The 70383-nt window shown below is 45.6% G+C and overlaps 6 protein-coding genes across 8 annotated transcripts; 3 read left to right on the forward strand and 3 right to left on the reverse strand.

The window, feature by feature from the left end:
* The first annotated feature begins 6318 nt into the window (after positions 1-6318).
* Positions 6319-10528, forward strand: LOC125535687 (UPF0235 protein At5g63440). 2 transcript variants are annotated; one of them, XM_048698752.1, is made up of 7 exons: positions 6319-6681; positions 8120-8234; positions 9101-9254; positions 9333-9429; positions 9594-9682; positions 9833-9901; positions 10084-10528. In XM_048698752.1, exons 1-7 carry the CDS (start codon positions 6567-6569, stop codon positions 10141-10143), a joined length of 699 nt encoding a protein of 232 aa, XP_048554709.1. In that variant the 5' UTR covers positions 6319-6566; the 3' UTR covers positions 10144-10528. The 2 variants fall into 2 exon arrangements, with proteins under 2 accessions (XP_048554709.1, XP_048554710.1); XM_048698753.1 differs by having other exon boundaries at positions 6549-6681; positions 8134-8234.
* A 312-nt stretch (positions 10529-10840) lies between these two features.
* Positions 10841-13702, forward strand: LOC125535690 (DNA-directed RNA polymerases II, IV and V subunit 8B-like). Its single transcript, XM_048698755.1, has 5 exons — positions 10841-10990; positions 11314-11391; positions 11830-11987; positions 12157-12260; positions 13315-13702. Exons 2-5 carry the CDS (start codon positions 11319-11321, stop codon positions 13424-13426), a joined length of 447 nt encoding a protein of 148 aa, XP_048554712.1. The 5' UTR covers positions 10841-10990; positions 11314-11318; the 3' UTR covers positions 13427-13702.
* A 244-nt stretch (positions 13703-13946) lies between these two features.
* On the reverse strand, positions 13947-18769 carry LOC125535688 (UDP-glucuronic acid decarboxylase 4-like). The gene is made up of 5 exons (XM_048698754.1): positions 17915-18769; positions 17672-17751; positions 17350-17433; positions 15773-15847; positions 13947-14586 (listed from the first exon to the last, which is right to left on the reverse strand). The coding sequence occupies exons 1-5, from the start codon at positions 18684-18686 to the stop codon at positions 14275-14277; spliced, it is 1323 nt and encodes a 440-aa protein (XP_048554711.1). The 5' UTR covers positions 18687-18769; the 3' UTR covers positions 13947-14274.
* Positions 18770-42256: 23487 nt separating this feature from the next.
* On the reverse strand, positions 42257-45570 carry LOC125535691. Of its 2 annotated transcripts, none has more exons than XM_048698756.1 (3): positions 42976-45570; positions 42822-42880; positions 42257-42735 (listed from the first exon to the last, which is right to left on the reverse strand). In XM_048698756.1, the coding sequence occupies exon 1, from the start codon at positions 45555-45557 to the stop codon at positions 43041-43043; it is 2517 nt and encodes an 838-aa protein (XP_048554713.1). In that variant the 5' UTR covers positions 45558-45570; the 3' UTR covers positions 42257-42735; positions 42822-42880; positions 42976-43040. The 2 variants fall into 2 exon arrangements, with proteins under 2 accessions (XP_048554713.1, XP_048554714.1); XM_048698757.1 differs by having other exon boundaries at positions 42822-42891.
* A 209-nt stretch (positions 45571-45779) lies between these two features.
* On the reverse strand, positions 45780-53321 carry LOC125535692 (putative disease resistance protein RGA4). The gene is made up of 5 exons (XM_048698758.1): positions 52910-53321; positions 52666-52782; positions 52269-52569; positions 50609-52124; positions 45780-45853 (listed from the first exon to the last, which is right to left on the reverse strand). Exons 1-5 carry the CDS (start codon positions 53202-53204, stop codon positions 45800-45802), a joined length of 2283 nt encoding a protein of 760 aa, XP_048554715.1. The 5' UTR covers positions 53205-53321; the 3' UTR covers positions 45780-45799.
* On the forward strand, positions 47200-49759 carry LOC125535694. The gene is made up of 3 exons (XM_048698759.1): positions 47200-47608; positions 48482-49146; positions 49661-49759. The coding sequence occupies exons 1-3, from the start codon at positions 47200-47202 to the stop codon at positions 49679-49681; spliced, it is 1095 nt and encodes a 364-aa protein (XP_048554716.1). The 3' UTR covers positions 49682-49759.
* Positions 53322-70383: the final 17062 nt, after the last annotated feature.

Below are 70383 nucleotides of genomic sequence, written 5' to 3' on the forward strand. Positions count from 1 at the left end.
CAAGCCGATCATCGACTCGCAACTAAGGGTGTGTGTGTGTGTTTGTCGAGAGTCCCAAGTTGTAAGCCGACCATCGACTCGCAACTAGGGGTGTGTGTGTGTGTGTTTGTTGAGAGTCCCAAGTTGCAAGCCGCCCATCGACTCATGACTAGGGGTGTGTGTTTTGTTGAGGGTCCCTAGTTGCATGTCGACCAGTGACTCGCAACTCGGGGGGTGTTTTTTTTGGGATCCCCTGATTGCAAGCCGACCATCGACTCGCAACTAGGGTGTGTGTGTTTTGTCATGGCCCCCGGTTGCAAGCCCACCATCGACTCGCAACTAAGCGTGTGTGTGTTTCTCGAGAGTCCCCAGTTGCAAGCCGACCATCGACTTGCAACTAAGGGTGTGTGCGTGTTTGTCGAGACTCCCATCGACTTGCAACTAGGGTGTGTGTGTTTTGACGTGGCCCCAGTTGCAAGTTAACCACCGACTCGCAACTAAGGGTGTGTGTGTTTATCGAGGGTCCCTAGTTGCAAGCTGACCACCAGCTCGCAACTAGGGGTGTGTGTTTTGTCAAGGGTCCCCAGTTGCATATCAACCATCGACTCGTAACTAGGCGGGGTGTGTGTTTGTTTAGGGCCCCCAGTTGCAAGCTGACGGTCGACTCGCAACTAGGGGGTGTGTGTTTTGTCGTCGCCCCCAGTTTCAAGCTGACCATCGACTCGCAACTAAGGGTGTGTGTGTTTTTCGAGGGTCCCCAGTTGCATGTCCACCATTGACTCGCAAGTACGAGTGTGTGTGTGTGTTTGTTGAGGGTCCCCACTTGCATGTCGACCATCGACTCGCAACTAGGGTGTGTGTGTGTTTTGTCATGGCCCCCAGTTGCAAGTCCACCATCGACTCGCAACTAAGGGTGTGTGTGTGTGTGTGTGTTTGTGTTTCTCGAGACTCCCCAGTTGTAAGCCGAGTATCGACTCGCAACTAGGTGTGTGTGTGTGTGTGTTTTGTCGTGGCCCCAATTGCAAGGCAATCATTGACTCACAAAGGGTGTGTGTGTGTTTGTTGAGGGCCCCCATTTACAATTATTCCATTTTTTGATAGTTTTTTTTCCTTTTTTGATGTAATAAAGATTTACAAGGTACTTCTTCATGAAACCCCTAAAGAAAAAAGGATTTCTAGTTTGTTTTAATATAACTGCAATTTTGATAGAGACCGAATCTGTTACATACTCAGAATTTGTTCAGTAAGACTGAATTTGTTAGATTCAGAGTATCATAGAATTTCTGAAAATTTAAGAGCGTGGTTATGTGGCAGGGGGTGATTTAGATGTAATTAGTAACATCGTTCTAGGCTTATGTGAAACCTTTGAGCAGGGGAGACCTGGACTTCATGCAGACTGAAATTAATAGTGTGTTGGTTATACAGACTGATATTTTGTTCATTCATACTGAATTTGTGTTCATCTAAGGCTGATTTTTTTGCTTGATTGAGGTTGTAATTCTCCCCCTAGTCAGTTTGAAATTCTCAGTGGTCAGTCACATACTTTTGTTTTTCCAGAAATGAATTTTGTTGTGATTCAGACATGGAACCCTAGCAGTCATACAACTCTGATTCTAGGGGATTCTATATACTTTTTCCTCTTGTTTTCATTTCTGATTCTAGAAATTCAATTTTTTCCCATTGGCTGGTTCCTCCTAATATGTCTAATTATGTACGTGCTTGTCACAATACGATTACAAAAAAATTTCCGTGCTCAGTTCATACTTGACTATTCTTCAAAATTCTTTGTTTATCTATTCTTGTTTCTTTTTACAGGGGGATGTAAGCAGAGATACCAACCATCAAAATTCAGAGGGCAATATCATCATTGAAGACCTGGACCAAACTTTTCATGGCAATGTCTGAAGTTGAGGCCTCTAATATTGATTTAACAGAAACGGATGCATCAGATGGCATGTTGCTTGATGGTATCAGAAAATGGTAAATCATTTTTCACCGCACCAAACTTTTTTGTGTTTTCGTGCTTCTTTTTTGCCTTCATAAGTTCAGTCTTGTTTGAATATAATCTGTTCTATAAGAGCCTAATTTTCTTTTTTGTTATTTTGGTTTTTTTGTATGCAGCTACAAAAGAGTGATGAGAGTAAACATGGGAGGAATGTTTTTAAGGAGCAAAGCAGGAAGGTAAATTGTTTTTTTTATTTCAATTAACATCTTTTACCTACCACGCCATCGGTTTTTTATTATAAGTAGTGTGTTATCATGCCAAGTACTTTTTTGTTTGATAGAGCTGAGTTACTAATTTTAATTTGTCTTTTTTGCTTGATTATCAGATGGGAGCAACCCAAGAATGTTTGAATAAAGGAAGAGCAAGTGCGTATATCAGATTTAGCATAGGGTGTTCTTCCAAGATAGTCGACAGTGTTTGCAAAAGCAATTACAGAATGGAGCTTGTGAAGAACTCTGGATTCGGATACATGCTTGTGAAGAACTCTGGATTCAAGCAATTTTGCCAAGGCCTACATCTGGTCCCAAGCTTTTTTTTACAACAAACAAACAAATTAAGCCCACAAACACAAGGCCTAGGCCCAGGAAACTTGCCGAGAGTGTGGGGGTGGTGGAGGGGGAGAGGGACGGCCCAGCCCTGGAAGCGTCCAACAAAAAAGGACGAGCAACGACAATCAATCGAACGACTGGGTGACAAACAATCGAACGACAGAACAAGAACAGGGGCGATCGGGAGGCTACAAACAGGATGATGTCATGTTAGATGTGACATAATTATGTCACATCTAGATGTGTTCTAAACAGACCCTTTCTGTTTCTATGGTGACTGGTGCGTAGTGTTGTTTGTTTTGTGTGGAGTCTTATTCCATGTTTTCCTTTATATTTTCTTGTACGTGTAGATATTATTCCATAGTTCCGTTCACCTACCAAAACCGAAATATATTAGTCTATCAGGTTTGGTTTCTTCGATTTAGCTGATTTTTCGGTTGTTTTTGAGAAACCCAAATCACAATTAACCGAATGCCCACTAATAGTCGGTCCATAGGCGATGTTGTGCTGGTTGCAGGGTGCACGTCTGTGTGTTACCCAGCGGCCTACGCTCGTGCATCAGTGCATGCATGGGATGGCGTAGTAGTGGTGCTCGTTCGCCAACTAGCCCACACTCTAGTGTTCTTTTTTTCTTTCTCGCCATTTTGTTGTTGTTTTGCTCTCTAAAAACCTGTCTACCTTTTCAAATTTTGAAAATGGTGGAATAAAATTTGGTCATGGGATTATAAAATAGTTCATGAATTTGAAAAAAGATTTGTGGATTCTCAAAATTCAGAAGTAGTTCATAAATTTGAAAATTGTTTGTGAATTAGGAAAATGTTCAAGAAATTGAAAAAATGTTCATGTATTTGAAAAGTTCATGGATTTAAAAATATTCATCGACTTGGAAAATGTTCATAAATCTAAAAAACATTTGTGAATTTGAAAGAAAATGTTCACAGATTAAAAGGTTAATGAGTTTGAAAATATGACTCAAATTTGGAAAGCTTGTATGAATTAAAAAAAGGAATATGGAAAAAATTCACAAATATTCATGACTATTTCTTTTTATGAAACATTAGATTAAAAAGTAGATAAAAAACACAAAAGGGAAGAAAAACAAAGCTTCCCAGAAACATGAACATTTCAAAGAGTTATGGGCCGGTGAAAGGATCAAAATGGACCTAGAGAGGGGGTGATTAGGTACAAATGCAGATTTTAATTCCTCTATTACTTTGCAATTTTAGGCAATTATACGGAATGTGAAAGTGAGCATAACAATTGTAAAGTATAAGATCTTTATGATGTGAGAGTATAAGAACAAAGCTATTTATCATGTGTATGAGTGGTATATTTGCATTGGATATGAATGGATAAGCACATGATGTGAGAGTGGAATATGTTCAAAACTATGAGCATGTGCTTATCTTTTTGTGATCCCCATTGATCCTCTCTTAATAGTGCAGAGTCCCTATGCCCAAGAACAAAACCGAAGAAGGCTACACCTATATGTTTATCTTCGTCTCTCCATTCTTGAGCCATATTCATTTAAATGGGTTCATTATCCACACACAATTATTTCACATGGTGATATTGACCGAACCTCGATGGCGAGATCCGATCCGTTGTTGCGGCCCGATCTTTCACGACACTCCACCTCCAATAGCAGCAACCTCTCGCCCGCGCACGCGATGTACACGAAATAGAGGGTTTGAACCTTGCGGCTCTGCACGAGAAAACCAATCTCGACGGCGGTACTCACGCGCAAAACAATTTCCTAGCAGAAATCGCAACACAGAGGTTTTCTAAAGCTTCCTCCAAAACTTAGGGATTTTTAGACAGCTTCCCCCAAAACTCGATACAGGTATTTACCCTAAAACCACATCATGTTTATTCATAAAATATAACCTGATTTTTACAGCAACACACTATGGCTTTATATAGCAGCCAGAACATCTATCCTGACTTGGAAAGCAAGCTCCCGGACTAAAACTCACGGAAAACAAAGAAAGGAAACCTGGATCGGACGCCATATTTAAATAATACTAAAAGATTATATGCTTTATATTCTAGCAATATAATCCTTACAAAAGATTGACCTGGACTCTTTTGAACTTGTGCGTAGACATCTAACTGCTCTGTTGGTGGACCCCATCCAATATCACATAAGTTTAAACAGTCACGTATCTTCATGATTGGTTTGTTAAAGGGTAGACCACCCTTCTTCTTGCGTGGACGAAATAAGAAAATAATTCGAACCCTTGTTCTGGAGAATCGTGCAAAGAAATCAACAAATATATTTGTTGTTTTATCTCTGACCAACGTACGTAACCTGCATGCATATCTATCAATCCTTGGCTGGTCTCTTTCCTCCAAAAGATAAAAACAAACTCCCTTTGTACTATACGTGCAAGTACTAGTCTGTTTTAGCATGAAGACAATGATGCATCTGGTCAGCTCCAGGCTTGCTCCTCTAGTTTGCTCGTGTGTACTTTCCTGATTGACCAATGTAATCGTTGTTTGTCTCAACTTGTTCTGATCATTGCACGATGTTGCATGCCTGGACGTAACGGCGACTAGCTCATCGACGTCTTTGTATTTCTGCCGTAGACAGGTTGAAACATGTACATCGCCCACTGTGATTTCTAATGGTGCAGCAACAACTTGATCCCGACCATTAGCTTGTGCGTCGTTATTGTAATCGGTACACTTACAACCGGTTGTATCACATGGACTAAAACATGGGATACACTTAGCAAATGTGATTAGTCCCAACATCGAAACATACTTAAAAGGCAAGATTGCACTTTCAGGCGTCCCAATTAGTAAGAGGCCTAAGAAACTCTCAGTGTACCATCTCTCAAATGAGACTAGTGACGGTGCTAGCCACCTCCAATACAAACACTTTCGACTCCGCGATGACCGATAACGCTGGAGGAACCACCGACCTGATGTGGACAGAGAGGAAGAAACAAGACCTTCGACAAGACTTTCACAGTCATCAAGGTTTTGCTTGGACACAAACGATGGCTCCTTGAAGACATCGTAGGAACACATTGAGGCGGTGACCTGAAACTTTTATTCGTGATGACTACATCGGCACCAGCCGAGCAACGTCACCTAACAAACTAATTCTGTACGTAGAGTCCATCATTAGACCATTTATATACCAGTTGAACAACAACTACTCTCTAGATCAACAACAATTAATATGGATCTGAGGGTGTAACCGTTTTTTAACTGAAAACAACAACTCCCTCTATATCGAAATATGAGACTTTTTTTGTGTAGTTGACTATAAAATCATCCTATATTACTGTTGATAATTAGGCCTTATTAAAAATAACACGGCACTAAGAAATAATGAGGTAGGATCCATTATGAGACCATCTATATACCAATCAAGTCTTGGCACGCAACAACCCTGACATCAGCGAATCGGCATGTGGTTGGATGGTTAGTAGGACGGTGATATCTCAGGCAATTAGGGTTCAAGTTCTAAACTTGACATTGGTGCTCGCATTATTTCTGAATTTATTTTAGACTTTCGGCGATGTTCGTTCAGTGCGAGTAGACGTTCCATTGACTGCGAGGCGCCTGACTTCATAAAATCTCAAGATGCTATGCTGGTTCAGTTTTTCGGAAGTGCTCGCAGGGTAAGGCGTGCATGTGCACATTTACAGGGATGAGTGTATGCTCGTGTACGTGAGTGACTTTGATTATACAGTGTTAAAAAAAGAAAAGCAATCCTGATCTCAAATCTTCAGAATCCAAGCCTAGGCCGCCTTTTCCGTAAGCCAACCAAACAGCCCCAACTTTCCCCAGTCCGACCGAGCCAACAACGCGGCCCGCCGGCCCCCTCCTCTCCGTCTCGGCCTCCGCCCCGCCGCCTCTACGTCATCTCCCCCCTCGTCTCCTCGCCTACGACGCAGATCCCCTACTCGATTGCCGCCGCCTGAGCAGCCGTGCCCGAGAGCCCGCCCACCCACCGCCCCACGCCCTGACGCCGCTCCGGTTCGCCGCCGACCGCAGCAGCGGAGAAAGCGAGAGGGAAGATGCCTAAGCGGACGACCCACACGTACTCGAGCGAGGACGCGCTGCCGGAGGGCCCCGAGTCCGACCTCTTCGTCTACTACTGCAAGCACTGCGCCTCCCACGTCCTCATCACTGGTCAGTCGGCTCCTTCTCCCTCACGCCCCCCTTTCTTGGTTCCTCTTCGTTGCAGCGTGGGCTTGTATCTGGAGGCTTTCGGTTAGTTTTAACAGATCTGAGAAGTCCCTCCGGATGTTCTAGGCTAATGTTGTTCTTTCTAGCTGAAGCACCGAGTGGGGATTCTTGTCAACGAAGTGGCAGTCTTTTTTTCTTTCTTATTAGATAACCCTGCAGGAGCCCTGCCTGTGTGTTAAGAAGAGTATAATCGAGGTTAATTAGGGCCTCTTTGATTCGCAGGATCTTCAAAACACAGGAATAGGAAAACAATATAGGATTTGAGTGGCATGCTCTCTTCAATCCTACATGATTTGGAAACTATACGAATTTGGATAAAATAGTGTTTGATGCCACATCAAGAACAAAGGAATTGTAAAAGGAGGTTTCAGTGGATGGAAATTTTCCTCCAAAACAGAGGGCAAAGCAATCCTTTGGAAGTTTTCATAAGGATTCCAATCTCACGAACCAAACCTATGTAGGAAAAATTCCTAAGGATCTAAATCCTGCAAAATTTCCTATGAAATTCCTCTGGATGAAAGAAGCCCTTAGGTAAACTGCACGAAAACTAGATGCAAAGGGCACTAACCCCCAGCAACGAATGCCAACGAAAAAATGTCCCCGCCGCGTGCCCTCCCCGCAAAAACACCGAGTGAGACAGATCCAGTGTGACCTGCTCTGGGGGATTGGGGAAGACCACAGCAGACTTCAAATCAAAGAAGCATGAAAGATGCAATGTCAAGCACCGCACAACCACCCCACTATCACCACTGCCGCCAAAACCGCTGTGGGAGGAGCGGGATCAGGTCTCCCCGACTTTACCGGTGGTGAAATTGCATCTCAAGGATCCGCATCGTTCATAATCAAGAACATGAGTAGCTAAAGGGATTCAGCTTGCTAGGAGGTTTTCTTCGTTTGTGTGTCAGCATTGTGAACTTTGAATTTCACCCTTGTTCTTCTGAGCTTAATTAATACTAGTAATATGAGTTTTCTCTTAGCTGAGCTTGCCATAGATGGTTCCTTGGAATAGTAGAAAGCTGTACTGAGCTATGTTTGTAATTTGTCACAGATCAAACCACAATAACTTGTTTGCATTGTCCAAAAAATCCGCCTATTAACTGGCCAATTAATCCCTCCTCGGAGGGTCACCGAGTAGCTGATTAACTGATTAATCGGACTTTTCGCCTTTTTGTCCTCACTTTGAATCTTGTCATTTTTTCTTGTTTATAATTGTGTTGTTTCATATGATTAGCAGTTAAATCTAGCTAGTGATAGCAATTTTAAATTGCTAAGTTGAAATTCCTTTCTGACATTGACTACTTTCAAGATTGTTGTATTCGATGTGCCCTGTTAATACTTAAGTATCTGCTATAAAATCAGTTCTGATGTGTTTGTTATAAAGATACCCTATTGCAGAAAATGCCAAAGAGGAAGACCGACCGAGCACATGTTCTAGATAAGGCAAAGCATCTTGCGAGATTAAATGTGAAAGATGCAGGAAAAATCTTGTTGAAACGGTATACTAATCATATCTTGTAACTTTGTTATTGTTAGGTACTTGAGTCGAATCCCATGTTTTCTAATATCATTGCACAATTGATAGACAATATTACACCTTGGTAACGCGATGTTATGTATGCTCACTACCCTGGTGAAATTTGCCACTTTATCTATTATCACGTCGTATGTACCCATGATATGAGTGCTGCGATCTTAAGTGTGCACAATTGTTTTTGAGAAGAAAATCCAGTGGTAGCTGCATCAACTCAGGGTAAACTTACACAACTTTTTATTGCATAACAGTAGCCAACTTGCAAATGAATAATTTTAATGAGGACACATTTAAAGATTGAATCTTCTATAAAAAAATTGCCCAGAGAAAAAAGATAAGAGGAGACATGAACACAACAGATCATAGTATTTTATCTCTCAAACACCAATTAACAACACCTGCAGTAGGACCATAGGATGTACTCCCTCTGTAAACTACTATACAACTTTTTAGATCACTACTCTAGTGGTCTAAAAAGTCTTATATTAGTTTACGAGGGAGTACTACCTTTTTGCTAATTAACTAACTCATCTCTTTTAATGGCACGCCCTGCAACACAGCACATGCATGTACATATCAACTCTTGCGGGTCAGTAACTATGACCTGCAATCAGTATAGAGCTAGTGCTACTGTTAGAATCAATTTTCCCTGTATCAGATTTATAGATATATTCTGTACTTTGAAATATGTGAATCCTTCTACACCATCCACAGTTTTCATGTGAATACTCATTTGTAGTAACCACCCAAGGGTCATTTGTCTTAAGTGATTCCATTGTTGCAGTGGACTACATTTTTGCTGATTATATAATGTAAGTATCTCTGACGCAGTGGAGAAGGAAAGCTCGAAAAGCAGTTTCGCATGACCTGTGTGGGATGCGACCTTTTTGTTTGCTACCGATCGGAGGAAGATTTGGAGCTTGCTCCTTATATATATGTTGTTGATGGAGCACTGAGTTCGGTGGCGGCTGAGACAAATCCACATGTAAGCGTGATGGAACTTCCTTTGATCTTTCCAATCTGTTTTATTATTTTGTAAGCTAACAGACCATGGAAACTGTAGGATGCGCCTGTACCCCCTTGCATAACACAGTTGCAAGGTGGACTTGTCCAAGTTGCCATTGAAGTAGAAGACCGAGCACAACGTTCAGCAATAACAAGTACGTTGTGTTAATCTTGTAGTAAATTTGTTGTTTAAACGAATGCAACTAAGCACCGCTGCTCTCCTCTATAACATAATAAACCGGACAGTACTAAGAGGAATCAGTATCATTTCAGTTACCAAGAGAAAAGAAGACGTGACAATTGTATTTATTCTTATCAGGAGTGAACGCTGACGATGTTCGAGTAGCAGTAGCTGCCCCTGCTGCTCGGGGGGAGGCCAACAACGAGTTGCTAGAATTTATGGGAAAGGTCACTTTCTTCAATCTTAATTCTTGGCAGTATTTGAGACATTTCAATGTTGTAGTGTTTGTTTACCTTGGTACCTGTATGGGTATAGATTTTATAAGGTGATCAAACTTCTCACCTGAACATATTTGGTCTGACAATTTATGTAATCAGGTGCTTGGCTTAAGATTGAGTCAGATGACCCTTCAAAGGGGATGGAATAATAAATCAAAGCTTCTGATTGTAAGTTCCCATTTCTCATGTCTCATTTTAGGAACATATTAATGTGCCAACTTTCTGTTAGCAGTCAGTTGACTCAACATTTCACATATTAATAAGGAGTAGTTCATTATATATTTTCCAGCAATCTTCTGGTTCCATCTATTGATTGTTCTCTTGTACAAAAACACCTTGCCTTTATTTAGGTTGAGGATTTGTCTGCGCGGCAAGTTTATGAGAAACTCCTAGAAGCTGTCCAGCCGTAGAATACCGACTTCAATTGCAGCAGCCTGTACTCTTATCCGGAAGGAAAATGACCCAAGGCCACCTGTATTAGATCTGCTGAAGAGAAGGCTCGGGCCATAGAACCAGGTGTCAGAAGATCAGAAGGTGCTAAGAAAGTCGAAAGGCTGCTCAATAGAACTATAGCTCTGACCTCAGAGTAAGCAGCCAATGTGTGCTGAATTTGCTCATTGTTTCTGTTGTGATCTTGTAACCATTACTGAGATGGAGATATACATTGAAGCAAAAGCAAAATTGTGTGAGTTGTGATGCATGTTGTTACCCATGTTTCGCATGAAACATCCAACATACACATTTGATTTTGCTTTTGATTTCTCAGGTTTAATGTTTGACATGAACGATTTCGTATTTTGTGTTGTGCGTTTATTGTTCAAGATTTCACAGGAATATCACCTGTTAAGTACTACATTGGGACCTACAATAATAGTACATATAATGCCTGGAATGTTGAGATTAATCGTGATTTGGTTTGACAGAGTTCTGTGACCTGAGCACACATTTGGAAAAGGAAAGGGAAGAACGAAAAACAACTTTTTTTTTGATTCGTTCAACAATAATATTATTTTCACACCAAAGACGACATTTTTTTAAGAAAGACAGGGCGACGTGCAGCGGCCCGGGCCCAGGCCCTAGCCCACGAACGGCCCGTCCATGGCAGAAACCCTACCCACCAGTCTCGCTCCACTACACCCCAAAGGCCGAAGCTCTGCCCAAACCCTCTGTTTTTCCTCTCCTGCCACTCCCCACATCGCCTCCGCTCCCCGCAGCGCAACCCAGGCGATCCGCGCCGGCTCCTCCCCGGCGCTTCAGGTCGACCCCCCCCCTCCCTCTCTCCCTCCTTCTACCGGCCCGGCTCGCCTGGCCTCGCCTCTCCTCGCCGCCGTCGGGCCCGACCGATCCGTGGGCGGGCGTGGGTGCTTATTCTCGGCTTCTTGGGGGGCTAGGCTGCGCCGCTTCTTGATTTAGGATTCGGGGGCCGCTTTTTCTTTGTCTGTTTGGAGAGCGCGGGTTAGGATTCACTTGTGTGGATTATCTGAGAACCACAATCGGCAGGATGCTAGGGTTGCTGTGCTCTCTCTTAGTCTTATCAAGTTTATTATTGCATAACTGAAGTTCGTGCTCTCCTTGGGCAGGAAAAATGGCCGAGCATCTCTTCGAGGACATCTTCCACGTGACCAGGATCGACCCCGATGGCAAGAAGTTCGACAGAGGTAATTCGCCCTGGCTGTTATGCATGGTGAATTTACAGTTACTGTTCTACTGCGCGGTGCTTTGCTCCGCCGAATCATGCTGCTCATTATGCCTGTCCGTCTCTTGGAGTTGCTGCTAGCAGTTACTACCTAGCAACATAATTTATCATGGTTCAAAAAAAGCGCTTGGCGTTAATTGTGCGCTTCGCCACCGCCTTGCGCTTTTCTGACCAAAAGCACATGCTTGTGCGCAATTATGTGCAGATTAAGTGCAAGTAAGCGCTAGGCCTTTTGAGATTTAAACCTTGGAATTTATTTATGCCTACCCAGTTCGCAGTGCTCTACAATGTTTGGAATCCTGGACTGTTAACACTTAACATCATAGCGACACTTTGTGCAACCTCGTAGCTGCAGATGATTACTGAACCGAAACATTTACCTTTCCACATCGGTGTGCAGTTAATCGCATCGAGGCTAGAAGTGAGCAGTTGGAGATGTACATGCAATTAGATATCGCAACCGATGTCTACCCAATGCATATGGGTGACAAGTTCACCATGGTTTTAGCTCCTACACTGAATCTGGACGGGACCCCAGACACTGGCTACTATACACAGGTAACATGACCTGGTTCTTAGAAGTTTGATCATGAAATAATTTGGCAGCTGAATGATGTGATAGTTGCCTAAAATGTTGTTATTGTCTTACATGGACTTGTCTTCGTGGAGGACGCATGTTTAGGGGCTGATACCCAGGAAGCTCATGTTATTTCTTTCCTTCTTTCAGGCTGGTAGGAAAACACTTGCTGACAAGTATGACTATGTCATGCATGGAAAGCTTTACAAGATTTCAGAGGACAATTCCAGCAAGGATAAAGGACCTACTAAAGTGTATGACTTCTCTGAACTCTAGATTAGTGATTTTGTGTGGGTTTTTAATCTTGCAGGATTTGATTTATGCGATATGTTTGAGTAATATATGATTTAATGTGGGATTGATTTCTTACCTTCATATAGCTGATGAAGAATTTGCCCTATAACCATGTTGCTGAAGCTCATGAGTTTGAGAGTGCATAATGATTCTCTTATTTGCCCTTCAGCTCCTTAATCCTAGCTTCTTAATATGTTCAAAAAAAATCCTAGCTTCTTAATGCATGTCCATACAATCCTGTGTGGGTGGGGGAGGGGTGTTGAGATTGCTTGATGCGCGTATTACTGAGTAACCTGGTGAATATACTCCAATATAAGGGGTGGTGTTTGAGATTGCTTCCTTTGAGTGTTAGTGAGTAACCTGATGTATACATGGTCAAAGATAATGGGTGGGTGGGGTGCGGCAGTTCAAATTGCTTGATGTAATTGTAACCTAGTGTATATACATGGTCCAAGATAAGGGGTTGGTTTTGGGATTGCTTAATTTGATTGTTACTGAGTAGCCTGATGCTATATACACGGTCCAAGATGAAGCTCGGCTGCTTTCCCTTGAAATGTTAGTACAAATGAAATAATGCCATGGGCATTGGGCTGTTCTCATGTGGAAATCTTTGGTGCAACTCATAGTCTCATACAAAGAGCAAAGTTCCATCTGTTGAAGGGCTGATTGAAGGATTTGGTTTTACATATTTGATATTCCTCGCTTATAGTTTGTACTTACTAGAAATATTGTTAAATATCTGCAAAAGGAGCTCATTTTTCTTATGAAATGGATATAGGTGTGTTGACGGTCTTTTCTCGTTTTTGAGCCATATATAAGCATGCTTGGCTAGTTGTATTATGTGAATCACACATTCACACCATGCAGTAGAAGTGCAACTCAGAATGCCTATTTTTATATCTCAAACCGAACCTACACCTTTTACACCTGTATATCTCAAACTCAACCAAGTGATTTGACCAATTCACTCGTGCAACTATTCTAATGATTTTACCCACCTTTTCCTCTCTCCAGGGAGATCTATGCATCTTTTGGCGGCCTCCTGATGTTGCTCAAAGGCGATCCTTCAAGTGCTGCTAACCTCGAGCTGGATCAAAGGCTGTTCCTCCTCATCCGAAAGGTGTAAGCGTGTAATCTACCGGATAACCAGTGCTTGTAGTTCACTCAGGGCTATACCAAGCCTGTGATTGTTTGGATGCTAATCGTCCTGCACCCTTATGTACTCTTTTGGCGGTAATATGACTCTAGATTGGTACCATTCTCTGTAGCACCAGTCGCTTATTCCTGTTCCCCTGGAGCGCATTATGCGTGTTACTAACTTATGTTGTCGATGTTCCGGGTAAATTACGATGCTGCGTGAATGTTATCTTTGGTAATAATTATTATCACCGTGTGAATGTGATGCTGGTGGTCCGGTTCTATTGCATCTTTGTTTGTCTGAACTTCGCGCACCCATATCTTGAACCAAACCTCCAGCAGGTGAACACGCATGGTGGATAGCTGCTGCACATGTTTGGATTGGTTTCAAAATTCACGTGCCATTTCCTTCCTGGCCTTCACGTACACGAGCAGAAGCATTTACTGGCAAATGCTATTATCTTTGCTCGTCTGCACTTTGCACAACCAAATCTTAAACAGGGTGGTGATGCAATTAACCATGAACCAGTAAGTAGTATAGAGATCAACTTGGAAAATTCCCAACATGATGTAAAATTAGAAGAATGCGAGCAAACGAATTTCGGGCACGGCTTGCTCTTGGCGGAACCAGCTAACTACTTCACCCATGATACATGACGCTAAGAAACTACACAGTGGATATGATGGTGTATATTCCCCGGTTTCATTCATTCATTTCCGGTATCCCTGCTGTTACTTTCACATGTTTCTTCCTCCCCCCTCAACAAATCCATCCTACATAACAAGATGATGAAATGGCACCGCCCCGCGGCGCGGCGGTGCGTCGACGGGCGATCACTACTCGGCGCCGTCGGGTTGCTGCTGCTTCTGGTCGCCGAAGATGCGGGCGCGGAAGTCCTGGACCATGAGCGGGAGGCCGTTCCGGAGCGCCACCTTGGGCTCCCACCCGAGCAGCTCCTTGGCCTTGGTGATGTCGGGCTTGCGCTTGTGCGGGTCGTCGGCGGTGTTTGCCCGGAACTCGATGCGCGCGTTGGGGTCGATGGTGTCCTGCACCACCTTGGCCAGCTCCAGCATGGTGAACTCCCCCGGGTTCCCCAGGTTGAAGGGCCCCACGTGGTCCCCCTCCATCAGCTTCATCAGACCCTCCACCTGCACCATCACACATGCATTTTAGACACTACAACAAAACACTTCCTTGGTAAAACCACGAGATTCACCCATGGATGCCATGACACCGAGCTCTGAGGTACCAATCTGGCAAGGACGACGGCATGGACGTGACATGACACGGCACTCTTGGTCGATGGAACAGTGGGGACTCGTCGTGGTTCAACGACAAAGGGGCTCGATCATGCTGTTCCCGGGAGCCAAAAAGGGTGATGGAGATGTTGCCGTGTCCATGGGCAGCAACAGTGCACCAACCAGTTTGGAAACACCTGCACCTGCGTGCGTGCGTGGTCCAGATCGATGCGTACGGTGCGCCATCTGCCTCGGCCGTCCGTTAACGACCCTTCGTTCGTGCAGTTTCATCTAAATTACACATTGCTTCCCGTCGAAGTCGAAGCAGCAACGTACGGTACGGGAGAGAGAGACCACACTAGCGGTAGCACAGGGCACAGCGATGCAAGAGGTCCACGGCCTCGGCCGGGACAATTACCGGCGAGGCCCAGCTGATGATCGATCGAGCCAACTCGGTCCGTGTCAGTAGGGTACGTGGTCCAAGGCCAAAACAAAAAAGTGCTAGCAACTCGGCGACTCTGTACTTGAGTAGGCAAGGCAGGCACCAGCGCCAAATGGAAAATGGTTGGGACTTGGACCACCCCGACCTAACCGACGTAGCAGCGCCACAGCCGCGTGCCGTTGGGAGCACGGACGGACGACTGTAACAGCACCCACGTACGCATTCGCGTCTCTGGACCGGAGACGCCAACACGTGTAGCTAGGTGTAGCATTGGCATGGCGGCATCAAAGCATCTACACCGTCCGCTCCAAACCGGACTCAAACGCCTGCCTGGGAACGAAAATCTGATCCAGATGGACGCCTCAAACGGGCCTCAAACGCCTAGTAAAATGAAGATGAAAAATGTTGCATTGCAAAGCAAACTGTGCTACCATGACCGAGCACATGCGAATCAACTGCAACTGAATTAGCTTAGCCTCAGCTGCACGGTCGATGAACCAACCGATCGATTAATGAAAACCGTGCTGCTGTTGAGGCTTGTAATGGAAGGGAAAAGCATGCGGCGGAGCCACCAGCAAGGGAACGTGCGTGCGTGTGCACATGTGAATCTTGACTTGTGGCCGGCGGTGTGTGTTGGTGAGAGGGAGAGCTTACCAGATCGGAGACGTACTGGAAGCTCCTCGTCTGCTTGCCGTCGCCGTACACCGTCAGGGGCTCCTTCCTCAGCGCCTGCACCAATCAATCATAAATCAACCCAGTGTCACCATATATTAGCAGTTGTTTACATCACACACGTACACCCCGTGCATATACATACAGTACACCGATGCTACCTACATCAATCAAAAATCAATCGACACAATGTCACCATTAGCAGTTGTTAACATCAAGGACAAAATCGTGCCATGCCTATGCGCTTTCACTGGCTAAGCATCGCTGGTTTCTTCATCTAGCCGTGTGGGTGTGGGTGCGCGACTGATCTTCGTGCTAATGTTATCATCTCTTCCACCACACACACACACATGTAACTTTGGCGTGTAAAGAATCGTGTCAAGTTCATAATAAAGCAGGTTTTAACTAGGGGGGTGCTTCGTGTCAGCTGCTTGGGATTAAGAAAATGAGAGTTGGAATTAAGAAAATGAGAGTTGGAACGTGGCGTCCACTTGTCAAAGTTTCTCCATCTAGCTTAGTTTAATTCTGCGCTGCTTTTGCCACGCACGATAGCACGTGGTTTGGACCCTGGGACGAATCAACAAACCAAACACTTGGTCCGCTCATTGCGTGTGTGTCCCCCCATCAGCAAAGCCTAGCTAGCCAGAGGATAAACGAAACAAGAAATGATGAATCATGTAGGTAGAAATTTCCTAAACAAAAATCTACGAGTCTAGGCAAAGGGGGAGGGTTTATGTCTTCCCCGATAACCGGCACTCCTGACCAAAAGTTTGTATGCGCTACATTATGAAACAGAGGAGTATCACTGAAGACTACTTTTTGGAGTATGCGTGGTGGTGTGTTGCTCGGTACAGTGCCATCCCGCGTGTCCATCTGGCCTCGCGTGCCCGTAGTGACTTATTATTTCCATAGGCTCCATAAGCGGATGGAAATAAGCTCTTAACATGCTACACCCGCAAACCCCTGACACATGGAACACGACCTCACAAAGATACCACCAAGGCCCCAACGGAAAGCGGGAGGCTTTTATGCCTTCGACGATAAACGTTATCATCGATGGCGACTATTTTTGGAGCATCCGTGGTGGTGTGTTGCTAGGTGCAATGCCGCCTCGATCGCGTGACGCAACTGGCCTCGCGCGACTGCAATGACTCTATTATTTCTTAACTAATAATGCACTGCCTTTTGAAAAAAGAGTATTTTTGAGGTAGTATGTCACAAATGAACAACTAGAAGAAACTAAAGCTATATGATGAACAACTAGAAAACACAAGTAGAGTAATATAGAATGGTACTACTGACTCGGTAGACTTGCATGCATGTGGGGCTGCGGGTTCACCGGCGCGCTAGATGGGAATGGAAGTTTACAAATTACAAGATCGAGGTAGCATACCACTAATCAATTCCTATCGTAGATCTAGATCGAAAAAAATGATAGTATTAGACTAGTGCTAGTGGGAGAAGCCTAGCTACGACTAAGCCAAGTAAAGCGGGAAAAAAGGGAAGTTACGTGGAAGCGTGCATGCTTGTGCATGGGTAATTAGGTTACTCTTTCTCACCTGAGCGACGAAGTTGCTGACGACCCGGCCATCGTCGATGCACATGCGCGGCCCGTAGGTGTTGAAGATCCGAGCGATCCTCACCTGCCAGCACACACGCAGATTAGTTGTAAATCAGTTAACCACGCGAAATTACCCTAATTATCTTCGTTTAATATCTACATTTGCATGATGATCCGATGCTAGTAATAGCTGCCATGATTATCATTTTTTGCCTACTAATAAAGGAAAGAAAAGGTGCAGAGGATGCTTTCGTTTCCAGCAAAGTCGAGGTTGCTGAGTGAGTGAGTGGCGAATGATTAAAGCAGGGCCGGGCACGAACCTCGAGGTTGGCGCCGCGGTGGTAGTCCATGGTCAGCGTCTCCGCCGTCCTCTTGCCCTCGTCGTAGCAACTCCGCACGCCTGCACAAATACTTCTGTTCAGAAAGAGGAGAGGACGACGGCAGCATTTCTGTCTTTTCCCCATGCATCCCGTGTGCTCCCACAGATAGACGAGGACGGCGGCGATGGCGGCGGCGGCTCTAGATAGGATAGGATAGGAGAGAAGATAGATGTGGTGACGTACCGATGGGGTTGACGTTGCCCCAGTAGGTCTCGACCTGGGGGTGCTGGAGGGGGTCGCCGTAGACCTCGCTGGTGCTGGTGAGGAGGAAGCGCGCGCCGACGCGCTTGGCGAGGCCGAGCATGTTGAGCGTGCCCACCACGTTGGTCTTGATGGTCTTGACGGGGTTGAACTTGTAGTGCACGGGGGAGGCCGGGCAGGCGAGGTGGTAGATCTGGTCCACCTCCAGCAGGATCGGCTCGACGACGTCGTGCCGGATCATCTCGAAGTTGGGGTTCCCGGCGTGGTGCGCCACGTTCTCCTTGCGCCCCGTGAAGAAGTTGTCGACCACGATCACGCTGTCCCCGCGCGCCAGCAGCCGGTCCACCAGGTGGCTGCCCACGAACCCGGCCCCGCCGGTCACCACCACCCGCAGGCCCTTGCGCTTCAGCCCCAGCGGCACGCGGCCGTGGCGTCCGCCGGTGCCGGACTCCTCGAACGCCATCCGTCCCCCGCCGCCCGACTGGTACTGCCGCGACGCCAGCCCCACCGCCGCCAGGTGCGCCACGCTGGTGGACGGGGTGGTGGTGGTGGTGGAGGGGGAGAGGAGGAGGAAGAGGAGGGTGGCGAGGGCCATGCCGACCAGGGAGAAGACGAGACGCTGCTCGCCCAGCACGTACCGGAGCGGCTGCGGCAGCTGCTGCCTGGTCCGCGGCTTGCTCTCGGCCGCGCCGTGCGCGCCGTCGGCAGCCGCCGCCGCCTGCTGGCCGCGGTAGGTGAGCTCGGAGGACGCCATTGGCCTCGGCCGATGGGATCGCGTGATCTCTCGGCTCCTGAGCTGTGTGCGCGCGGGGAGGGGGGGTGTGCGGGAGAAGAGGGCGAGGAGTGGCGCGTATTTGAGGAGGAGGTTGAGGTTATGTGGGCTGGCCGCGGGCGGCGCGTGGGCCGTGCGATCGGATCGCGGGCTCGGCCGGAGCCGCCCACGTGGCCCCGCGATCGGCGCCGTCTCGCGGGAGTCAGGCGAGTGTACAGACCACCCCTCGATGTGGCCGGATTTACCCGGCCCTGCCACCGTCCCCGTTCGTGTTTGACTGAGAGCATGTGTGCATTCACCGACCGAGTCCTGCTAATTTTCTTTATCTCACGATGCAAGGATCGGCAGCAAGTGTGCACATTCTCAACGGCTTAGTCACGTGCTGGCTGCAGGCTTCGAGGCAATGAGACTCGAGTGGTGAGAAAACGAAGGAGAAAGTGCTGGTTGCCGGGTAAACGCACACACGGAAAGGACCATTTCGTTCGAAAACCGGCTGAGTACGACTGAACCTGGGTATATATGCTTGATAACGCGTCAATATACGCTACGGTGCACGTGTCATGGTCCGTTGCAGGGCATAGCGTCGTGTGCGCTGCGTGGGAACGTGCTCTCTCGTACTACGTGTGGGCCTTTGTCGGCTGGCTATGGCTAGTAGGCAGTCTCGTTTGGATCGGCATGGCACCAAAAGTCTGAGCTTCCACCGGCTAGGCCAGGCTAACGAACTCGTGCTGCGCTCGCGCGGGATGCACATTTGACCGGCCGTCCGTCGGTGCGTGCGCGGCCAGCGCGGCTGACGGGCGACGAAGTTGGTCCGTCGGATCCATCCGCACCGCACCGCACGCGCACGTCCCGACGTGGCCTTCCGGTGGGCCGATCGTGGATCCATCCTGGCGTTGGTGCGCGTTCGGCCTGGCCTGGCCTCTTCACCGCCCAAAATTGTACGTAGTTTTCTTTTTCTCTTCTCTGATGTTGTCTCTGCTTCACGCTACACTTCGTAAAGTCTCGATTTTTTTTTATGTTATGACAAATGAAGCGCAGCTGGATCTTGTTTCAGCGGGTGGCCGGAGTTTTGTGTCTGAAGATGCACGCAGCCGCAAGTAAAGTCACGATGAGTCTGGTGAACAGTTGGGGCGGCGAGAGTGACGCCCCAACAGGCCAACAGTTTTTTTTCTGTTCTCAAAAAGGCCCCAACAGCAACAGAGTCGGTCGGTCAGCTGGTGATCTCGCTGGCTGGCTGGCTGGCTGAAAGTTCCATGCACGCGTGACAAGAAACGGCAGCCACCTTTTTCCTCCACCTCTAGCGCCCTTGCCGTAATCGTGCCATCTTGTTTGACAAAGGCTGTCGTTCCCAGCTGCAAGGAGCGTACGAAGCTGCCTTCCCAAGCCGGAAATCAGGCCGGCCACCCACGAGTCCTAGCCAGCACGACGCTGCCGGGAAGGGGTGAGCAGGCGGCAAGATGGAATGGAAATATCGAAGGCGCAGCGACGTGAAAACGGGCGCTGATTACTCTGGACAGAAGTACAACAGTGTTTTTCTCTCTTAATCAGAGGTCGGTCTCTTCTTCGCTCCTGTCAAGGAAAATTCGGCACCCGAAATTAGGTCGACGCGACGGCGACTCCATCGTCTGTCGACGAGTGCTGCGTGCGCCCGACTTGCAGGGGGAGGCGAAGACAAAATAGGCCCTGTGGCCAGAAAATTGTTTCGGTGAACGGAACAGAGAGCGGCTCGTCACCTCGAAACGGGCGTCATTACTGAAAAACAGAGCTGGTTAGGGATGATTAGGCGGCTGGTTTATGAAGTAAGGGCCTGTTTGGTTCTAAATAAGTTATCAATTTATAAGTCGAAAAGTGAAAAAAATGACTTATTTTGCTAAACAGACCTAACTTATAAGTCACCCCAACTTATAAGTCATAAGTTGTTTCACCCCAACTTAAAACTTATAAGTCACTCCCTTTTGCGTAGGTCCCACCATCTTTACATAAAAAACAAGGTGGAAATATGTGCTCAGATGACTTATAAGTCAGGTGACAACCAAACAGACGTGACTTATAAATCAGTGGTTTTAAGTCACCTGACTTCAGTCAGGTGACTTATTGAAACCAAATAGGCCCTAAGTGTACCTGATAGCGACTGAACTCAAGCCGCACCGTAGAGTATCAGAGCTCTTTTTACTAATCAAAGTACTCTTGAGTCTTTGACTCTTTCTACCAACCTTGAAAACAGAGCCCAGCACACATGATTGTCAGAGTATTTTTTTTCACATCATGATAGATGTTATATGTTCATGATAGATGGGAATATGTATATTTTCAAAAAAAAATTGCCGTCTACTAATTTACTATTCATCTCCGCCCTTTTCCCGTGCCTCTTTGATTCCAAAGATTTAAAAAACAAAGGATTGCAATGTCATGGCTATATGAATGCTACAAGTGGTTAATTTTTTTAGCCAAGGTGTTGATTTGTTTTATTGTTTCTCAAGGAAAACAAAGGATGCGAATATGCTGGGAACGTTCCGTCCCAATGGACCTGGGAGCGAATGAACGTCCGCGTATAGATGATTAAACACGCAGACATGAACGTTCGTCCAAGACCCCCGCTCCACGCGCTGAGTGAGAACCCCTACCCCCGAACCCACCTCCCTCTCCCTTCCCCCACCTTCTGGAGCAAAGGAACCCCTCATCTCTCCTCGCGATAACCACCTGATTTTATCCTTTCCTCTTCCTCTGCATCAGTGAGATGGCAAAAATCAGCCGCCCGAAGCTTGATCTCTCGGGAATCTTCGACTGGCCCATGAGAATTGATGTAAGCACATACAACAGAAGAACAACCCTCCTCGATTCCCCTCTGAATCGCAAGAGAGAGAAAACTGCGTGCAATTTAGATGCAATTTCAGGGATTTGTCATGGCAAAGATCTGTATGGTATTGAGAATATTATGTAGGTAGCGACGATTTGCCATGCGAAATTTCGCAATTTTGCCATGATTTTGAGGAAGAATATGGACTTTGCGTGGGGTGATGTGAAGGGAAGCAGAGCAATGGTATGTGGAAAATTTCCATGGGGAATATCACAGAAAAAGATGAACTTTACAGGGGGAGAAGATAAAACTAGTGATTTTAAATCCCTCCCACAGATCCCCACAACCACACCATGTGAATGTCAAGCATTGAGTACTAGGAACCACACAAAAAATGAAAGAAAAGAAAAGGCATAACTTGATATGATACGATTATGTTAAGCAATGCATTCATATAAAGTTGGCATGCATATATGTATGTATTTACCATGTAGAGGAATGCATGGCATGATGTGCTACTGAAAATGATTTTGAAAATCTGATTGTTTGTGTTTGGGATAATATTTGCCATGGCAACAACTTGTGATTTGCCATGTAGTGGAATGTGAATATGCCATGTAGATTAATGTGTGAGTATTTGCCATGTTTGTGTTTGGACTGACATTTGCCATGGCATCAACATGCGAGTTTCCAAAAAGTAGTGCAGTGTGAATATGATACGTAATTACATCTGAGAATTTCCTTGTGCATATGTATGTAGGTGCCATGCAGAAGAATGTGTGGCATGATGTGCTGTTGAAAATGATTTTGAAAATCAGATTGTCTTGGGTTTTTTGAAACTCACATTTGCCATCTAGGAAATAGTCATTTTTCTATACTAGCATATGGTAAATTATGGCAAACATATCTATCAGTTGATATAGAAAATTCCATGACAAAATATTAAAGAATTGCTAACTTGGAAAGATATAGTTAAGCCTAATTTGCCATTTAGCTCTTGTTTATAGCTGCCCACCATTGGTTCATTACACAAAACTAATGCCATGAATTTGAAGAATTACCATGAACAAATGGACATAAACTCATGGATATAAACTCATGGACAAGATATAGTTAAGCCTAATTTGCCATTTAGCTCTTGTTTATAGCTGCCCACCATTGGTTCATTACACAAAACTAATAAAAATGCCATGAATTTGAAGAATTACCATGAACAAATGGATATAAACTCATGAAAGTTTGCCATTTAGCTCTTGTTTATAGCTGACTTGGCACTGCCAGGAAAGGGTGAACAAGCGGAAAGATGAAAAATCGAAGGCCTAGCGACGAGGTCTAAGGGAATCTTCAACGCGGACCCTCAAACTGCCCGCATACATCCGGACCGCGTGGTTCGGACGTGTTGTGCTATCCAGTGCGTGCCTGTATCGGTCCGCTTAGCGGTCCACATGCACTTTTTCCCCGCAAACCGAAGACAAACTAGGGAGGCTTTGCGGGCGTTCGGACTGCAGGCACGATCACATTTGACTGCCCTGGCCCACCAAAAAACCTACTTCCTCGGCTGCGTGTGTTCTCGCCCGACGCTAGCTGCCCGCATTCATGCCACTATAGAGCGGCCGCTCCGCATTGACGCTGGCCCAGAGCAGAAGCGATCTCTTACTAGCGCCGGCATTGAAGCCGCTTGCCGACCGAGAGAGCGCCGCATGCCTAGATGAACATGCCTCTTCGCCTCATTCAACCAGATTCAGACTGCCCCGCCTATCTTCATTGAATTCATGCGTGTGCTGAGAAACCTACTCTGGCCACATGTTCATCCGCGAGCCTTCCGGCATTAAACACAATGCTGGTTGGCTCCTTGTGTCTGCCCGCTATTTAAACGAGGCCAGACACCGGACAAGAACTGCATCACGCCTTCACTCCACATCTCCTCCTTGCATCATATTCTACACACTCTCCATGGCATCCGGCGAGCAGGAAGAAGGGTTCTCCGGCATAAAAGCCGGCTGGGTGGCTCGCTGAGTCTACCTGATATGAGCTAGGCAAGCGGAGGAGCAAGCCGCCGCTTCAAGCTGGCCCCTGTTGCAGCAACTCACTGCTCCAACCCAGCTCATATAGGAGTGGCTAGTTGCTCCACACCGGCACGCGGGGGAGCACGGTGGCACGGGCACAGTGGCTACCATGGACGCCGCCGTGTCGTCACACTCCTCCCGTGCCTATGGCCGCTCCTTCTGCCACAAACATTGACATAAACGTGCCCTGCCGGTGGAGGCAGCCAACACGTCCGCGTCACCACCGACACCGAGGAAAAGCAGACCATGGGAGGCCATCGCTGCTTGGGTCCCATGGTGGCCTCCGCCACCGCGTCGTCGGTATACACAACTGATGTCTTGCCTGGTTCAGCGCAGTCCATCGTCGACCCTGCCTCAGCTTCACGGAAGCGGAGGAGCCACTCGTCCCCTCCGGCTGAAGCATGGCCACTCCGATGAGCGGCGCAACCGGACATAGGGAAGGTATGGCGAAGGCCACAAAGTCGAAATTATACCTCCAAAGTCGGACGAGCTCCACTTTTTTCGACAATGAGAATATATTAATATCACGAAAATACCAATTACACCCAGTCTCTGCAACAACGCAACATCATAAAGACATTATGGATGCATAGAGCCAAAAGACAAAAATACGAAAAAGAACAAAGAAAGATCCCGCTATAGTGATCAATTCCTTGTACCTATAGCACGAACCACCACCTAGACAACACCCGAAGTCCAAATTCTTCAAAAGCGACGCCTCCAAGAAGAAAACAATGCACAAGCAGCCCGATCATAGACCATAGGTTTTCACCCTGTAGAAGATCTGTGCTCTCAAAACAATGCCTTCAACGACGTCACTGCCAGGCACAACCAATTAAGGCCATGCCTTGGATTTTAACCCTGAAAGCTAAGACTCTGTACTTCGTTTGTGCTGCCGCTCTCACTGCCGATGCCATTGCTACGAGTCACGAATCACTGTAACGCCCCAAGACCGTTGCGCCAGGTGTCTTCCAGTTATTCGTTATTATTGCCTTGTCATGGGTTTGCGTGTCATGCATTTCATCTCATGTCATCATGTGCATCGCATTTGCATACGTGTTTGTCTCATGCATCCGAGCATTTTCCCCGTTGTCCATTTTGCAATCCGGCGCTCCTATGTCCTCCGGCACCCCCTTTTGTCTCTTTTCATGTGCGAGTGTTAAACGTCCTCGGATTGGACCGAGATTTGCCAAGCGGCCTTGGTTTACCACCGTTAGACCGCCTGTCAAGTTTCGTGTCATTTGGAGTCCGTTTGATACTCTAACGGTTAACCGAGGAACCGTAAAGGCCTCGTGTGTGTTGCAGCCCAACACCCCTCCAAAGTGGCCCAAAACCCATCCATCCTCTCGGTCGTTCGATCACGATCGCGTGGCCGAAAACCGCACTCCATTTGGACTCTCCTAGCTCCCTCTACCTATATAAACACCTTCCCCTCCAAATTTTCGCGGATGAACCCTACTCCCTCCGTTCCTAAATACTTGTCTTTCTAGGCATTTCAACAAGTGACTACATACAGAGCAAAATGAGTGAATCTACACTCTAAAATATGTCTACATACATCCGTATGTAGTAGTCATTTGAAATGTCTAGAAAGACAAATATTTAGGAACGGAGGGAGTAGATCCCACCTTCCCCGCGCCACCGGACGCGTCCGCGCCACGCCGGACGTGTCCACCGCAGTCTCCACCTCACCCCGGCCAATCGCAGGCCGCCACCTCAGTGTCGCCACCGCCTGGACCTATCCCCCGCCACCATGTGTCGCCGCCTCCCTCTCCTCCACCGCACGACCCGTGAAGCCCGGGCGCGGCCTGCCCGAGCCCATCCGACCGCGCCGCCGGCCCGCGGCTGCCCGCGCCCTCGCCGCCACGTCTCCTCGCCGCCGGCTCCCCCGCCGCCGCGCGCCTTGCTCGCCGGCGTGCCGCCCCGCCGCCTCGGTCGCCGGACCACCGCGCGCCGCCACCCGGCTGCCCGCACCGCCGCCCATCGCCACCTCGCCTCCCGCCGCCCGCGCCGCACTGCGCTGCTGCTAGTCGCCATGGCCGCCGCCCACCTTGCTTCGCCCCGCGCCACCACCCTGCTGCTTCGCCGCCGGCCGCCGCCTCCTTCGCCGCCCCTCAACGCCAACCGCCGCCCGCGTCCTCTCCTTGCCGGATCCGCCCGGACCCGCGTCGCCGAGGTCAGATCCGGCGAGATCCGGTGGAGAAAGCCCCGGATCCGGCTTCCCCGACCTCCTTCGACCATCTCTGGCGAGATTCCAGCGAGATCCGCCGCCGTTTGACTTTTCCCCCGCGAGGTCGTTTTTCTCTCTAAATCCCGGATCTGTGATATTTTCAGGCCATGTTCATCGCATCATAACTTCATTATCGTAGCTCCGTTTCGCGCGCATGATATATCAAATTGTTCGTCTGGATGCCCTCTTCATTTCATTCCATTGCACTATGCTTGTTTGAGTCCATCTTGATGCCCTAATTGCTGTTGCAAGAGTGCTATAGAATGTTAGGTGCTGATTCTTATCAGTTTATGAGCATTTGTTATTTTTGCCATGATTATTGTGTGCTGCATATGAACTTGAGCCCTACATGTGTTTTGGGCTATGCCATGCCATCTTTACAGGGGTGTATGCCATGTATTTTTGTGATCAGTGTGGTGACTATCACAAGCATGCAAAGTAGCTCTCGTAATATTGTTGATTTCAGAGACTTTGAATTTCACCAAGTCATTTCCCTGCTGTTATTTCTATGCCATGTATTCTTGTTGCCACAGAGTGATCTATGCTTCTTTTGAGTATGTTCAGTAAGGATGATTTTGAGATATTGTTATGCTCTATCCATCGATGTCCTTGTTTGCATTTATGGAGTGCCCTAGCATGACTCAATATTGCTCTACTTTTGCTATAAAATGTTTCTGGCAGATTGTTTACGTGTTAATCAATTTTGTCAAGGTTGTTGTAGTTGATCCGTGCATGCTATGAACTTGTTCTTGCTTTTCTTGGCTTCATGATCATGTCTTATTGTTGGGTGTATGCTTAGTTTGTCATCCAATGTCTTGAGTTGAGTGCATCGATCTCGCAAACATGCCTTCATAATTCTGTTTATGCCATGTCCAGTTTTTTGCTAAGTCTGAATCTGTTAACGAAACTTGCTATGTTTACATGGGTGCCATCATATCTTCTGATCCTTTTTGGATTATAGTCATTAAGGGACTTTTGTTATATGCTTTTAGTAGATTCATGCAATGCCTTGCTTTGCTATGATCTGATCCTGTAGCATGTTTTTATCTTGCTCTAAACATTGCTTCCTGATGTTAATTCCTGGCATGTTGTTATTTCACTAAGTCTGAGATGCTGTTATGTTTTGCCCTTTTGCCATGCTTGTTTGAACCTGCTCTTGTGTGATTTAGCCATAGCTCAGTGTTCATCTTTTGTCAAGCATCTTGAGTAGATCACTGCCATGTGATTTGTTGTTATGTTGGACTGCAGTAGCTTAGTTTCTTGTTGCATTCTAGATGGCATCGTGCTATTAATCAAAAAATCGTGCCATTATTGTTTTGCTTGCCATTTGCAAACCGTGCATCCGATTCCGGTGATCTTTATATCGATTTCGACCGAAATCAACTCATCTTTCCAGAGGCACACTTGGTTTGCCAAGTTGAGGCCTGGTTCAATCTTTTCCTTCCGGAGCTTGCATATGCATTGCATATTACTGTTGGAAATATGCCCTAGAGGCAATAATAAATTGGTTATTATTATATTTCCTTGTTCATGATAATCGTTTATTATCCATGCTGGAATTGTATTGATAGGAAACTCAGATACATGTGTGGATACATAGACAACTACATGTCCCTAGTAAGCCTCTAGTTGACTAGCTCGTTGATCAATAGATGGTTACGGTTTCCTAACCATGGACATTGGATGTGTTGATAATGGGATCACATCATTAGGAGAATGATGTGATGGACAAGACCCAATCCTAAGCCTAGCGCAAGATCGTGTAGTTCGTATGCTAAAGCTTTTCTAATGTCAAGTATCATTTCCTTAGACCATGAGATTGTGCAACTCTCGGATACCGTAGGAGTGCTTTGGGTGTGCCAAACGTCACAACGTAACTGGGTGGCTATAAAGGTACACTAAAGGTATCTCCGAAAGTGTCTGTTGGGTTGGCACGAACCGAGACTGGGATTTGTCACTCCGTGTAACGGAGAGGTATCTCTGGGCCCACTCAGTAGGACATCATCATAATGTGAACAATGTGACCAAGGAGTTGATCACGGGATGATGTGTTACGGAACGAGTAAAGAGACTTGCCAGTAACGAGATTGAACAAGGTATCGGGATACCGACGATCGAATCTCGGGCAAGTATCATACCGCTAAGACAAAGGGAATTGTATACGGGATTGATTGAATCCTTGACATCGTGGTTCATCCGATGAGATCATCGTGGAACATGTGGGAGCCAACATGGGTATCCAGATCCCGCTGTTGGTTATTGACCGGAGAGTTGTCTCGGTCATGTCTGCATGGTTCCCGAACCCGTAGGGTCTACACACTTAAGGTTCGATGACGCTAGGATTATAGGGAATAGATATACGTGGTTGCCGAATGTTGTTCGGAGTCCCGGATGAGATCCCGGACGTCACGAGGAGTTCCGGAATGGTCCGGAGGTAAAGATTTATATATGGGAAGTCCTGTTTTGGTCTTCGGAAAAGTTTCGGGTTTTATCGGTAATGTACCAAGACCACCGGGAGGGTCCCGGTGGTCCACCAAGTGGGGCCACCAGCCCCGAAGGGCTGCATGGGCCAAGTGTGGGAGGGGACCAGCCCCAGGTGGGCTGGTGCGCCCCCCCACCAGGGCCCAAGGCGAAGAGAGAAGGAAAAAGGGGGAAACCCTAGGCTCAGATGGGCCTAAGGCCCACCTAGTGGTGCGCCCCCCTCTCCCCCCCTTGGCCGCCCCCCCTAGATGGGATCTAGGGCTGGCCGCCACCCCTAGGGGTGGAAACCTAGGTGGGGGCGCAGCCCCTCCCCTCCCCTATATATACTTGAGGTTTTGGGCTGCCATACACACGAGATCCTCTCCCTCTTGGCGCAGTCCTACCTCTCTTCCTCCTCGTCTCTCGTAGTGCTTGGCGAAGCCCTGCTGGAGTCCCGCGCTCCTCCACCACCACCATGCTGTCGTGCTGCTGCTGGATGGAGTCTTCCCCAACCTCTCCTTCTCCCCTTGCTGGATCAAGGCGTAGGAGACGTCACCGGGCTGTACGTGTGTTGAACACGGAGGTGCCGTCCGTTCGGCACTAGGATCATCGGTGATTTGGATCACGACGAGTACGACTCCATCAACCCCGTTCACTTGAACGCTTCCGCTTAGCGATCTACAAGGGTATGTAGATGCACTCTCCTTCCCCTCGTTGCTAGATTACTCCATAGATTGATCTTGGTGATGCGTAGAAAATTTTGAATTTCTGCTACGTTCCCCAACAGTGGCATCATGAGCTAGGTCTATGCGTAGTTTCTATGCACGAGTAGAACACAAAGCAGTTGTGGGTGTTGATTTTGTCAATTTACTTGCCATTACTAGTCTTATCTTGATTCGGCGGCATCGTGGGATGAAGCGGCCCGGACCGACCTTACACGTACTCTTACGCGAGACTGGTTCCACCGACTGACATGCACTAGTTGCATAAGGTGGCTAGCGGGTGTCCGTCTCTCCCACTTTAGTCGGATCGGATTCGATGAAAAGGGTCCTTATGAAGGGTAAATAGAAATTGGTATATCACGTTGTGGTTTTCGCGTAGGTAAGAAACGTTCTTGCTAGAAACCTATAGCAGCCACATAAAAACTTGCAATAACAATTAGAGGACGTCTAACTTGTTTTTGCAGCATATGCCTTGTGATGTGATATGGCCAAAAGGATGTGATGAATGATATATGTGATGTATGAGATTGATCATGTTCTTGTAATAGGAATCACGACTTGCATGTCGATGAGTATGACAACCGGCAGGAGCCATAGGAGTTGTCTGAATTTATTTATGACCTGTGTGTCAACATAAACGTCATGTAATTACTTTACTTTATTGCTAAAGCGTTAGCCATAGTAGTAGAAGTAATAGATGATGAGACAACTTCAAGAAGACACGATGATGGAGATCATGATGATGGAGATTATGGTGTCATGCCGGTGACAACGATGATCATGGAGCCCCGAAGATGGAGATCAAAAGGAGCAAAATGATATTGGCCATATCGTGTCACTATTTGATGGCATGTGATGTTTATCATGTTTTACATCTTATTTGCTTAGAACGACGGTAGCTTAAATAAGATGATCCCTCACTAAAATTTCAAGAAAGGTGTTCCCCCTAACTGTGCACCGTTGCGAAGGTTCATTGTTTCGAAGCACCACGTGATGATCGGGTGTGATAGATTTTAACGTTCGAATACAACGGGTGTTGACGAGCCTAGCATGTACAGACATGGCCTCGGGACACATGCGAAACACTTAGGTTGACTTGACGAGCCTAGCATGTATAGACATGGCCTCGGAACACGGAAGACCGAAAGGTCGAGCATGAGTCGTATAGAAGATACGATCAACATGAAGATGTTCACCGATGTTGACTAGTCCGTCTCACGTGATGATCGGACACGGCCTAGTTGACTCGGATCATGTTTCACTTAGATGACTAGAGGGATGTCTATCTGAGTGGGAGTTCATTAAATGAACTCAATTATCATGAACATGGTCTAAATTGTCTTTGCAAATATGTTGTAGATAAATAGCTCACGTTGTAGCTCCCTGTTTCAATATGTTCCTAGAGAAAGATTAAGTTGAAAGATATTGTAAGCAATGATGCGGACTAGGTCCGTAGTCCGAGGAGTGTCCTCTCTGCTACACAGAAGGCTTACGTCATTGATGCACCGCTCGATGTGCAAACCCCTACAACATCGTCTGTGGATGTTGTGAACACCTGACAGACACATCCTGATGACTACTTGATAGTTTAGTGCACCATACTTTACGGCATAGAATCGGGATTCCAATGACATTTTGAACGCCATAGAACATATGAGATGTTCCAAGAGCTGAAATTGGGATTTCAGGCTCATCCCCGTGTTGAGAGGTGTGAGACCTCTGACAAGTTCTTTTGCCAACAAGATGGAGGAGAATAGCTCAGCTAGTGAGCATGTGCTCAGAATGTCTGGGTGCTACAATCACTTAAATCAAGTGGGAGTTAAACTTCCAGATAAGATAGTGATTGATAGAGTTCCCTAGCCACTATCACTAAGCTACTAGATCTTCGTGATGAACTATGACATGCAAGGGATGGAGTTGATCCCAGAGCTGTTCGCGGTGCTTAAGACTGCAAAAGGTAGAAATCAAAGAAGGAGCATCAAGTGTTGATGGTTTAACAAGACCACTGGTTTCAAGAAGGGCAAGGGCTAGAAGGGAAACTTCATGGATGGCAAACCAGTTGCCGCTCCAGTGAAGGAACCCGAGGTTGAACCCAAACCCGAGACTGAGTGCTTCTATTGTAAGGGGAACGATCACTGGTAGCGGAATTAGCCCAAATGCATGGTAGATAAGAAGGCTGGCAACTTCAACAAAGTATATACGTGTACCTCGCTAGTACTCCTGGTAGCACCTGGGTATTGGATACCGGTTCAGTTGCTATTATTGGTGACTTGAAGCAAAAGCTACGGACTAAACGGAGACTGGCTGAGGGCGAGGTGACGATGTGTGTTGGAAGTGTTTCCAAAGTTGATGAGATCACCATCGCACGCTCCATCTGCCTTTGGGATTAGATAAATGTTATCAGGTGTCTACGTTGAGCATGAATATGATTAGATCATGTTCATTGCAATACGGTCATTCATTTAAGTTAGAGAATAATAGTTATTCTGTTTACATGAATGATACCTTTCATGGTCATGCACCCTATGTGAATGGTTCATTGAATCTCGGTCGTGGTAATACACATGTTCACGCCAAAAGATGTAGAGTTAATAATGATAGTACCACTTTCTTGTGGCACTGCCGCCTAGGTCATATTGGCGTAAGATGCATGAAGAAACTCCATGTCGATGGATGTTTGGAGTCACTTGATTTTGAATCGCTTGACACATGCGAGCCATGCCTCATGGGCAGGATGACTAAGACCCCGCTTTCATGTACAATGAAATGGGCAAGTGACTTGTTGGAAATCATACATGCTGATGCGTGTGATCCAATGAGAATTGAAGCGTGCGGTGGATATCGCTATTTTCTCATCTTCACTGACAATTTGAGTAGATATAGGTATATTTACTTAATGAAGCACAAGTCTGAAACGTTTGAAAAGTTCAAGCGATTTCAGAGTGAAGTTAAGAATCATCATAACAAGAAGATCAAATTCCTACGATCCGATCAATGAGAATTTCTGAGTTATGAGTTTGGCAAATCACTTAAGACATTGTGGAATTGTTTCACAGTTGAAGCCACCTGGAACACCACAGTTGTAATGGTGTGTCCGGACATCGTAATCGAACCCTATGAGATATGGTGCGATCTATGATGTCTCTTACCAATCTACCGTTTTCATTTTGAGGTTATGCGTTAGAGATAGCTGCATTCACTTTAGATAGGACACCATCTAAGTCCGTTGAGACGGCGTCGTATGAACATTGGTTTGGCAAGAAACCAAAGTTGTCGTTTCTTAATGTTTGGGGCTGCGATGCTTAAGGCTTCAGCCGGAGAAGCTCGAACCCAAAGCGGACAAACACATCTTCATAGGATACCCAAAGGTGACAGTTGGGTACACCTTCTATCTCAGATCCGAGGGCAAATTGTTTGTCGCTAAGAACGGGTCCTTTCTCGAGAAGGAGTTTCTCTCGAAAGAATTGAGTGGGAGGAAGATAGAACTTGATGAGGTTGTCGAACCTTTATTTCAACCAGAGAATGATGCAACACAGAAAGATGTTTTCTGTGGCACCTATGTCTGTTGAATAGGAAGTTAATGATAGTGATCATGAAGCTTCGGATCAAATTGCTATCGAACCTCGTAGGTCGACAAGGATATGTGCTACTCCTGAGTGGTGCGCTAATCCTGTCTTAGATATCATGTTGTTAGACAACAATGAACCTACGAGCTATGGAGAAGCGATGGTGGGCCCGTATTCCGACAAATGGTTAGAAGCCATGAAATCCGAGATAGGATCCATATATCAGAACAAAGTATGGACTTTGGTGGACTTGCCCAATGATCGGCAAGCCATTGAGATAAATGGATCTTTAAGAAGAAGACGGGCGTGGGCGGTAATGTTGCCATCTATGAAGCTCGACTTGTGGGAAAGAGTCTTTTCACAAGTTCAAGGAGTTGACTACGATGAGAATTTCTCACCCGTAGCGATGCTTAAGTCCGTCGGAATCATGATAGCATTAGCTGTATTTTTCGATTATGAAATCTTACAGATGGATGTCAAAACAAGTTTTCTTACCAGTTTTCGTAAGAAAAGTTGTATGTGATACAATAAAAGGTTTTGTCGATCCTAAGGATGCTAAAAGGTATGTTGGCTCCAGCAATCCTTCTATGGACTAGAGCAAGCATCTCGGAATCGGAATATATGTTTTGATGGAGTGATCAAAGCTTTTAGGTTTATACAATGTTTGCTAGAAACTTGTATTTACAAGAAAGTGAGTGGGAGCACTACAATATTTTTGATAAGTATATGTGGATGACATATTGTTGATCTGAAATAATGTAGAATTTCTGGAAAGCATAAACGGTTGTTTGAAGAGTGATTTTCAAAGGAAGACCTGGATAAAGCTGCTTACATATTGGGCATCAAGATCTATAGAAATAGATCAAGACGCCTGATGATACTTTCAAAGAACGCACACCTTGACATGTTTTTGAAAGAGTTCAAAATAGATCATTCAAAGAAGGGGTTCTTACCTGAGTTGTAAGGTGTGAAGTTGAGTAAGACTCAAAGCTTGACCACGACATAAGAAAGAGAAAGGACGAAGGTCGTCCCCTATGCTTTTGTCATAGGCTCTATACGGTATGCCATGCTGAAGTACCGCACCTGATGTGTGCCTTGCCACATGTCTGGCAAGAGGGTACAAAGGTGATCTAGGAGTAGATCACCAGATAGCGGTCAAAATTATCCATAGAGGAATACGGAAATGTTTCTCGGTTATGGAGGTGATAAAGAGTTCGATGTAAAGAGTTACGTCGATGCAAGCTTAACACCTATCCGGATAGCTCTGGGTAGAGATACCGGATACGTATAATGGAGCAACAATTTGGAATAGCTCCAAGTGGAACGTGGTAGCAGCATCTACGATATGACATAAAGTTTTGTGAAGTACATAGGGATCTGAATATGGCAAGACCCGTTGACTACAACCTCTCTCACAAGCATAACATGATCAAACCCAGAACTCATTGAGTATTAATCACATAGTGATGTGAACTAGATTAGTGACTCTAGTAAACTCTTTGGATGTTGGTCACATGGCGATGTGACCTGTGAGTGTTAATCACATGGCGATGTGAACTAGATTATTGACTCTAGTGCAAGTGGGAGACTGTTGGAAATATGCCCTATAGGCAATAATAAATTGGTTATTATTATATTTCCTTGTTCATGATAATCGTTTATTATCCATGCTGGAATTGTATTGATAGGAAACTCAGATACATGTGTGGATACATAGACAACAACATGTCCCTAGTAAGCCTCTAGTTGACTAGCTCGTTGATCAATAGATGGTTACGGTTTCCTAACCATGGACATTGGATGTCGTTGATAATGGGATCACATCATTAGGAGAATGATGTGATGGACAAGACCCAATCCTAAGCCTAGCGCAAGATCGTGTAGTTCGTATGCTAAAGCTTTTCTAATGTCAAGTATCATTTCCTTAGACCATGAGATTGTGCAACTCCCGGATACCGTAGGAGTGCTTTGGGTGTGCCAAACGTCACAACATAACTGTGTGGCTATAAAGGTACACTACAGGTATCTCCGAAAGTGTCTGTTGGGTTGGCACGAATCGAGACTGGGATCTGTCACTCCGTGTAACGGAGAGGTATCTCTGGGCCCACTCGGTAGGACATCATCATAATGTGAACAATGTGACCAAGGAGTTGATCACGGGATGATGTGTTACGAAACGAGTAAAGAGACTTGCCAATAACGAGATTGAACAAGGTATCGGGATACCGACGATCGAATCTCGGGCAAGTATCGTACCGCTAAGACAAAGGGAATTGTATACGGGATTGATTGAATCCTTGACATCGTGGTTCATCTGATGAGATCATCGTGGAACATGTGGGAGCCAACATGGGTATCCAGATCCCGCTGTTGGTTATTGACCGGAGAGTTGTCTCGGTCATGTCTGCATGGTTCCCGAACCCGTAGGGTCTACACATTTAAGGTTCGATGATGCTAGGGTTATAGGGAATAGATATACGTGGTTGCCGAATGTTGTTCAGAGTCCCGGATGAGATCCCGGACGTCACGAGGAGTTCCTAAATGGTCCGGAGGTAAAGATTTATATATGGGAAATCTTGTTTTGGTCGCCGGAAAAGTTTCGGGTTTTATCGGTAATGTACCGGGACCACCGGGAGGGTCCCGGTGGTCCACCAAGTGGGGCCACCAGCCCCGGAGGGCTGCATGGGCCAAGTGTGGGAGGGGACCAGCCCCAGGTGGGCTGGTGCGCCCCCCCACCAGGGCCCAAGGTGAAGAGAGAAGGAAAAAGGGGGAAACCCTAGGCTCAGATGGGCCTAAGGCCCACCTAGTGGTGCGCCCCCGTCTCTCCCCCCTTGGCCGCCCCCCCTAGATGGGATCTAGGGCTGGCCGCCACCCCTAGGGGTGGAAACCTAGGTGGGGGCGCAGCCCCTCCCCTCCCCTATATATACTTGAGGTTTTGGGCTGCCATACACACGAGATCCTCTCCCTCTTGGTGCAGTCCTACCTCTCTTCCTCCTCGTCTCTCGTAGTGCTTGGCGAAGCCCTGCTGGAGTCCCGCGCTCCTCCACCACCACCACGCCGTCGTGTTGCTGCTGGATGGAGTCTTCCCCAACCTCTCCTTCTCCCCTTGCTGGATCAAGGCGTAGGAGACGTCACCGGGTTGTACGTGTGTTGAACACGAAGGTGCCGTCCGTTCGGCACTAGGATCATCGGTGATTTGGATCACGACGAGTACGACTCCATCAACCCTGTTCACTTGAACGCTTCCGCTTAGCGATCTACAAGGGTATGTAGATGCACTCTCCTTCCCCTCGTTGCTAGATTACTCCATAGATTGATCTTGGTGATGCGTAGAAAATTTTGAATTTCTGCTACGTTCCCCAACAATTACATCCCACATATCATGTCATGCTTTTCATCATGTTGCTTGCGCATTGCACCGTGGTTGATTGTGGTTTCCTTTGCTTGTGTTCTTTCCTTGGGTAGAGCCGGGAGACGAGTTCGTGTTCGAGGAACCCGTTGAGTTCATTTACGAGGATCAAGCTTTCGTCTTCTCGGAGAACTTTGCAGGCAAGATGACCATACCCTCAAAATCACTTCTATCTTTGCTTGCTAGTTGCTCGCTCTATTGCTATTCCTACGCCGCGATACCTACCACTTGATATATCATGCCTCCCATATTGCCATGTCAAGCCTCTAACCCACCTTGTCCTAGCAAACCGTTGTTTGGCTATGTTACCGCTTTGCTCAGCCCCTCTTATAGCGTTGCTAGTTGCAGGTGAAGATTGGAGTTTGTTCCTTTTGGAACATGGATATTTGTTGGGATATCACAATATCTCTTATTTAATCAATGCATCTATATACTTGGTAAAGGGTGGAAGGCTCGGCCTTATGCCTGGTGTTTTGTTCCACTCTTGCCGCCCTAGTTTCTGTCATACCGGTGTTATGTTCCTTGATTTTGCGTTCCTTACGCGGTTGGGTGTTATGGGAACCCCTTGACAGTTCTCTTTGAATAAAACTCCTCCAGCAAGGCCTGACCTTGGTTTTACCATTTGCCTACCTACCACCATATACCTTCCCTTGGGTTCTGCAGACTCAAGGGTCATCTTATTTTAACCCCCCCGGGCCAGTGCTCCTCTGAGTGTTGGTCTGAACCGAGCTGCCTGCGGGGCCACCTCGGAGAAATTTGAGGTTTGGTTTTACTCATAGCTAGTCTCATCCGGTGTTGCCCTGAGAACGAGATACATGTGACTCCTATCAGGATTTGTCGGCACATCAGGTGGCTTTGCTGGTCTTGTTTTACCATTGTCGAAATGTCTTGTAATCGAGATTCCGAGACTGATCGGGTCTTCCCGCTAGAAGGAATATCCTTCGCTGACCGTGAGAGCTTGTGATGGGCTAAGTTGGGACACCCCAGCAGGGTTTTGAACTTTCGAAAGCCGTGCCCGCGGTTATGGGCAGATGGGAATTTGTTAATGTCCGGTTGTAGAAAACTTGACACTTAACTTATTTAAAATGCATCAACCGCGTGTGTAGCCGTGATGGTCTCTTCTCGGTGGGGTCCGGGAAGTGAACACGGTGTTGGAGTTATGCTTGAACATAAGTAGTTTCAGCATAACTTCTTGATCACTTCTAGTTCACGACCGTGCTTTGCTTCTCTTCTCGCTCTTATTTGCGTAAGTTAGCCACCATATATGCTAGTGCTTGCTGCAGCTCCACCTCATTACCTTTTTCCTACCCATAAACTTAAATAGTCTTGATCGCGAGGGTGTGAGATTGCTGAGTCTCCGTGACTCACAGATTACTTTCAAAACCAGTTGCAGGTGCCGATGATACCGTGCAGGTGACGCAACCGAGCTTAAGGAGGAGCTCGAAGAAGAGCGTGTTCGTTGTGTTGTTTCGTTGCCAGTTGATCAGTAGTGGAGCCCAGTCGGGGCGATCGGGGATCTTTTGCATTAGGGGTTGTCTTTCTTTATTTGGTTCCGTAGTCGGACCTTGATTGTATTCTGGATGTAATGTTGTATTTATGTATTGTGTGAAGTGACGATTGTAAGCCAACTCTTTATCCCTTTCATATTCAGTATATGGGATGTGTAAAAATTATCCCTCTTGCGATATGCCTACTATGCAGTTATGTCTCTAAGTCATGCTCCAACACGTGAGAGATATAACCGCATCATGAGTGTTACACACCAAGCAAAGTCCCCATTGCCACGAAGACTCGACCTACCATTACAAGGCCTTAGACCTCAGCCACTATGATGTTCTCCGCCACTGTCTTAACCATGAAAATCGAAATACCGACGTATACCTCGATGTCAACATGTACCAAAATGGAATGAATCTCGTTCAATTTATATGAAATCCGATGTGTTTGCATGAATTTCATCTGGTTAGTTCAAACGGTAGTTAAAATGTATGTGAAGGGCGTTGGATGGCCGGCTTCGACATTAGTGTCCACGAGCGGAGCAAATTTACGGTCAGAGTTGGAGATGCCCTAATTAATCCGGACTGAAGTAGAACAATTTTTCTGTGAGAGGTCGGTCTCTTCTTCACATCTGTCAAGAAAATTCGGCAACCGAAATTAGGTCGACACGACGGCGACTCGATCTGTCGATGAGTGCTGCGTACGCCCAACTTGCAGGGGGAGGCAAGACAAAACAGGCCCCATGGCCAGAAAAATGTTTCGGTGAACGGAACAGAGAGCGGCTCATCACCTCAAAACGAGCATCATTACTGAAAAATAGAGCTGGTTAGGGATGATTAGGCGGTTGGTTTATGAAGTACTTACCGGATAACGACCGGACTCAAGCCGCAAATCTCAGTGCTCAACTATCAAAAGTATTCTGGAGTCTTGACTCTTTCTACTGATCTTGAAAACGGATCTACTGATCTTGAAAACGGAGCCCGGGCACACATGATATTCGGAGTACAATTCTTTTCTCACATCACAAAATATGACACTGCTCACGAAATTTTGCATGCAGTTAGACGATGGGAACATGTATAATTTTTTATAAAAAATGAAGTCTGCTAATTTACTGTTCATCTTAGCCCTTTTTACGTGGCTCTTTGATTGGTAGGACTTTAAAAACAAAGGATCGCAATGTCATGGCTATATGAATCCTACAAAAAAGAACCCTGCCATGGTAAACAAACCGACAGACAAGTTAACCTGTTCTTCAACACAGTGTCTGCCCATAAACAGCTACGCCAAGGCCAGAAAGCCGAAAGCCGGTGCCACCAACATCGACATGAGGACTTGAACAGCCCAGATCGTATTGTACTTGACTACTTGTACAACTCCTTTCTGGTAGACCCAGGGTGTAAAGAAGCCGAGCCATGGGCAGATCACGCGCGCACAACCAACCTCATGTGTCATGTGTTTTGCTTTCATATGACCACTGGTTTGGCCATGTCCGTTAGGTGCAGTGTCCTCCTCCTCCTCCGGTCCTGGACCTGCCCAACCTCTTGCGCTGGATCTTTCATCGGAGGTTCGGCCCAGGTTGCGTGCACAGCTTGACCGAGAGCGAGGTATCAGGAGCTGAACAATGGCGTGTGGATCCCCGGTTCGCTGGAATCAGAGCGGGCTCGTATGGTGCATATCACTTTCAGGCTTGGTAGCAGGAGGAAGTATCATTTTCTTCAGAACTTTGGTTCAGCTTTGACCAATGCCCGGCTAGCTAGCTGCTGCAAGATGCCTAACTGACCGATGATTGCGGAACCGACAGCGGGTGTCATTCCAAGCTGGGAAAGACTTGTAACTTTCAAACTTGGAAAGATCCTTCGTTTTCATGTTTTTTTTTATTTCAGGGAAAGGAAGTGGTCATTTTGTGATGGTGTCAGTTCACATTGTTTATTGTTTCTTCTTCTGTATTTTTGTAGCAGTAGCTGCTAGCTTGGATTGGCATAGCATGCGTGGCCTTGTGCGGTTTTGCTTCATGATTAGACCACACTGCGCCAAGGAAAGGCGTGGGCAAGTTGAGGAAGAGACAAGGGGGGTTAGTAGGTCGTTACGGGTGACCTGCTCGAGGCCATGTATGCCCCTCAATTATTTCCTGATTTGTGATTCATTACCACTCCTGATCACGCTGCATTAGATTAAACCGGAGTGTCTGAAGCAGTCGGTGCTATACTCCCTTGTCCGGAGTGTACAAGACTTCCTATGAGGGCCGCTGAAGAAGCTACGAAGACTTTGTATTGTATAAAACGGTGTGGTGGTTTCGAGGAGATTCGATTACTCAGAGATCTCCCAAGTTCCTAGATGGTGATCACAGTCGAGGTCAACGCCATGCCATATTTGCAGTAAAGAAATCTTGCTGTGATAATCCAAGAAGATGAGAGACACGCCTTCATCAGATTTGTGTATGGCATTCTTTTCCCTGCCTTCCTTTTTTCTGCTAACCTAAGGCTTTCATCAGTCCAGTCATGCTCGTTACTTACAGACACGCTTGGGCACCGGGCCGCATAAAAGTGTTCGTCTGGCTCCTCCTCCAAAACCGGCTATGGTGCAATGATCGCTTACAGAGACGCGGATGACCAAACCATTATTTCTGCCAATGCTGCCTTCGAAACCTGGAATCCTCTGCCCATCTATTTTGGCAGTGCGATGTGGCTCATGCTGTCTGGACAAGGGCAGCCACCTGGGTTGGATGCCAAGCGTTTAGCAAGCACAACCAACACCCCAATGCAAAATCAAGTGACATCTTCTTGGCCATGATCGAAGCGACACCACCGATCTTCAGGAAGGCCATGAAAACGCCTGGCCATGTTTGCAGTAAAGAAATCTTTCTGTGATAATCCAAGAAGATGAAGACACATCTACATCAGATCTGCGCATGACGTTCTTTTCCTTCTCTTTCTTTTTTTCTGCTAACCTAAGGCTCTGATGAGTCCAGTCATGCTCATTACTTAATAATACTCCCCCCAAAGTTGTACTAAAGCAGCGTCAATTAATTGAAAGCAGAAGGAGTAACTCATAATTTTTTGTTTGTTGCTGAAACTGGTGTTTCTTTCACACCCTTATGTCCAGCCAAAAAATAAAAAAACTTAACGCTTGTCATGTGTATGTGTGGCATCTTGCAAGTTGCCAGCTCCAGAAATTCAGATTCGAAGAAAGAGGTATCTTACAGCACACTCAAAGATTCATGAGCCTGGCACGGGCCATGCAGCTAGCTTAGGTTTAGTCCAAAGTCCAGACTAAACAATGCAACTCGGGAAAGTATGAACTAATCACCCAATAGGAGACCATAAACTAACCGGCCACCAGATCCACCAGAAGGCACCCAGTGCAGGAAGCAACACTGATGTTTCACCCATCATCTCCACAGCAGCATATTAGCACGTGATTAATTAATGCCTCCCAGTACTATATATTTCAAACAGAGGAAGGAATCTCATCATATGGGGCTGTGGATCCAATGGAAGGGGGCGTCCAAAGCAGGAAATGAAATTTTACTGTCTTGAGCAGAAGCTTCTGCACATCAACTTAATTAGGAGGCATGTAATATGGAATTTTCTTGGTAGTTTACTTACTTCATCAGTGGTAAGAGGGAAACATTTCATTCATTACTTTCATGTGTGGTTAAGGAAAGTACATATTTCCGTTACCACGCATCTGCATATGGCTGCATCTGAATGCTGGTTCAGTAGCTTATACAGAAAACAGGGAGCCTGAAGAATTTCGATAACGGCGCACAGGATGCCTCATTGTTTGCTCAGAAAATAACATCAAGAAATTCCTAATCAGCTGATGTGGGTGCCTATAAGTTGCTGCCGCTTCTACAGTGTATCCTATGTATTTTTGGGGGTTTCTGTCGGATGGAAAGAACTTTTGATCCTGAACCTGACTGATGATCTTAGTACTACTCCACCAGTGCAGAACAGCCCAAGGCAGCCAGGGTAAGGGCCTGTGCATGTAGCCTGCCAAGGTAGAAAGATAAAACAAAAGTAAGTATGTGTAGCTTTATCGTGCAGCCGCGATAAAGACGCACTTTCCAGGTATCTGTGAAGTCAAAACATGTATGATTCAACTGCACAGAAAGGCCATGTGAACCATACGAGCAAAGAGTGCAGATGTAATAACCCGAGATATTACTCTACTGAATGAAAAAAACTGAATGCTGCCTATGCCTTAACGCAAACATGCCACAAAATACATCAATAAGACATCAGTTAACAAATACGATGACTCGAGCCCGCAGGGTGCGTTTCTTCTTAATAAGACATCAGTTAACAAATGCTGCCTATGGCTGGGTTGTTTCTTCTCAATAAAAATGCCACGAGGCTATTCCCTATTGGTCTATTTTTTTTTCTTTGAAACACCGGGAAGTGTCTGAAATGGTTCCAAGTTCCAACTATACTGTAATCCTGTACTGGATTTCTCTCGGGGCGTCCGGATGCAACTCACTCTGTGCCCGAACGGAATTTTGAATGACACGGAGTCGGAGGTATCGGAGAAATATCACTGGTACCAAACGTGAATAGCATATGTAGCATCCTGGATCCACCAAACAACTCGCTCGGAGGGTCCGAGCTGCACAAAGTGCGACTGACAACTCTCTGGATGGAATCCATATACACAGAAGGTAAGCAAACTCTGGACATAATCTGCGTCATGTCCAGAACTGCATTAAAGTGCAACTGACTAACTCTCTGGATGGAAAAAATTGAACTGCATTATCTAAACTCTGGAAATAACATGACCTACTATCATGAACTGAAACCAAAGGGTGGAACTTGGAGACGCAAAGTCGCCTTCAGCCTGTAACAAAGGCGCAAAGGAGCGAACGACTCAATTCAGAATCGTGTCGATTCAACAAGATTTAGTTCCTCTATAGCTCTGGAGCAAAACTGGCTGAATAACCACGCACTGTCTGAAGCACAACACGTTGGTCTTGTGGCATCACAAAAGAAACCACAAAACAAAACGAATTCCTTGGAACGTACATATTACAATGAAAAAAAATTTGTAGCCAAACCCAGCAAGGTCGCATATTCAAATCTATGAGCAAATCAGTGTCTGCCGACGCGCCCTGAATTCTGATGGAGCAACATATGCTGGCTAAGAGGTGGAGTTCCGAAATACAAAGTGCATTACTGTAGCTGCAGAGTATTTCTGGCTAGTGTATCAAGGAAGTTTTGAATAAGCTTCTTGTGGCCAACTTGTGATGAACAGCACAACACATCCTGGAAATTGTGTCTTGGAGTTCCTTCAGATGTCAAGGAAAAGAAAAATAATAATCTTTGTCAGTTCACAAGACTCAATGAATATCAAACAGCTAAACAGACTGGTTACCTGTTGATATGGCAGCAAAACAAATCACAAGAGGATGAGGTTCTGAAGTGAAAACAAACCTGTCGAGGAACTGGCATAAGGTCAGTTTTCTATACTTATATACAAAAAAAAAATAGCACGTCTGTACATAACACGATCTATGGTAGAAGTATACCTCAAAAGCAGTACAAGTTTACAACTGTATCTGTTGTGCATGTGTGCATAACAAGCCACGAGTAATCAGCTCACATATTGGTCGTCAATTTTGACCTTTAACTTGCTTGACACTAGCGATTTGGATTGACGTTTCAGCTCCTCACTGCCCCGGAAGACTTTCAACTCCTCTAGAAAAGGCGGGAGGTCCGGCAATCCTGAGATGCTCGGACAAAATGAAATATCCAACACCTGGAGGGAGCGAAGTCTGTACAGGCCTGCAGGAAGATCTTTGAGATATTTGTAACACATAAATCGGAGCTCTGTAAGGGAACTGAGGAGCAGAAGCCCTGTCTCTTCCTCATCTGTTAGTCCTTCTGCTGGTGTTTCTTTTTCAAAACCACTAATTTCTAAGCTCTGGAGTGATGTGAGTTGCTTGCAGAAAGACGTGGCAAGGAAAGAGAAGTCACTAATAGAAAGATATTTCAGTTGAGGGCATAATTCGTAGTCCTGCACTGGCAAACCCTCCAAACATGAATGCAAGCAAGGGCATTCCCGTAGATACAAATACATGAGGCTGCCAAGGGATTGAAAGCCCTCCAGTGTAGAGAGTGATGTGCAGCTCCGAATATCCAACATTAGCAGTGCCGTGCAGGAGTGCAGCCGTAGAGATTCCAAATACTGGCTTGCATGGAGTCGCAACTGCCTGAGTGATTGCGAGCCCCTTAGCATGCAGACTGCAGCTCCATGGATGACCAACTCTTCCATTGCCGTGCAAGAGTGCAGCTGTAGGGATTTCAATTTTGGGACATGATATACTTCCATATCCCTGAGGGAACGGGATTGCAAGACCTCTAGTGTGCCGAGCGATTCACAGTTATATACCCTCAACTTTTGCAGTGTCGTGCAGGAGTTCAGTTGTAGAGATTCCAATTCTGGGCAGTTCTTTAAATTCAATTCCGTTAGTGCTGGCGCATGTTGTAGAATCACAGATAGCCACTGCCACGTTATTCCACATGAAAAAATCTCTAAATATTCAAGAGATGGGAGGGCATTCCAATTTGCAGCTGTCAAATCTTCATGGGTATCAGCTTCAAATAAATCTTCATGGGTATGGTCTGGTGGAACATTGAAACCAAAAGGTTCTGGACAGTCCACTATTTCCAGTCTCTTTAAGGATACAAGTTGACTTAATCCTTTGAATGAAATATACATTAGATTTCGGCAACGACTTATTGTCAACTTTGTCAGGAACCTTGGATTATGGAATGCCAAAATATTTCCATCTAACACTGATAGATTATCAGAGAACTTGTCAAAACGATCCTCACCAGAACCATATTCATCATCAGAATCAGACATCTCAGGATCCTCGCCGATGGTTAAACTTCCGCAGGACCGTGAATCTATTCTTGGAAATTTTGGAATTCCGCTCATGGAAATCCTAGAAACAGTACTTGAAGATGGTAAAGGGTGTGATACCAGCAAAAGAGGACAGTTGTGGATAATGAGTTCCCAAATACGTGGCAACCATGACTTCAGCTCAATTTTAAATTCATGGCTGTTCCCAAACAGATCAAACTCCTTCAGTACAGTGCAATTCTTAATTTTCAGAACCCTTAAACAAGAGTTCAACTCCCTCATAGAAGTGCAGGAGCATGTCTCCAACTTTGGCATTTCAATTAACAGCAGCTCCTCTAATGAAGGAACTGATATTTTTACTACTTTTGGCATACCTCTTAACTTCAATTTTCTAAGAAGCGGAAGCCTTTGCAGAGATGGAAGTATCCGCCATTTTCTACAGCTATCCAAATACAAAGTCTGTAAAGAGGTATTGCTAGCAAGCCAAGAAGGAGAGGTAACACCATTATATCCAGATATCTCAAGATGCTTTAGGTTGTTGTATGGTCTAAGACCCTCAAGCACCTCTGCCGGAGAGCACCCCTCATTTTCTATGCTGGTAGAAGGTTCAAGAACCTCATTCATCTGTGTTAGCAAGCGTTCCTCCATTTCCACGATGCTGGTAGAACTTGCAAGACCCATATGCACCTCTGTTGGCAAGCACTCCTCTGTTTCTATGCTGGTAGAAGGTTCAGAGCTCATGACATTCTCGCATTCATTGCTGTCATCCGAGTCAGATTCATTGTTGTCATCCGAGTCAGATTCATTGCTGCCATCCGAGTCAGATTCAACATCTGACATATTCCAGGACAAGTGCAGCTTTTCCAAGTGTCGTTTATATCTCAGTCCTGCCCCACAAGCCTCCTCCCGAGTTTTAACATTTTGAAGTTGAGAAATCCTAAGCTGGGCAAGATCGTTCATGGATTGAAGTTCTATAATCCGAAAGCCATCAGAATCATCTACGCTGAAATTGTTTAGTGTCTGAAGTGAGGCCAACTTGCCAATTCTAGCAATGGAAACTGCCACAAGATGGCGCAAACTGACAAGATTATTCATGCTATGAGGTACATTAAGGTAATTTGAGCCAACATCTAATACTTGAAGGTGGCAAAAATTGCTCAAAAACTGAGGCAAATCTCCTTGCAGCTCCTTGGCTGTTAGTTTTAGGTAGCGAAGATGAGTAGGATTTACAGAACTGTGCATGAGCGAATTAAAATCTTTATATGTTTTTTCTTCTTGAAATGTTGCAGATATCTGTAGCAGACGTATATCATGTGCCTTTTGGAATATGCCTTTGAAGGATTGGAAGAAGGAACAGTCATATTGCCCAATTAACCGTAATGTCCTCAGTTTTCTCACGGATGTAACTGTATTTCGCAAATGTTCTTTAAAGTTGTTACTCCAAGACACGTTTCCATGCTGCTGATATTTGTTGTATACTATTATCAAATGCTGTACAGTTGGCAATATATCATTGCATTGTAGACTGTTGGTAGTACCTGTAAGCAAAGATAGAAGTTTGGCAAGGACCAAAATGTAAAATGTATTGTGTACTTATCTCTGACAAGGAATGGAGTGTGTGTGTTCGACAGTCTTCCAGAAAATCGCCAGCCCACTTCTCTTGCGAGCTTACGGAGGCGCAAGTGATAATCCGGTGAATCCCAACATGGCATCAGAGCAGGTTGGCGTTCCGGCGGTGGTGGCGTAGTCCCTCGCCGGCAAGGCGGCCGGGCCTGGCGGGGTCAGGAGAGAGAGGAGGCTGCTCTTGCGCGCGCGCGACGCGGAGGAGGAGGCGGCTGTGGGCGCGTTCTGGGCGAGCTGGCTGCAGAGTAGGAGGCGCAGGAGGTGCTGCGGGAACTGCTGAGTGTTGGTCTGCTGTCCTGCTGCTGATTGACCAAGGAGAAGGGCAGCTGCTGGTGCATCTGGATCTGCTGCTGCTCTGTGGGGTGTGGCTTCGGCTGCTGCTTGGAAGGGCTCCTGTCCTGGCTGCTGCTGCTACTGGTGGAACTGTGTGGCAGAGGAGGAGCAGTGGAGGAGTGTAGAGAAGGTAGAAGGTGAGGTCCCCTTCAACTGTGGCTGCTGGTAGGTTGCAAGGGAGAAGAAAGGGAGGTGCCTGGTGCCTGCTGTGTGTGCGAGCAGAGAAAAGGTGAACTGGTGAGGTAGTGAAGATGAAGATGACTTGTGGCTTCAACAAGTAGAGAAGAGGTGTGTTGCCTAAATCTAAATCTGTTCGTGGGTTGTTGCTGCTGCCTTGGAGTGGAGAGAAGAACAGAGCAGTAGACCAAAGAGCGGTGTGCAATTGAGGCTGTGAAGGTCAGAGTAAGTTTCGCTTGGTAGTGGAGTTGTGAGTGATTGTGTGAAGGTGTGCATTCTGGTAGTGGAAGGCCAGGGAATTTGCAGCGTTATGGATGGAAAATATCAGGCTCTGTTTTCCGGGATTGGTAAGCAAAGGGACGATGGTTCAGGTAGAGGTAAAGGATGTGGTAGTGGTACTGCAAAATCATGGCAGCGAGAGGGGGATTGGCTGTGTCCAAATACAAGATGTGAGAATGTAAATTTTGCATTCCGAGGTGTCTGTAATCGCTGTCGGGTAGCACGTCCTACTGATGTTAGTGCAATGGGGACAACTAAAAATGATGGAAAATCTCAGACTATTACTGTCGAAATGACTACTGATGAGTTGAAGAAGTGGCTTCGGTTCAAGGAAGGAATCATTGATGAAAGGTCAACAACCAAGTTATTTGCTACATCTGCTAACCCCTGTGGTAATACTTTGAAATTTGTGAAAGGAAGTTATTTTGAGACTGGTACACAGTGGTTAATAGACTCTGGTGCGTCTAAACATATGGCCGGTTCATATAAGGATTTCTGCAGTTATACTCCTGATTTTACAGGGCAAAATGTTAGACTTGCTGATGGTTCTGGCCAGAGTATTAAGGGAGTAGGCACAGTTAAATGTTGCCCAAATATGACTCTATCATCTGTTTTACATGTTCCCTCATTCCCAATCAATTTGCTATCCATCAGCTGCATTACAGGAGAACTTAATTGTGCTGTAATCTTCTTCGCAACATGGTGTTTATTCCTGGAACTTGGGACTTGGAAAATCCTTGGGACAGGAATTATGCGAGGTGGTCTATACTACTTGGATGATGATATGGCACCTATGGCTGCTGCTGTGCTGTCTCAGTCACCATTGGAAGAATTTCTTCTTCATCATCGCAGGCTGGGACACATATCCTTTAACACCCTGGGTCAGTTGTATCCTAATCTCTATAATAAAATTTGCAAAGAAAGTCTAGTATGTGATGCTTGTCAGTATGGGAAGCTAACCCGTAGTATATATACTTCATCTGATCACAGAAGTATGGTGCCATTTCAAACTATCCACTCAGATGTGTGGGGTCCTAGTGGGGTGTGGTCACTTTATGGATACAAATCTTTCGTTACATTTATTGACTGTTGCACTAGAACTACTTGGGTTTATGTACTGAGAAATAAAAGTGACGTGTTTGAATGCTTTAAGGATTTCCACAACCTAATCAAGAATCAATATGATGCACGGGTGAAAATATTTCGAACTGACAATGGTGCAGAATATGTAAATAACCAATTTGATGAGTATCTGTCAAGCTTTGGGATTATCCATCAAACTAGTTGCCCAGGTACTTCCCAGCAGAATGGGTTGGCTGAAAGGAAGAACAGACATCTCTTAGAAATCACCCGGTGTATCATGTTAGCTATGAATGTTCCTAAATATTTGTGGGCTGAAGCTGTGATGACAGCGGCTTATTTGATGAATAGAATGCCATCCCGGGTGCTCAATAACAAGACACCGATTGAGTGTCTAACTGGTGAAACCACATATGTTGTGCCACCAAAGGTATTTGGATGTGTATGTTTTGTGAGGGATCATAGACCATCAGTTGGCAAGTTTGACCCTAGAGCAGTGAAATGTGTATTTGTGGGATACTCTGGAAAACAAAAGGGTTATAAATGTTGGTGCCCATCAGAAAAACGGATGTTTGTGAGCATGGATGTAGTGTTCAGGGAGCATGAACCTTTCTATGGGGAATCAGTAGATTTAACTGATGTCTTTCCTGATTTATATGTTAATGATGCTACAGATCTGGACAACGAGATAGGGGGAGATAAAGGTGAAGAATATAATGAAGCAGCATCCAGGAATATGATTGTTGGAGTGATTCCAGCTGCAGATATGTATGACGATGAAGATGAAGGTACATCAGAAGCTGAACAGAAACGGACACAGGGGGAGCTACGAGATGAATCAAATGAAGCTGTTAAGTGGCCTAAACCAAATGAAGAACAAGAAGTTCAGGTGTATAAAAGGAGACAGTGGCCTAAACCAAATGAAGAACAAGAAGTTCAGGTGTATAAAAGGAGAAACCGATCTGAGAAGGAAGTTATTCCATCTAGGTGTGATCATGAAGCTCAAGAAGCTCCTGCAATACAAGCACAAGAAACCTTGCCAAGTGTGACACAATCAGATGTGCATGAGTCATCTCCTCAAGTTGATGAGTTAGATATTCCTATCGCTCGCAGAAAGCATCCACGTTCCACTGCAGGGAAGTTACCATCAAATCTATCTCAATATGATATTTCTAATTATGTCTCATATGTATCATTGGGCTCCCAATATAAATCATTTATAGATGCACTAGATTCCACTCTACCTATACCACGTGATTGGCAGGAGGCGAAACAATATCCGGAGTGGAGAGCTGCTATGATAGAGGAGATGACAGCACTTGATAAAAATAATACTTGGGTACTCACTACTCTTCCTCCTAACAAAAGGGCTGTTGGTTGTAAATGGGTATTTACTGTAAAACAAAATTCAGAGGGAAAAGTAGAAAGATATAAAGCCAGGTTAGTGGCAAAGGGGTATAGTCAGACTTATGGAGTGGACTATGATGAGACCTTCGCACCAGTGGCGAAAATGAACACCATTAGGGCTCTCATATCTATAGCTGCAAATAATAAGTGGAGGTTATTTCAAATGGATGTTAAAAATGCTTTTCTTCATGGAGATTTGAAAGAAGAGGTTTATATGGAGATTCCCCCTGGGTTTGGTACACAAGAAACAGAGGGTAAAGTGTGTAGGCTGAAAAGGTCTCTATATGGTTTGAAACAGTCACCTAGAGCATGGTTTGGACGACTTAGAAAGGAGATATGCTCTATGGGTTATCGACAAAGCAATGCAGATCACACCCTTTTCTTTAAGTACCAGAGCGGCAAGATTGTCATCCTTATTGTGTATGTTGATGATATTGTGATCACAGGCAATGATGATGATGGGATAGCATTCCTAAAGAAGATGTTGGCCAAGTCATTTGAAGTTAAGGATCTGGGTTTTCTTCATTATTTCCTGGGAATTGAGGTTGCATATGGATCACAAGGCATTTACTTATCGCAAAGAAAATATGTACTTGATTTACTCGCTGAAACTGGCATGCTAAATTGTAGACCAGCGACAACTCCAATTGAGCAGAACCATCGTATTCGAGCAGATTCTGGTGATCCTGTGGACAAACATCAATATCAAAGGTTAGTTGGTCGGTTAATTTATTTATCACACACTAGGCCAGACATTGCCTATGCTGTTAGCTTGGTGAGCAGATTTATGCATGACCCGAGATCAAGTCATTTAGATGTTGTGCACAGAATACTAAGATATCTTAAAGGTTGTCCGGGAAGAGGGATTCTATTTTCTAATCATGGACACTTAAAAGTAGAGGGTTTTACTGATGCTGATTGGGCTGGGTGCCTAGACGATAGAAGGTCTACATCTGGCTACTGTGTTTTCGTTGGTGGTAATCTTGTTAGTTGGAGGAGCAAAAAACAAAGTGTGGTGGCACGATCTACTGCTGAAGCAGAGTTTAGATCCATGGCTTCAGGACTATGTGAATTGATGTGGTTGAGGATACTATTATCTGAACTTAGGCTTTTTGATGGAGGACCACTGCAACTTTTTTGTGATAACCAGGCTGTAATCAAGTTAATACACAATCCAGTCCAGCATGATAGAACTAAACACATCGAAATTGATAGACATTTCATAAGAGAAAAGCTAGACGAGGGACTTCTCCAAGTTGACTTTGTTAGATCTGAAAATCAACTTGCAGATGTATTAACAAAGGGTGTTAGTGTTGTATCTTTTGAAAAACTATGTAGCAAGATGGGGCTCATAAATATATTTGCCCCATCTTGAGGGGGAGTGTTGGTAGTACCTGTAAGCAAAGATAGAAGTTTGGCAAGGACCAAAATGTAAAATGTATTGTGTACTTATCTCTGACAAGGAATGGAGTGTGTGTGTTCGACAGTCTTCCAGAAAATCGCCAGCCCACTTCTCTTGCGAGCTTACGGAGGCGCAAGTGATAATCCGGTGAATCCCAACATAGACCATCTATAATTGCGCAGTCAGCTCTTGAAGCCATCTTTGCAAAATCATACATAAGACCAGACACAACATATGAATTTTGACTGACTAGAAAGGAGTCTTTTTGAACTTGCTGAAAATATCCCAGGTTCACCAAATCAGCCAGATAGTCCATTCCTATCTCCTCTAATTTCTTACTTGGATGGTGGCTCTGTTGGACAAATCCTTGTGAAATCCAAATACGGACCAACTCCTCACCAAGAAACTTATAACTGTCGGGGAATATAGAACAATACGAGAAGCATTGGTGTAGATGGTACGGCAACTGATCATAGCTACGCTTCAAAGAAGCCATGATGCCTCCACTGAGCCCCAACAATTTCCAATCTTCGTCCTTGAGAATTTTATTCCAGTGATCAACAGTAAGATCAACTCTTAATAGTTCCCCTGCAGTTACTGCTGCTAATGGGTTACCCTTTAGCTTGCCTGCTATTTCCTGTCCAATGTTCGTTAGATTTCCATGCGCTTCATAGTTCTCTTTACCAAATGCTCGTGCTTTGAGCAATAACCACAATTCGTCATCTTCCAGAGCACCTAACACAACTGGTTCAGTCGTTCCTATCCTTTTTGCAACAGAGAGATATCTAGTCGTCACAAGGATCACACTGCCATTTGCATTGTTTGACTTGAAAGGAGCAAGTATTAGGTTAAATCTGCAATCATTCAGGTCATCCCAGACATCATCTAAAATAACCAGAACCCTCTTTGATTCAATATGAGTTTTCAAGACCAGCTGAAGTCTGTCAAGGCTGCATAACCCTTTGTGCTTTTCTCGAGGGACAATATCTAACATCTCTCTTGTGATTCTCATTTCATCAAAGCTGTTAGACACCCAGACCCATGTGCTGTGGTCAAATTGGTTTTGCACTTTCGGATCATTATATACAAATTGTGCGAGAGCTGTCTTCCCAGCACCTCCAATTCCTACAATAGGCACGACAGTCACACTGTCAGATTTCCCAGCAGTCATCACCTTTATGATTGTGTTCTTCTCTTTGTCTCTCCCATACACTTTGCCTTGAAGAAGACTTGATGTTCTTCGGCATGGATCTGAGGCTGTACTTTGATGGAGAACTGAACTTGCACCAGAGTATAACCCGAGCATGTTTATATTCATTGTCACATCCTCTCGGATGTCATGCAACTGACGTGTTATTTCCTGCATCCTGCTGGAAAATTCGTCCTTATTCCAAGGGTGAGCAATAGCTGAGGTAATTTGTGTTGGCTCTTGATTCGTTCCTATTATTGGTATGCTGGAAGAATTAATGACAGCAACGGGGGTGGCATTTTCAGCAGCAGCATCTATGCTGTGAGAAGAAGAAAAATGGAGGATCGGCTATTAGAACGACAAGGGATTGTTACGCAGATGCAAATAAAAGCTTTCAAAGAATAAAACGAGATGCAGAATAAGATGTGCGTCGTGTTTTGAGTTTCAAATCGTACATTCGTACCTTGAATGGCTTGGCGGCTGGGGACGTGCTCCTCGCGTATTCTTACACTTGGCACTATTGGAGTGAGTCATCAAGACTCTTGGCCCTTGTTTACCGTCGTATTTAAGTTTCTTTTTACAGTGTCTACATTCTGCCCCCACGGTTTTTCCATCAGTGTCATATATTTCCTCAAAATCAACCCAATGTGGGGACCTTTTTTTGCCACGACCTCTTCTCGGCAGTATATTATCACCATCGTCCATCGATGTGCCATGATCTACTCGCGCTGCTTCATGCATGCCTTCGGGCTCCTGCAAAGTAACTGCGCCAAAAGAAGAGGGCTATTAGCATGGTCCTGCTAGACCAGAAAAGATTTTACCGAGGTGGAGGTGGAGCAGAGGTCGTTGTGGCGGCTAACCGGCAGTAGTCGTTGCGGCTGCGGTGCAAGGCTGGGTAACACCGTCAGAGGCGTGGCGATTGTACGCATTGGACGAAGATGGCAGCGGGTCTTGGGAAATAGAAACCGTGTTGGCGACTGAAATAGGGGTAATTTGATGCTTGATGTGATCAACCACGTCAAAAGTTTGAATTCTAACTAGTACCATAAATCAAATTTTAACAGGAATTTGAAATACAATCGATCCAATATTCAAATTCAATACCTCCTTCGACTTGGTGCCGCAGCCTCCAGTAGTCGAGCTCGTCGACCAGGTCGGCGGCGTCGTACAGAAACCTTTTGAGATCGGCGAGAGATTTATCCAGCCGCGCGCTCTGGAGCGTCCTCCCCTTCGCATCGGAGGCCACCGCCTGGAGTACCGCGAGCTCGGACTTGAGGTTCTCGGTGTCATCCTGAAGCCCGGCTTGACGGATCCACGAATCCAGCTCACGGATTCCGAGGGTGCCGAGGATGGTTTGCAGCAGCCACAAGATCGCCGGCACAAGGTAAGCGTCCTCCATGGCTTCAGCTGTTTGTGAGCCACTCAATGATCGCGCGGGGGTGTGGAGTAGCAGAGGACACGCGGTAAGGAAGAAGAGTCTGCTGTTTGCTCGGGTCTGAGCAGAATGGGCTGGGCCGCACAGCTAAGAGAAATGGGCTGCCAATGACAGGCCGGAGGGGCCGCGATGCAGGACCAGCCGAACCCGCCGCGCAGGACAGCACCTTCCTCCGCTGGATCGTCGGCGGCGCGGACGACGGCTCCGCCAACGCCGGCGACCCACCGGATCTTGACGTTGACCGCATGCTCCCTCGCCAGTCGCCACCACCCGTACCCGCCGCTCATTGGGAACGGGGCACGGCCTCCCGTTCACGCTCGCCGGCGAGGACGCAAGCAGCCCTTCTCAGTCCCTCGCCGGGCGCTGCCCTGCATCAGCAGCAGCACCACCACCATCACCCGACGCACGCATTCCGCGGCGTCGGTTCCCCTCCTTCGACGCGGCGGCGTGCCGTCCCCCAACGAAGCTGTCCCGTTTCACCCGACGCACGCGTTCCCCTCCTTCGACGCGGCGGCAACAGCAGGAGCAGCACCCGATGCGCGGCGCGCCGTCCCCCAAGCTGCCCCCTTTCGCCGGCCCGGCTGCTGCGGCCGCCCTAGCCCAGCGGTGCGGCTCGACCAGGTTGGTGCGGTGCGGCTCTACAGGTTGGTGCGGCGCGGTGCGTCCGGTTCTACTCGATTCGGTGCGAATAACCAGAGAAAACAAACCAGCCGATGTGGCAGGCGCAATCAGCACTGAAACGTGGGTAAAATTGGTAAAATGTGAAAAAAAAACTGCTAAATAAGGTAAAATGTTGTCACAAACATGGAAATAGGGGGTAAAGATGAAATTCATTGTACTAGAAATGTGGAGATAAATAAAATTAGGAAAACACTCAGATCGAGCCGACTGATCCACATGCAACGTCCGTTGAGGGTGCAAGTGTCGGATGAAGCTTGTCGTGCACCCAATGTTAGCCACATCCCCGCAGCCACCCGCGTGTCGTCAAACCTTATTCATATACCAGCCCACTTGATATGGAGCACCCTAGAGCCATCACCATGAACTTGGCTTCGTTACCAAGGAACATGCGCATCACATATATTAAAGTGAATCTTCTCATTTTCACGAGTTTACTTGTCCCATTCGAGGACACTACTTGACTCTATCTTATTCACACATGACGAGGAGTGCAATCACAAGAGAGCAACAACACCATATGCAGGGGAAGCTTGAAAGTGGAGACAAAACTTCCTTTGTAGTATCTTACTTTTCTTTATTATTGTTGAATGCTTGAGATCCATCAGTTTGCCCTCTGATTTATGTACTTGTGTGTGGTTCTTGTTCAATAGTGTTTTCCTCTTGTGTTTCTTCTCAATTTTTCCTTGGGTTCATTGTATATTTTGTGGTCTTTTTCAAAATTCACCTATAATTTGTGAACATCGGACCATAGGTTTGGTCTTACATCACCACCCATCAATATCTTTTCCACTAAGCCACGAGGTCTCTGCTTAGCTCAATCATGTCGTAGCACAAAAAATCCTCTCGCCTGTTTGCTACTCCGTTCAACGCCCTCCATGGCTCATCCCACATGACTCCCACACAAAATCCTACTTGCACAATCTTTTCATTACCATCTGTTATGTCGACAAAATGATCCCATGCCCTGGACCATTTTTACCACGACCACTTCTCGGCGCTATACCATAATCGCGCCTCGATGAGCCATGATTTGCTCGCACTGCTTCATTCCTTCATGCTCCAGCAAAGTAACTGCGCCAAAGAAAAGAGGAAATATTCCTGGCAAAAAAAAAGAGGGAATACTAGCATGGTCTGTTGGGGATCGTAGCAGAAATTAAAAATTTTCTATGCATCACCAAGATCAATCTATGGAGTATTCTAGCAACAAGGGGAATAGGAGTACATCTACGTACCCTTGTAGATCGCGAGCGGAAGCGTTCAAGAGAACGGGGATGATGGAGTCGTACTCGCCGTGATCCAAATCACCGATGACCAAGTGCCGAACGGACAGCACCTCCGCGTTCAACACACGTAAGGTCGGGAAGACGTCTCCTCCTTCTTGATCCAGCAAGGGAGAAGGAGAGGTTGATGAAGATCCAGCAGCACGACGGCGTGGTGGTGGATGCAGCAGGATCCCGGCAGGGCTTTGCCAAGCGCAAGCGGGGAGGAGAGGTGTTACGGAGGGAAAGGGAGGCGCCTGGAGCGAGGATGCGGCTGCCCTCCCTCCCCCCTCTTTATATAGGGGCCTTGGGGGGGGCGCCGACCCTAGGAGATGCAATCTCCAAGGGGGGTGGCGGCCAAGGGGTGGCTTCCCCCCAAGCCAAGTGGGGGGCGCCCCCACCCCTAGGGTTTCCCAACCCTAGGCGCAGGGGGGCCAAGGGGGGGGGGGGCGCACCAGCCCACCAGGGGCTGGTCCCCCTCCCACTTCAGCCCATGGGGCCCTCCGGGATAGGTGGCCCCACCCGGTGGACCCCCGGGACCCTTCCGGTGGTCCCGGTACAATACCGGTAACCCCCGAAACCTTCCCGGTGGCCGAAACTGGACTTCCTATATATAAATCTTTACCTCCGGACCATTCCGGAACTCCTCGTGACGTCCGGGATCTCATCCGGGACTCCGAACAACTTTCGGGTTACTGCATACTAATATCTCTACAACCCTAGCGTCACCGAACCTTAAGTGTGTAGACCCTACGGGTTCGGGAGACATGCAGACATGACCGAGACGCCTCTCCGGTCAATAACCAACAGCGGGATCTGGATACCCATGTTGGCTCCCAAATGCTCCACGATGATCTCATCGGATGAACCACGATGTCGAGGATTCAATCAATCCCGTATACAATTCCCTTTGTCAATCGGTACGTTACTTGCCCGAGACTCGATCGTTGGTATCCCAATACCTTGTTCAATCTCGTTACCGGCAAGTCACTTTACTCATACCGTAATGCATGATCTCATGACCAACCCCTTGGTCACATTGAGCTCATTATGATGATGCATTACCGAGTGGGCCCAGAGATACCTCTCCGTCATACGGAGTGACAAATCCCAGTCTCGATTCGTGCCAACCCAACAGACACTTTCGGAGATACCCGTAGTGCACCTTTATAGTCACCCAGTTACGTTGTGACGTTTGGCACACCCAAAGCACTCCTACGGTATCCGGGAGTTGCACAATCTCATGGTCTAAGGAAATGATACTTGACATTGGAAAAGCTCTAGCAAACGAACTACACGATATTTGTGCTATGCTTAGGTTTGGGTCTTGTCCATCACATCATTCTCCTAATGATGTGATCCCGTTATCAATGACATCCAATGTCCATAGTCAGGAAACCATGACTATCTTTTGATAAACGAGCTAGTCAACTAGAGGCTCACTAGGGACGTGTTGTGGTCTATGTATTCACACATGTATTACGATTTCCGGATAACACAATTATAGCATGAATAATAGACAATTATCATGAACAAGGAAATATAATAATCATTTTATTATTGCCTCTAGGGCATATTTCCAACAGTCTCCCACTTGCACTAGAGTCAATCATCTAGTTACATTGTGATGAATCGAACACCCATGGAATTCTGGTGTTGATCATGTTTTGCTCTAGGGAGAGGTTTAGTCAACGGATCTGCTACATTCAGGTCCGTATGTACTTTACAAATTTCTATGTCTCCATTTTGAACACTTTCACGAATGGAGTTGAAGCGACGCTTGATATGCCTGGTCTTCCTGTGAAGCCTGAAGGAAATATGCCCTAGAGGCAATAATAAAGTTATTATTTATTTCCTTATATCATGATAAATGTTTATTATTCATGCTAGAATTGTATTAACTGGAAACATAATACATGTGTGAATACATAGACAAACAGAGTGTCACTAGTATGCCTCTAATTGACTAGCTCGTTAATCAAAGATGGTTATGTTTCCTAACCATAGACAAAGAAGTTGTTATTTGATTAACGGGATCACATCATTAGTTGAATGATCTGATTGACATGACCCATTCCATTAGCTTAGCACCCGATCGTTTAGTATGTTGCTATTGCTTTCTTCATGACTTATACCATGTTCCTATGACTATGAGATTATGCAACTCCCGTTTGCCGGAGGAACACTTTGTGTGCTACCAAACGTCACAACGTAACTGGGTGATTATAAAGGTGCTCTACAGGTGTCTCCAAAGGTACATGTTGGGTTGGCGTATTTCGAGATTAGGATTTGCCACTCCGATTGTCGGAGAGGTATCTCTGGGCCCTCTCGGTAATGCACATCACATAAGCCTTGCAAGCATTGCAACTAATGAGTTAGTTGCGAGATGATGTATTACGGAACGAGTAAAGAGACTTGCCGGTAACGAGATTGAACTAGGTATTGGATACCGACGATCGAATCTCGGGCAAGTAACATACCGATGACAAAGGGAACAACGTATGTTGTTATGCGGTCTGACCGATAAAGATCTTCGTAGAATATGTAGGAGCCAATATGGGCATCCAGGTCCCGCTATTGGTTATTGACCAGAGAGGTGTCTCGGTCATGTCTACATAGTTCTCGAACCCGTAGGGTCCGCACGCTTAACATTCGTTGACGATATAGTACTTTGTGAGTTATGTATGTTGGTGACCGAATGTTGTTCAGAGTCCGAGATGAGATCACGGACATGACGAGGAACTCCGGAATGGTCCGGAGATAAAGTTTGATATATATGATAATAGTGTTTGGTCACCGGAAGGGTTCCGGAAATCACCGGAAGGGGTTCCGGATGTTTCCCGAAATGTTTGGGTACGAGAACACTTTATTTGGGACAAAGGGGAAAGCCCACAAGGTTTTTGGAAAGCGCAAAAGGAAGTTTTGCGGAGTCCAGGGGCCAGACGCCAGGAACCCTGGCGTCTGGCCCTGGAGTCCGAGAAGGACTCTTGCCTTTCGGGTGAAACCGACTTTGTGGAGGCTTTTACTCCAAGTTTCGACCCCAGGGCTCAAGAAATAAATAGAGGGGCAGGGCTAGCACCAAAGAGACATCAAGAAACACCAAGCCGTGTGCCGGCAACCCTGTCTCCTCTAGTTTATCCTCTGTCATAGTTTTCGTAGTGCTTAGGCGAAGCCCTGCGGAGATTGTTCTTCACCAACACCGTCACCACGCCGTCGTGCTGCCGGAACTCATCTACTACTTTGCCCCTCTTGCTGGATCGACAAGGCGAGGACGTCACCGAGCCGAACGTGTGCAGAACTCGGAGATGCCGTGCTTTCGGTACTTGGATCGGTCGGACGTGAAGACGTACGACTACATCAACTGCGTTGATATAACGCTTCCGCGAACGGTCTACGAGGGTACGTAGACAACACTCTCCCCTCTCGTTGCTATGCATCACCATGATCTTGTGTGTGCGTAGGAATTTTTTTGAAATTACTACGTTCCCCAACAGTGGCATCCGAGCCTAGGTTTTATGGTTTGATGTTATTTGCACGAGTAGAACACAAGTGAGTTGTGGGCGATATAAGTCATACTGCCTACCAGCATGTCATACTTTGGTTCGGCGGTATTGTTGGACGAGATGACCCGGACCAACATTACGCGTACGCTTACGCGAGACCGGTTCCCCCGACGTGCTTTGCACATAGGTGGCTTGCGGGCGACTGTCTCTCCAACTTTAGTTGAACCAAGTGTGGCTACGCCCGGTCCTTGCGAAGGTTAAAACGGAGTCAAATTGACAAACTATCGTTGTGGTTTTGATGCGTAGGTGAGATTGGTTCTTGCTTAAGCCCGTAGCAGCCACGTAAAACTTGCAACAACAAAGTAGAGGACGTCTAACTTGTTTTTGCAGGGCATGTTGTGATGTAATATGGTCAAGACATGATGCTAAATTTTATTGTATGAGATGATCATGTTTTGTAACCGAGTTATCGGCAACTGGCAGGAGCCATATGGTTGTCGCTTTATTGTATGCAATGCAATCGCGATGTAATGCTTTACTTTATTACTAAGCGGTAGTGATAGTCGTGGAAGCATAAGATTGGCGAGACGACAACGATGCTACGATGGAGATCAAGGTGTCGCGCCGGTGACAATGGTGATCATGACGGTGCTTCGGAGATGGAGATCACAGGCACAAGATGATGATGGCCATATCATATCACTTATATTGATTGCATGTGATGTTTATCTTTTATGCATCTTATCTTGCTTTGATTGACGGTAGCATTATAAGATGATCTCTCACTAAATTATCAAGAAGTGTTCTCCCTGAGTATGCACCGTTGCCAAAGTTCGTCGTGCCCAGACACCACGTGATGATCGGGTGTGATAAGCTCTACGTCCATCTACAACGGGTGCAAGCCAGTTTTTGCACACGCAGAATACTCAGGTTAAACTTGACGAGCCTAGCATATGTAGATATGGCCTCGGAACACGGAGACCGAAAGGTCGAGCGTGAATCATATAGTAGATATGATCAACATAATGATGTTCACCATTGAAAACTAATCCATTTCACGTGATGATCGATTATGGTTTAGGTGATTTGGATCACGTGATCACTTAGAGGATTAGAGGGATGTCTATCTAAGTGGAAGTTCTTAAGTAATATGATTAATTGAACTTAAATTTATCATGAACTTAGTCCTGGTAGTATTTTGCAAATTATGTTGGATCAATAGCTCGCGTTGTTGCTTCCCTGTGTTTATTTTGATATGTTCCTAGAGAAAATTGTGTTGAAAGATGTTAGTAGAAATGATGCGGATTGGATCCGTGATCTGAGGTTTATCCTCATTGCTGCACAGAAGAATTATGTCCTTGATGCACCGCTAGGTGACAGACCTATTGTAGGAGCAGATGCAGACGTTATGAACGGTTGGCTAGCTCAATATGATGACTACTTGATAGTTTAGTGCACCATGCTTAACGGCTTAGAATCGGGACTTCAAAGACGTTTTGAACGTCATGGACCATATGAGATGTTCCAGGAGTTGAAGTTAATATTTCAAGCAAATACCCGAGTTGAGAGATATGAAGTCTCCAACAAGTTCTATAGCTAAAAGATGGAGGAGAATCGCTCAACTAGTGAGCATGTGCTCAGATTGTCTGGGTACTACAATCGCTTGAATCAAGTGGAAGTTAATCTTCCAGATAAGATAGTGATTGACAGAATTCTCTAGTCACCATCACCAAGTTAGTAGAACTTCGTGATGAACTATAATATGCAAGGGATAACGGAAACAACTCCCAAGGTCTTCGTGATGCTGAAATCGACGAAGGTAGAAATCAAGAAAAACATCAAGTGTTGATGGTTAACAAGACCACTAGTTTCAAGAAAAGGGCAAAGGAAAAAAGGGGAACTTCAAGAAGAACAGCAAGCAAGTTGCTGCTCAAGTGAAGAAGCCCAAGTCTGGTCCTAAGCCTGAGACTAAGTGCTTCTACTGCAAAGGGACTGGTCACTGGAAGCGGAACTACCCCAAGTGATTGGCAGATAAAAAGGATGGCAAAGTGAACATAAGTATATTTGATATACATATTATTGATGTGTACTTTACTAGTGTTTATAGCAACCCCTCAGTATTTGATGCTAGTTCAGTTGCTAAGAGTAGTAACTCGAAACGGGAGTTGCAGAATGAACAGAGACTAGTTAAGGGTGAAGTGACGATGTGTGTTGGAAGTGGTTCCAAGATTGATACGATCATCATCGCACACTCCCTATACTTTCGGGATTAGTGTTGAAACTAAATAAGTGTTATTTGGTATTTGCGTTGAGCATGAATATGATTTGATCATGTTTATTGTAATATGGTTATTCATTTAAGTAAAAGAATAAATTGTTGTTCTATTTACATGAATAAAACCTTATATGGTTACACACCCAATGAAAATAGTTCATTGGATCTCGATCTTAGTGATACACATATTCATAATATTGAAACCAAAAGATGTAAAGTTAATAATGATAGTGCAACTTATTTGTGGCACTGCTGTTTAGGTCATATTGGTGTAAAGCGCATGAAGAAACTCCATGCTGATGGGATTTTGGAATCACTTGATTATGAATCACTTGATGCTTGCGAACCATGCCTTATGGGCAAGATGACTAAAACGCCGTTCTCCGGAACAATGAAGCAAGCAACAGATTTGTTGGAAATCATACATACTGATGTATGTGGTCCGATGAATATTAAGGCTTACAGCAGGTATCATTATTTTCTGACCTTCACAAGATGATTTGAGCAGATATGGGGATATCTACTTGATGAAACATAAGTCTGAAACATTTGAACAGTTCAAAGAATTTTAGAGTGAAGTGGAAAATCATCGTGACAAGAAAATAAAAGTTTCTACGATATGATCGCAGAGGTAAAATATTTGAGTTACGAGTTTGGTCTTCAGTTAAAACAATGTGAAATAGTTTCACTACTCACGCCACCTGAAACACCACAGCATAATGGTATGTCCGAACGTCATAACCGTACTTTATTGGATATAGTGCAATCTATGATGTATCTTACCGATCTACCACTATCGTTTTGGGGTTATGCATTAGAGACAGCTGCATTCATGTTAAATAGGGCACCATCAAAATCCGTTGAGACGACGCCTTATGAACTGTGGTTTGGCAAGAAACCAAAGTTGTCGTTTCTTAAAGTTTGGGGTTGTGATGCTTATGTGAAAAAAAATTCATCCAGATAAGCTCAAACCCAAATCGGAAAAGTGCGTCTTCATAGGATACCCTAAAGAAAATGTTGGGTACACCTTCTATCACAGATCCGAAGGCAAAATATTCGTTGCTGAGAATGGATCCTTTCCAGAGAAAGAGTTTCTCTTGAAAGAAGTGAGTAGGAGGAAAGTAGAAAACTTGATAAGGTAATTGTACCTTCTCCCTTATTGGAAAGTAGTTCATCACAAAAATCTGTTCTTGTGACTACTACACCAATTAGTGAGGAAGCTAATGATGATGATCATGTAACTTCAGATCAAGTTACTACCGAATCTCGTAGGTAAACCAGAGTGAGATCCGCACCAGAGTGGTACGGCAATCCTGTTCTGGAGGTCATGTTACTTGACCATGACGAACCTACGAACTATGAGGAAGCGATGATGAGCCCAGATTCCGCGAAATGGTTTGAGGCCATGAAATCTGAGATATGATCCATGTATGAGAACAAAGTTTGGACTTTAGTTGACTTGCCCGATGATCGGCAAGCAATTGAGAATAAATGGATCTTCAAGAGAAAGACGGACACTGATAGTAGTGTTACTATCTACAAAGCTAGAATTGTCGCAAAAGGTTTTTCGACAAGTTCAAGGTGTTGACTACGATGAGAGCTTCTCACTCGTATCTATGCTTGAGTCTGTTCGAATCATGTTAGTAATTGCCGCGTTTTATGAAATCTGGCAAATGGATAAACAAAACTGCATTTCTGAATGGATTTCTGGAAGAAGAGTTGTATATGATGCAACCGAAAGGTTTTGTCGATCCAAAGGGAGCTAACAAAGTGTGCAAGCTCCAGCGATCCATTTATGGACTGGTGCAAGCCTCTCGGAGTTGGAATAAACGCTTTGATAGTGTGATCAAAGCATTTGGGTTTATACAGACTTTTGGAGAAGCCTGTATTTACAAGAAAGTGAGTGGGAGCTCTGTAGCATTTCTGATATTATATGTGGATGACATATTACTGATTGGAAATGATATAGAATTTCTGGATAGCATAAAGGGATATTTGAATAAGAGTTTCTCAATGAAAGACCTCGGTGAAGCTGCTTACATATTAGGCATAAAGATCTATAGAGATAGATCAAGACGCTTAATTGGACTTTCACAAAGCACATACCTTGACAAGATTTTGAAGAAGTTCAAAATGGATCAAGCAAAGAAAGGGTTCTTGCCTGTGTTACAAGGTGTGAAATTGAGTAGGACTCAATGCCCGACCACTGCAGAAGATAGAGAGAGAATGAAAGTCATTCCCTATGCCTTGGCCATAGGTTCTATAAAGTATGTCATGCTGTATACCAGATCTATTGTATACCCTGCACTGATTTGGCAAGGGAGTACAATAGTGATCTAGGAGTAGATCACTGGACAGCGGTCAGAATTATCCTTAGTGAAATAAGGATATGTTTCTCGATTATGGACGTGACAAAAGGTTCGTCGTAAAAGGTTATGTCGATGCAAGTTTTGACACAGATCTGGATGACTCTAAGACTCGATCTAGATACATATTGAAAGTGGGAGCAATTAGCTAGAGTAGCTCCGTGCAGAGCATTGTAGACATAGAATTCGCAAAAATACTTACGGATCTGTATGTGACAGACCCGTTGACTAAAATTATCTCACAAGCAAAACATGATCACACCTTAGTACTCTTTGGGTGTTAATCACATAGCGATGTGAACTAGATTACTGACTCTAGTAAACCCTTTGGGTGTTAATCACATATCGATGTGAACTATGGGTGTTAATCACATGGTGATGTGAACTATTGCTGTTAAATCACATGGCGATGTGAACTAGATTATTGACTCTAGTGCAAGTGGGAGACTGAAGGAAATATGCCCTAGAGGCAATAATAAAGTTATTATTTATTTCCTTATATCATGATAAATGTTTATTATTCATGCTAGAATTGTATTAACCGGAAACATAATACATGTGTGAATACATAGACAAACAGAGTGTCACTAGTATGCCTCTACTTGACTAGCTCGTTAATCAAAGATGGTTATGTTTCCTAACCATAGACAAAGAAGTTGTTATTTGATTAACGGGATCACATCATTAGTTGAATGATCTGATTGACATGACCCATTCCATTAGCTTAGCACCCGATCGTTTAGTATGTTGCTATTGCTTTCTTCATGACTTATACATGTTCCTATGACTATGAGATTATGCAACTCCCGTTTGCCGGAGGAACACTTTGTGTGCTACCAAACGTCACAACGTAAATGGGTGATTATAAAGGTGCTCTACAGGTGTCTCCAAAGGTAGATGTTGGGTTGGCGTATTTCGAGATTAGGATTTGCCACTCCGATTGTCGGAGAGGTATCTCTGGGCCCTCTCTGTAATACACATCACATAAGCCTTGCAAGCATTGCAACTAATGAGTTAGTTGCGAGATGATGTATTACGGAACGAGTAAAGAGACTTGCCGGTAACGAGATTGAACTAGGTATTGGATACCGACGATCGAATCTCGGGCAAGTAACATACCGATGACAAAGGGAACAACGTATGTTGTTATGCGGTCTGACCGATAAAGATCTTCGTAGAATATGTAGGAGCCAATATGGGCATCCAGGTCCCGCTATTGGTTATTGACCAAAGAGGTGTCTCGGTCATGTCTACATAGTTCTCGAACCCGTAGGGTCCGCACGCTTAACGTTCGTTGACGATATAGTACTTTGTGAGTTATGTATGTTGGTGACCGAATGTTGTTCGGAGTCCGAGATGAGATCACAGACATGACGAGGAACTCCGGAATGGTCCGAAGATAAAGTTTGATATATATGATAATAGTGTTTGGTCACCGGAAGGGTTCCGGAAATCACCGGAAGGGGTTCCGGATGTTTCCCGAAATGTTTGGGTACGAGAACACTTTATTTGGGTCAAAGGGGAAAGCCCACAAGGTTTTTGGAAAGCGCAAAAGGAAGTTTTGCGGAGTCTAGGGGCCAGACGCCAGGGTCCCTGGCGTCTGGGGCCAGACGCCGGGAACCCTGGCGTCTGGCCCTGGAGTCCGAGAAGGACTCTTGCCTTTCGGGTGAAACCGACTTTGTGGAGGCTTTTACTCCAAGTTTCGACCCCAGGGCTCAAGAAATAAATAGAGGGGCAGGGCTAGCACCAAAGAGACATCAAGAAACACCAAGCCGTGTGCCGGCAACCCTGTCTCCTCTAGTTTATCCTCTGTCATAGTTTTCGTAGTGCTTAGGTGAAGCCCTGCGGAGATTGTTCTTCACCAACACCGTCACCACGCCGTCGTGCTGCCGGAACTCATCTACTACTTCGCCCCTCTTGCTGGATCGAGAAGGCGAGGACGTCACCGAGCCGAACGTGTGCAGAACTCGGAGATGCCGTGCTTTCGGTACTTGGATCGGTCGGACGTGAAGACGTACGACTACATCAACCGCGTTGATATAACGCTTCCGCGAACGGTCTACGAGGGTACGTAGACAACACTCTCCCCTCTCGTTGCTATGCATCACCATGATCTTGTGTGTGCGTAGGATTTTTTTTGAAATTACTACGTTCCCCAACAAAGCCTGGGCTCCTTGGCAAGGGCAGTAGCTCCAGTGTTGTCACAGAAGAGAGTCATCGGCCCCGACGCATTGGGTATGACTCCTAGGTCGGTAATGAACTCCTTCACCCAGACTGCTTCTTGTGCTGCCTCCGAGGCTGCCATGTACTCTGCTTCACATGTAGATCTCGCCACGACGCTTTGCTTGCAACTGCACCAGCTTACTGCCCCACCATTCAAAATATACATGTATCCGGTTTGTGACTTAGAGTCATCCAGATCTGTGTCGAAGCTAGCGTCGACGTAACCCTTTACAACGAGCTCTTCGTCACCTCCATAAACGAGAAACATATCCTTAGTCCTCTTCAGGTACTTCAGGATGTTTTTGACCGCTGTCTAGTGTTCCTTGCCGGGATTACTTTGGTACCTACCTACCAAACTTACGGCAAGTTTTACATCAGGTCTGGTGCACAGCATGGCATACATAATAGACCCTATGGCTGAGGCATAGGGGATGACGCTCATCTCTTCTATATCTTCTGTCGTGGTCGGGCATTGAGCCGTGCTCAATCGCATACCTTGCAATACAGGCAAGAACCCCTTCTTGGACTGATCCATATTGAACTTCTTCAATATCTTGTCAAGGTACGTACTTTGTGAAAGACCAATGAGGCGTCTCGATCTATCTCTATAGATCTTGATGCCTAATATATAAGCAGCTTCTCCAAGGTCCTTCATTGAAAAACACTTGTTCAAGTAGGCCTTTATGCTTTCCAAGAATTCTATATCATTTCCCATCAATAGTATGTCATCCACATATAATATGAGAAATGCTACAGAGCTCCCACTCACTTTCTTGTAAATGCAGGCTTCTCCATAAGTCTGCATAAACCCAAACGCTTTGATCATCTCATCAAAGCGAATGTTCCAACTCCGAGATGCTTGCACCAGCCCATAGATTGAGCGTTGGAGCTTGCACACCTTGTTAGCATTCTTAGGATCGACAAAACCTTCCGGCTGCATCATATACAATTCTTCCTTAAGAAATCCGTTAAGGAATGCCGTTTTGACGTCCATTTGCCATATCTCATAATCATAGAATGCGGCAATTGCTAACATGATTCGGACGGACTTCAGCTTCGCTACGGGTGAGAAAGTCTCATCGTAGTCAACCCCTTGAACTTGTCGATAACCCTTAGCGACAAGTCGAGCCTTATAGATGGTCACATTACCATCCGTGTCTGTCTTCTTCTTAAAGATCCATTTATTTTCTATGGCTCGCCGATCATCGGGCAAGTCAGTCAAAGTCCATACTTCGTTTTCATACATGGATTCTATCTCGGATTTCATGGCTTCTAGCCATTTGTCGGAATCTGGGCCCGCCATCGCTTCTTCATAGTTCGAAGGTTCACCGTTGTCTAACAACATGATTTCCAGGATAGGGTTTCCGTACCACTCTGGTGCGGAACGTGTCCTTGTGGACCTACGAAGTTCAGTAGGAGCTTGATCCGGAGTATCTTGATCATCATCATTAACCTCCTCTCTAATCGGTGCAGGCACCACAGGAACATTTTCCTGAGCTGCGCTACTCTCCGTTTCAAGAGGCGGTACTTCATCAAGCTCTACTTTCCTCCCACTTACTTCTTTCGAGAGAAACTCTTTCTCTAGAAAGGATCCATTCTTGGCAACAAAGATCTTGCCTTCGGATCTGAGGTAGAAGGTATACCCAATGGTTTCCTTAGGGTATCCTATGAAGACGCATTTCTCCAACTTGGGTTCGAGATTTTCAGGTTGAAGTTTCTTGACATAAGCATCGCATCCCCAAACTTTTAGAAACGACAGCTTAGGTTTCTTCCCAAACCATAATTCATATGGTGTCGTCTCAACGGATTTCGACGGAGCCCTATTTAAAGTGAATGCGGCAGTCTCTAAAGCATAGCCCCAAAATGAGAGCAGTAGATCGGTAAGAGACATCATAGATCGCACCATATCCAATAGAGTGCGATTACGACGTTCGAACACACCGTTACGCTGAGGTGTTCCAGGCGGCGTGAGTTGTGAAACGATTCCACATTTCCTTAAGTGTGTGCCAAATTTGTGACTTAAATATTCTCCCCCATGATCTGATCGTAAGAACTTTATTTTTCTGTCACGTTGATTCTCAACCTCACTCTGAAATTCCTTGAACTTTTCAAAGGTCTCAGACTTGTGTTTCATTAAGTAGACATACCCATATCTACTCAAGTCATCAGTGAGAGTGAGAACATAACGATAGCCACCGCGAGCCTCAACACTCATTGGACCGCACACATCAGTATGTATAATTTCCAATAAGTTGGTTGCTCGAGCCATTGTTCCGGAGAACAGAGTCTTGGTCATTTTACCCATGAGGCATGGTTCGCACGTGTCAAATGATTCGTAATCAAGAGACTCTAAAAGTCCATCTGCATGGAGCTTCTTCATGCGTTTGACACCTATGTGACCAAGGCGGCAGTGCCACAAGTATGTGGGACTATCATTATCAACCTTACATATTTTGGTATTCACACTATGAACATGTGTAACATTACGCTCGAGATTCATTAAGAATAAACCATTCACCAGCGGGGCATGACCATAAAACATATCTCTCATGTAAATAGAACAACCATTATTCTCGGATTTAAATGAGTAGCCATCTCGAATTAAACGAGATTCTGATACAATGTTCATGCTCAAAGCTGGAACTAAATAACAATTATTGAGGTTTAAAACTAATCCCGTAGGTAAATGTAGAGGTAGCGTGCCGACGGCGATCACATCGACCTTGGAACCATTCCCGACGCGCAACGTCACCTCGTCCTTCGCCAGTCTCCGCTTATTCCGCACCTCCTGCTTTGAGTTACAAATATGAGCAACTGCACCGGTATCAAATACCCAGGAGCTACTACGAGTGCTGGTAAGGTACACATCAATAACATGTATATCACATATACCTTTGGTGTTGCCGGCCTTCTTGTCCGCTAAGTACTTGGGGCAGTTCCGCTTCCAGTGACCACTTCCCTTGCAATAAAAGCACTCAGTCTCAGGCTTGGGTCCATTCTTTCGCTTCTTCCCGGCAACTGGCTTACTGGGCGCGGCAACTCCCTTGTCGTCCTTCTTGAAGTTCTTCTTACCCTTGCCTTTCTTGAACTTAGTGGTTTTATTCGCCATCAACACTTGATGTTCCTTTTTGATCTCCACCTCCGCTGATTTCAGCATTGAATATACCTCGGGAATGGTCTTTTCCATCCCCTGCATATTGAAGTTCATCACAAAGCTCTTGTAGCTTGGTGGAAGTGACTGAAGGATTCTGTCAATGACCGCGTCATCCGGGAGATTAACTCCCAGCTGAGTCAAGCGGTTGTGCAACCCAAACATCTTGAGTATGTGTTCACTGACAGAGCTATTTTCCTCCATCTTACAACTAAAGAACTTGTCGGAGACTTCATATCTCTCGACCCGGGCATGAGCTTGGAAAACCATTTTCAGCTCCTCGAACATCTCATATGCTCCGTGTTGCTCAAAACGCTTTTGGAGCCCCGGTTCTAAGCTGTAAAGCATGCCGCACTGAACGAGGAAGTAATCATCAGCACGTGACTGATAAGCGTTCATAACGTCTTGGTTTGCTGGGAATGGTGCTTCACCTAGCGGTGCTTCTAGGACATAATCTTTCTTGGCAGCTATGAGGATGATACTCAGGTTCTGGACCCAGTCCGTATAGTTGCTGCCATCATCTTTCAGCTTGGTTTTCTCTAGGAACGCGTTGAAGTTGAGGGCAACATTAGCGTGGGCCATTTGATCTACAAGACATATTGTAAAGATTTTAGACTAAGTTCATGATAATTAAGTTCATCTAATCAAATTATTCAATGAACTCCCACTCAGACAGACATCCCTCTAGTCATCTAAGTGAAACATGATCCGAGTCAACTAGGCCGTGTCCGATCATCACGTGAGACGGACTAGTCATCATCGGTGAACATCTCCATGTTGATCGTATCTTCTATACGATTCATGCTCGACCTTTCGGTCCTCCATGTTCCGAGGCCATGTCTGTACATGCTAGGCTCGTCAAGTCAACCTAAGTGTATTGCGTGTGTAAATCTGGCTTACACCCGTTGTATTCGAACATTAGAATCTATCACACCCGATCATCACGTGGTACTTCGAAACAACGAACCTTCGCAACGGTGCACAGTTAGGGGGAACACTTTCTTGAAATTAATTCGAGGGATCATCTTATTTAAGCTACCGTCGTTCTAAGCAAATAAGATGTAAAACATGATAAACATCACATGCAATCAAATAGTGACATGATATGGCCAATATCATTTCGCTCCTTTTAATCTCCATCTTTGGGGCGCCATGATCATCGTCGTCACCGGCATGACACCATGATCTCCATCATCGTGTCTTCATGAAGTTGTCACGTCAACTATTACTTCTACTACTAAGGCTAATGCTTTAGCAATAAAGTAAAGTAATTACATGACGTTTATGTTGACGCGCATGTCATAAATAAATTAAGACAACTCCTATGGCTCCTGTCAGTTGTCATACTCATCGACATGCAAGTCGTGATCCCTATTACAAGAACATGATCATCTCATACATCACATATATCATTTATCACAACTTTTGGCCATATCACATCACAAAGCACTTGCCGCAAAAACAAGTTAGACGTCCTCTAATTGTTGTTGCAAGTTTTTACGTGGCTGCTATAGGTTTCTAGCAAGAACGTTTCTTACCTACGCCAAAACCACAACGTGAATTGCCAATTTCTATTTACCCTTCATAAGGACCCAGTTCATCGAATCCGATCCGACTAAAGTGGGAGAGATAGACACCCGCTAGCCACCTTATGCAACTAGTGCATGTCAGTTGGTGGAACCGCT

This window comes from Triticum urartu, chromosome 2 (genome assembly GCF_003073215.2).
Source record: "Triticum urartu cultivar G1812 chromosome 2, Tu2.1, whole genome shotgun sequence".
NCBI lineage: Eukaryota > Viridiplantae > Streptophyta > Magnoliopsida > Poales > Poaceae > Triticum > Triticum urartu.

Coding starts and splice junctions, on each gene's coding strand:
- LOC125535692 (XM_048698758.1), bottom strand. CDS start 53,204: ATGGAGGACGCTTACCTTGTGCCGGCGATCTTGTGGCTGCTGCAAACC. Junction 52,783..52,909: donor GCGGCACCAAGTCGAAGGAG/GTATTGAATTTG, acceptor CCCCTATTTCAG/TCGCCAACACGGTTTCTATT. Junction 52,125..52,268: donor CAGCCGCCAAGCCATTCAAG/GTACGAATGTAC, acceptor TTCTTCTCACAG/CATAGATGCTGCTGCTGAAA.
- LOC125535688 (XM_048698754.1), bottom strand. CDS start 18,686: ATGGCGTCCTCCGAGCTCACCTACCGCGGCCAGCAGGCGGCGGCGGCT. Junction 15,848..17,349: donor TCAGCAACTTCGTCGCTCAG/GTGAGAAAGAGT, acceptor TGATTGGTGCAG/GCGCTGAGGAAGGAGCCCCT. Junction 14,587..15,772: donor TCCAGTACGTCTCCGATCTG/GTAAGCTCTCCC, acceptor GTGATGGTGCAG/GTGGAGGGTCTGATGAAGCT.
- LOC125535690 (XM_048698755.1), top strand. CDS start 11,319: ATGGCCGAGCATCTCTTCGAGGACATCTTCCACGTGACCAGGATCGAC. Junction 11,392..11,829: donor TGGCAAGAAGTTCGACAGAG/GTAATTCGCCCT, acceptor ATCGGTGTGCAG/TTAATCGCATCGAGGCTAGA. Junction 11,988..12,156: donor ACACTGGCTACTATACACAG/GTAACATGACCT, acceptor TCCTTCTTTCAG/GCTGGTAGGAAAACACTTGC.
- LOC125535694 (XM_048698759.1), top strand. CDS start 47,200: ATGGCCGGTTCATATAAGGATTTCTGCAGTTATACTCCTGATTTTACA. Junction 47,609..48,481: donor CATATCCTTTAACACCCTGG/GTCAGTTGTATC, acceptor ATGATGCTACAG/ATCTGGACAACGAGATAGGG. Junction 49,147..49,660: donor TTGATAAAAATAATACTTGG/GTACTCACTACT, acceptor TTGTGATCACAG/GCAATGATGATGATGGGATA.
- LOC125535687 (XM_048698752.1), top strand. CDS start 6,567: ATGCCTAAGCGGACGACCCACACGTACTCGAGCGAGGACGCGCTGCCG. Junction 9,255..9,332: donor CGGCTGAGACAAATCCACAT/GTAAGCGTGATG, acceptor TGGAAACTGTAG/GATGCGCCTGTACCCCCTTG. Junction 9,430..9,593: donor ACAACGTTCAGCAATAACAA/GTACGTTGTGTT, acceptor TATTCTTATCAG/GAGTGAACGCTGACGATGTT.
- LOC125535691 (XM_048698756.1), bottom strand. CDS start 45,557: ATGCACAGTTCTGTAAATCCTACTCATCTTCGCTACCTAAAACTAACA.